The sequence below is a fragment of the Camellia sinensis genome, chromosome 5, assembly GCF_055761805.1.
Source record: "Camellia sinensis isolate YWXY chromosome 5, ASM5576180v1, whole genome shotgun sequence".
Classification (NCBI taxonomy): Eukaryota; Viridiplantae; Streptophyta; class Magnoliopsida; order Ericales; family Theaceae; genus Camellia; species Camellia sinensis.
In genome coordinates this window covers 22,222,605-22,294,693 of record NC_138965.1, presented here as the reverse complement: position 1 = coordinate 22,294,693, position 72,089 = coordinate 22,222,605, and the positions used below count along the sequence as shown (strand labels likewise).

General features: G+C 41.7%; 2 protein-coding genes across 3 annotated transcripts; one reads left to right on the top strand and one right to left on the bottom strand.

Moving 5' to 3' along the window:
* The first annotated feature begins 34,341 nt into the window (after nt 1-34,341).
* Nucleotides 34,342-50,875, top strand: LOC145790473 (uncharacterized). Of its 2 annotated transcripts, none has more exons than XM_082868373.1 (2): nt 34,342-36,690; nt 37,074-50,875. In XM_082868373.1, the coding sequence occupies exon 2, from the start codon at nt 50,005-50,007 to the stop codon at nt 50,743-50,745; it is 741 nt and encodes a 246-aa protein (XP_082724499.1). In that variant the 5' UTR covers nt 34,342-36,690; nt 37,074-50,004; the 3' UTR covers nt 50,746-50,875. The 2 variants fall into 2 exon arrangements, with proteins under 2 accessions (XP_082724499.1, XP_082724498.1); XM_082868372.1 differs by having other exon boundaries at nt 34,343-37,662; nt 37,707-50,875.
* Nucleotides 43,725-44,309, bottom strand: LOC145791262 (uncharacterized). The gene has a single exon (XM_082871603.1). It carries the CDS (start codon nt 44,307-44,309, stop codon nt 43,725-43,727), a length of 585 nt encoding a protein of 194 aa, XP_082727729.1.
* Nucleotides 50,876-72,089: the final 21,214 nt, after the last annotated feature.

Here is a 72,089-nt window from a genome sequence, read left to right as displayed (position 1 = left end):
AAAAAATAATCAAATTGATACAAAGTTTTAATTCATCAATAACAAAGAAAAAATATAGAACTGAACTCCATATGAACACAAGAACTGCCTTATCAAATTCAAGATTGTTCAAGTATCATTCAATCTTTTGTACTGATGAGTCTGTACTATTTACATTTGGACTGATGAATCTAGCTAAAAGTTCTTATATATCAGACCCATATTCTTAAAGATACAAAACTCTAAACAACTTTAACAATTTTATTTTTTTATACTATTTTATTTTGGGATAAAATCATTGGTTCGAGGTTTTCAGTAGGTTTCCATAATCATACAATCAAAAGGTTTTCATAACATTATCGTATAGTCAAAACAAAGACCCAGATAATTTATTCTATCAAACAACACCATTCAAGCCACAAAAATTGAAAAACCAAAGCCCCAATCGAGAGCAAAAATGATAAGATCGATCACCAAAAACAACATAAAGCAGATCCGAAACAAGCAAATTCACATCTATTTTCTCTCAATGAGGAAAAAAAAGGAGAGAGGAGAAGATTGAGAAAGGAGAGAGATAAAGGAGGCGGAGGTTAGGAATCCATTACCATCGCCTCGCCTTCGTTGCCACCACATCGCATCGTCGTCGTTGCCTTCCTTTTCGTTTTGTCTTTCTGTTCTTGCTTATTGGGTGGGTTAGGGTTCTCAGTCTGCTTCAGGGAGAGAAGACAATGGGGAAAATAAAAAAAGAGAGAAAGAATTTTTTTTGACCAAAACGACGTCGTTTCGGTACCACGACAGGAAGAATTGTAGGAAACCACGACAGAGGATCCAGTCTCCACTACCTCCCTTATGCACTATCTTCTCTCTTATCAAATCTCTCTCTCTCTTTCTCTCTCTCTCTCTCTCTCTCTCTCATCACACTGATGAATGAACAACTATGATAACCATAAAATTGCCATCGCAGCATCTCCTACTCTCTTCCTCTCCATCGCCTCACAACACTGTCGTCCTCCGTCGCAGCAGCACCACCGTAACACCTCATTTTGTCTCCTCATTTTCATCTTCTCTCTCTTTCCCTCTCTCTCTCTCTCTCTATATATATATATATATATTTTCTACTCTAAAACCCTCCTTATTCTCCAACACTTACGACGACATTCTCACATTCAACGACAACCTCTAGATCTACACTAACGTACTAGATGGCATGAAAAGCCTTTTGGATTTGTTCGGTTTGAATATGTTGTTTGGTTACGTCGGCCGTGAAGGTGGAAACAATATCGTTAGAAGCAGATCTACCCCCCAATCTCTATCATCGTCACTGCCATCTTCTCTTCCTCCTCCGTCGTCTACTGCTGACTCCACCACCGTCATATTTTTTTCCCACTGTTGAACCCATCATCGGAAGCTGGTTCTCTTTCTTCTTTCTCTTCTTCTCTACCATCGCTGGTCGGTGATGGCAGTAGCTATGCCCAGATCTAGATCGAAGACTAGATTTTGGGGGTGATTGTATGGAACACAAACCTTGAGGCAAATGAAACAAAATTCAAGTTAGTTTATAAATAAATAAAGAAATGCATAATTGGTTTGGTTGTTTTGGAAGCAAAATCGTGAATTAATTAAATGAAAAACAAGAGTGAGTGAGGAAAGAAATATAGAGAAATTACAAAGCAAAAAGGAGGGAGTGAAGATTTTTGGGAATCCATTGTTGATTTTTGGAAGTTTCAAAAGGCAGATTTAGATATCTTTGCACAATTCCTAGGCCTAACTAGCAAGCAGAGAGCAACCACTAAAACTCTTCTTTTTTGGTGTGTGTATGTGTGTCTTGAAACGAGTACAACTTTCGAATGCTCACACTCTTCTTAAGCTCCACAATCATCTCTCTTTATTCTTTCTCCATCCTCTCTCTCCCGCTCTAGCTCACCATCTAAAGTAGAAATCCTAGAAAAGAACCGTAGAGAGATCTGCAAATACCTCTTCCAAGGTTCCTCTCTTACACACTATATATCTATATTTATGTATTGGTTTGTTTGTATATTTGTTACTGATATTCAGTTTGTGCAAAGGGTGTTTGCTATAGAAAGAAGGACGTCAACCTTGTGAAGCATCTTGAAATCGATGTTCAAAATCTGCAAGTGATTAAGTTGAGGTGGAAAATCACTGTTCTTTTGTCGGAACCATCGGATTTGTATTTGTTCTTGTTCTGGGTAAAAAGATTAGCATTTCAACAAATAATACTCTTTTTTATTGCTATTGTTAATGATTGCAATAGATTAAAAATAAAAAATAAAGAATTGACACAAACAAATTGTTTTCAACAGATAGTGAATAATCTTGGAGAATTTTTTTTTTTTTTTTGGTTCAACATCAATTTTTGAAAACAAAGATAGGCTCAAAAATTGAACAAATAAAATTTAAATAGATTTGAAAATAAAATATTTGTTTAATTTTTGCTCAGATAGAAAATTTTGAATAGATATTTGAACAGATAGGGTAAAAATTGAAGAAATAGGGAAAAAATTGAATAGATAAGGAAAATTTTTGAACAGATAGGGTAAAAAATTGAACAGATAGAGAAAAAATTGAACAAATAGGGAATTTTTTTGAACACATAGTCAATGAAAGTCAATAGATAAAAACAAAAGTCAACAAATAAATTAAGGATAAAATTGGAAACAAAATATTCTTCAAAACAAATAAAAGAACTTCTCACCAAATTATTTCACAAACGGTGGACTTTCTACCAACAAAAAAATTCATTAAACCTAATATTCTACATCTCTCCATAGCTTAGACTTTTCAACAGATAAATATAGTCTAATCATATTGTCACAATTATCCTATAAATATTAGATTTTTTTTTTTATCAAAAGAAACTTACAAAATAAACAATTTGAATTATCAAATGATTCCATAATAGGGCCACAATGCCTGGCAACATTGTCCAGTTGAACCACACAATTGGAGACAAGTTCGGTTCAAATCATATAACTACTATTATCTAATTAATTTTTTTTATTACGAATAATTATTGTAAAAATATCTAAATTATGAACGACTTGATTAATTAAAATAAAATCGGACTAAGTGAGTTGAATTAGATAAATCTAGTCCTCTTGGAATCAGAGAGAAATTAGTCCATTCAAAATTTTATTAAAAATATAAAAATATTAACAAATTTTGTAAAAATTCATTCTTTTTTTTTTTTTTGAACGATTTGTAAAAATCCATTCATTCATCACTTTTGTATATCTGATTTTAGCTTTGATTTCTTTATGAGTAATAGAGTTTGAAAAAGTGAGATTTCTTTCCCCAATTGGATACTGTTGGGTCCTCATAAGTTCATTACAAGGTCCATTTTAATAATCTGAACAATTTATATTATACGATGCATTAAGAATGTTATTGTCGCAAAAAATCAAATTGAACGAATAAATGTATTATTAAATTATATTTGTATTTAAAATAATAAATAATTTATTTTGAAGGTTACAATTTCTGTTTTTACCCCCCCAACAAATGTGATATAATAATGCATTTATAGTTATTCGGTCCATATAATTTTTTCGATGAGCAGTAGAATATGAATGAGATTATATCTTCAGGCCAGCAGCAATGGCCCTTGCACACTCTGAGCTATCCGAGGGTGAATCAAGCTCGCATAGTTATCTCTTCAAGGAAGCTCAGGCCACTGTTAAACTGGGGAAAGATCTGGGAATTAACTTCCGTGGGCAAGAGGATGGTATGGTGGATAAGATTATGGATCTGGAGCTTAAGGACAAAGAGAGACTTATCAAGGATGGAAAGGCTCAGCTGTAATAGCAGTGTACTGGGGTCTAATAGAGGGTCAATTTGTTTAACTATGAAGCTTCTGTTCTGGAATGTTAGAGGGATTGGCAAGCTTAAGAAGATGAAGAGAATTAAAAGGCTACTAAAAGATAGGCATATTAATATCGTATTCCTTCAAGAAACTAAGAAGGTTGTGGTATCCGACAATTTAGCTAGAGGGCTTTGGGGACATAGGAAAATGGAGTTCTTGTTTGTGGACCCTGAAGGTACTACAGGTGGGCTTTTTTGTATTTGGGATCCAGATATTTTCTAATTATCTGGCAGCTGCTGCAACATGAGGATTATTCTACTCTCAGGTACCTTATATATAACTTGTTTCATTGTGTTCTGTTTAATATATATGCACCTAATGATGTCAGTAGCAGATCCTCATTTTGAAATATTTTACTCAATCTTAAAGTCTTTTTCCCCAATCCTTGGTGCATGAGAGGTGATTTCAATGAAATAAGGCATATGTGTGAGAGAGTAGGCTGCTCCAGACGAGACAGAGGCATGCATCAGCTCAATGAGTTCATAGATACCTGTGAATTGAATGACCTACCTCTTCTTGGTAGGAAGTATACTTGGTGTAATGCTTAGGAATCACAGAAATGGAGCATAATTGATAGGGAGTTGCTAAGCCCTGAATGGTTAATTCCCTTCAAACTGAAACTCTGGGGGTTGCCTCGACTAATATCAGATCATTGCCCCCTATTAATGATGGAAGATGAAAGAGATTAGGGCCCCAAACCCTTCAGGTTTATCAATGCGTGGACTTTGCATCCCAATTTTGCTCAACTCTTTACTACCTGTTGGGTGAATGCTAGTTTTGTGGGTTGGGTTGGGTTTATTCTCCAATAAAAACTAAAACACTTAAAGTTGGAATTAAAGAAATAGAATACTGAAGTGTTTGGAAATGTTTCAACCAAACTTAAGGCTTCAGAGGATGAATTGCATGACCTTGACATCACTGCAGAGGAAAGGGAATTGCTACACTCAGAAAAAGCTAAAAGAAGAGAAGTCATAGCTGAAGTGTGGAAGGTCTATAGAAGGGTGGAATGGCTATGGCATTAACAGTCCAGATTGAATTAGTCTCTAAAAGGGGACACAAATACTATGTTTTTTCATGTTATTGCAAGTTCTCGTCAAAGTAGAAACATGATCAATTCTATCTCAGTCAATGGTGTATCCTATGAGGAACCTAGCAGGGTAAAGTAAGAGATTTTCCTTAATTTCATGAACCATTTCTAGGAAAATTGGGTTAATGGGCTTGCTTTGGGTGGGGAGTTCAAAGTAATTAAGGGTAGTCTTGTCTCTCACTGTCTGATATCAGATTTCGCTAAAGTAGAGGTACTGGCAGCCATTAAAGAGAGAAATAGTAACAAAGCTCTAGGCCAGGATGGGTTTAATCTGTTGTGCTATCAGAAATTCTGGAAAGTCATGAAACAGGAGATTATGCAATTCTTTAGTGATTTTCACAAACATAGCAGGCTTACCTATGGTATCAACAACTCTTTTATTACCCTCATTCTCGAGCTAGATAGTCCCATAAATCTGATTGACTATAGACCCATTAGCTTGGTGGGATCTCTATACAAAATTTTGTCAAAAGTTTTAGTGCATAGGCTAAAGCCTGTGATGCCTTCAATAATTGGTGAGACTCAGACAACTTTCATAGGAGGCAGGAATATCTTAGATGGGGTGTTTATTGCTAATGAAGTTGTTGATGGATGGAAGAAGGCCAAGAGACAAGGGTTGATTATCAAGCTGGACTTCGAGAACGCCTTTGATTTAGTCAACTGGGAATTCTTGTTCTCTATGATGTCAAGCTTTGGCTTTGGCTCTAAGTGGATCTCTTGGATAAAAACTTGTGTGTCTTTAGCTCGTATCTCCGTCTTCGTGAATGGATCACCAACTAATGAGTTTTTTTCCGCACAGAGGCTTTAGACAAGGTGACCCATTATCACCATTCCTATTCAACATAGTGGCTGAAGGGCTCAATATCCTCTTCACCAGAGCTATTAATCTTGGCCTCCTTAAAGGAGTATTGGTTGGGGCTAATGAGGTCCTTGTATCACATCTTCAATTTGCGGATGATTCTATTCTCTTCTGTGAAGCAGATATGGATCAAGTGGTTATTATCAAAAGAGTGCTTCGATGCTTTGAAGTTCTTTCCGGACTCAGAATCAATTATCTCAAAAGTGTGGTAAGTGGAGTAGGTGTGGTTGATGAGTCACTGCAGAATTTTGCAAGACTCTTGAATTGCAAGGTGCTTAGATTACCATTGAAATTTCTTGGGCTGCCATTAGGTGCCAACCCAGGTAGCGAAACTACTTGGAAACCTGTTGTCATGACCGTCACCCGCCCCTATGGGTTAAGGCCATAACCGACCGGTAATCATGAGATTACCTATGGCTTCAAACAAAATAAGACAAAACTCATCAGAGTAAAGGGGCCAAATCGGAAGCAAATTTAAAACTTTGTCCATAGAGCCGTGCTTATATGCACATCATAACATTCCACACATACATATGTTAATAACTCATAACAGAAAGTATAGTAACATGAAGTTCTATACAGACAGGATCATTCAAATCTAAGTTAGCCAAAACAAAGCTATATACAAACGTACACCAAAGTCCTCGCCAACATGACAAAATAACATAGAATGGCAGAAGGGCGAAGACGTGTCTCGTGCGTGAGACGCAAGGGCTGACTCTTCAAAACCTTAGTTGTTCCATACAGACTTCACTGGGGCTGGGTTTGGACTTCTCTTGGCTCACCTACAAACACATAAATGAGCGTGAGCGAAAGCCCAGTGAATAATATCAAATAAAGAATGCACATTGGAACAATATACACCAAACGGCCTTGGGCCCAATTTATATTTCTACTAATACATACATACATAGACATATGTAAGTTAAGTAACTGTGGTTCCAAACACATCATACGGCCTTGGGCCCAATTCATTAGTGTCAAACTGTTATTCATGTCAAACTGGCCTTTGGCCTTTTCAAACTTCCATATCAAACTGGCCTTTAGGCCTTTCAAACTTTCATATCAAATTGGCCTTTAGGCCTTTCAAACTTTCATTTCAAACTGGCCTTTAGGCCTTTCAAACTTTTATTCATGTCAGTCTGGCCTCTGGCCCATTCATGCATGTCAAACTGGCCTTTGACCCATTCATGCATGTCAAACTTTCATTGTGTCAGAACGGCCTTTGGCCCAACCATTTATGTCAATCGGCCTTTGGCTTAATCATTCATGTCAATCGGCCTTCGGCCCAATCATTTATTCTTGTCAAAATGGCCTTCGGCCCATTCATTCATGTCAAAACGGCCTTCGGCCCATTCATCCATGTTAAATCGGCCTTTGGCCCATTCATTAATGTCAAAACGGCCTTCGGCTCATTCATTAATTTCAAAACGGCCTTCGGCCTATTCATTCATTCTTATCAAAATGACCTCTGGCCCATTCATTTATTCTTATCAAAACGGCCTCTGGCCTATTCATTTATTCTTATCAAAATGGCCTCTGGCCCATTCATTTATTCTTACAACCATTGTCCACCAAACGAATCAATGAACTTATAAGACTTACATAGAAGTAAGCAACTTGGACAACAACATAATTCAGATATCTTCGTTAAGATATTACTCACAGTGATTGGTTGGTTGGTTTGCCCTGGAGCTCGACCCTACACAGTCCATGAACATAAAAGGGTCACCAACAATTCAATCCATTCTTAAATTCACATTTTCCTCTTTAGGCTTTATTCTTATCTCTTTAATTCAATTACAATGCTCAATGCATGCCTAAAAGTACTTAGAAATGAAAGAGAACAGAAAACGGAACTCAGAATGCATAAACAAAATTTCAGAAAACAGGGTCCCCACTCGAGCGTGAACTTACCCGCTCGAGCGGACCCATGAAGTCTGCAAAAGTACTGGTTATGTCATTTTTACGCTTAAGCGTGGAACTTGGTCGCTCGAGCGGAAGTCCATCTTACATAGCTCCCAGCTTGAGCGTGTACTTCCCTGCTCGAGCGGATATCATGGTCTACAGAAAATACTGGGAGCACGAAATTCACGCTCAAGCGGCGGTTTCCCCGCTCGAGCGGACATCAAATTTCTAGGATTCCAGAATGTGTTCTTGAGCTCAAATTCGACATTCCAACCACATTCCTTGCATATTATGGCTCCAATTTCACATATACTTGTATTAACATGGTACCAACACTAAAACACATCAACATGGAGCTCAATTTCATGAATTGATCACATGCATGCCCTAAATTAACTCAAATTCATGCATTCAAGGTTCCCATTTCTGATCCACAACATGCATGCCCATTTTGACTTTCATTTTCACTTCTAATGATGCCATTAGTGCTCATTCCCATGAAACTCAACAAAAACATACTTGCATGTGGGATTACACTTCTAATCTTTCATAATTTACAATTTACATGCTAGATTTTGTGATTCCATAGGTATTCTTTACATGCATGCACATATCAAGCTTTCATTCCAACAAAACCAACTCAGCTCATGCTCTTGGTTACAAACAAACCTTGAACACACAAGATTACACATTAAACTCATGAATTCAAGAATCAATTGCTTACCTAGAAGCCCAATCTATGGTTAATTCTTGAACTAAACTTCAAATATCCAAGCTTGAGTCAAAATTGCACAAGTTTCTCCCTTCTATCTCTATGGCCGGTTCCCTCTCTCTCTCAAGGCACCAAGATCAGATTTTTGAGTTCAAAAGAGGCAATGAGAGTGTATATGGCCTCACACATAAGGCCCCGCTATCTATTATTTAATAACATTAAATAATTGGGCACTAAATCATCAATTTAATCAACTTAATCTAGTTTGAATCAATTTTTCAATTAAACTTCACCGTAGGCTCTAAAAATTTTTCCAATTACAATGACACAATCAATTTTGGTTTCGGTGGCCGATAGGGCCTTCAATTTAAATTCCGAAGCAGATAATCAAACTGATATTCCTACGGTGAACAGATAGAAATTCAAAATCACATATATTCATATAAATGACACTCAAAATCATAACAAAGACATAATCATATGCATAAAGAGGATAAATTAGTATAATACGGAACAGGGGTATCACACCTGTGCTTGACACTATTAGAGCATGACTATTAGGTTGGATGAGGAAAATGCTGTCTTTTGCTGGAAGACTAACTCTAATCAAATCTGTCCTATCAAGTCTACCCGTGTACTATATCTCTCTCTTTAAGATGCCTGAAGGTATGGCCCGTGAAGTGGAGAAAATTGAAGCTGCCTTCCTGTTGGGTAGAAATGGCCTAAAAAGAAAAATTCATTTGGTGAAATAGCTAGATGTAACAAAGAGTGTTGCCCAAGCGGGTCTAGGCATTAGGAGAATCAGGATGTTAATGCTTGTTTGCTTCTCAAATGGTGGTGGAAATTTGGCAATCAAATACATACACTTTGGAGGAGAATCATCTGTAGTAAATATAAGGTTGAGGTTCATTGTTGGCATCCTTCTGTGAAATTTTCTTACAAACACTCTAGGGTGTGGAAGGATATTCTCTTTATTGGGGTTCATAGTAGTAACATCTTTAAATTCTTCTTGGTTAACTGCCAAATCAAGGTGGGGGATGGCAATAGAATCAGAATTTGGTATGATAAGTGGTGTGGAGTCACTTGCTTCAAGGATGAGTTTCCTTTCATTTTCAACCTTTCTGCGGATAAGAAGGACTCTTTTCAACAATATTTTGCTAGGAAAACCAGCTACAGTGAGTGGAACTTCATCCATAGAAGAACCTTGTACGCTTGGGAATTGTCTGATGAAATTAGACTGCTTAGCATATTGGCCTCTGCTTTCACTTTGAGCCCAGGGTGTATTGATAGTTTGGTTTGGAATTCTGCAACTGCTGATTCATGTTCATTCTCTGCCTCTTCTCTTTATTCCTTTAGTACTTCTCTTTTGGGGCCTTATCTTAGCATAACCAAATTTATTTGGAGCAACTCCTTACCTTTCAAAGTCCATTTCTTTGGATGGCTGGCCTGGAAAAATAGAGTTAAAACTATAGATTTCTTACACAATCTTGGCATTCTAGGTACCAATTCCTTCACCACTTGCATCTTCTGCAAATCTGTTCCTGAAACTGCTAATCATGTTTTGCTTCATTGTCCTTTCTCTTGGTCCATTTGGCTTGCTGTGCTATTTGACTGGGGGCTTCACTGGTGCATACCAGAATCTATGGCAAACTTACTTAACTGGTGGATGGGTAGAAAATACAAGTTATAGACACCCCATTTTTGACCGTCCTCAAGACTTAAACGTCATCATTTGAACACTCGATGATTATCCATGTTCGTGTTCGTTTTGAGTTCCTGGAGGTCTCGGCTGCGCACCTTGCCTCGAGATCTCTCAACTTGTCTATTTTGTGCTTGGTTGTAGACCAAGGACTTGTGTTTTTTCTCCTTAGGGAAGAGGGTGGCTTGTTGGTCATCCCCTCAACCTATTGGCCAAGGCATGAAGCCATCGGCCTTGTTTTCTTGCCATCGGCCAAAAGTGTTGGCCGATCGACACTCTTTTTGGTCGATCGGCTCTTATGTTGGTCGATCGGTCATGTTTTCTGGCCGAACCTTGTTCATCTGCTTTATGCAAATATTTTATGCCAACTGTCACAGCTGACATCCACAATTCACCTTCTCCATACACGTGTATGGAGGGATTTGCCCCTTTGGCTTAGCTTCTCCAAGAAGCTTTGAAATTGAATTCTATAAGAAGGGAGCTCCTCCTCCCTTCTCAGAGGTTCTGAAAAATAGGGTTAGAGAAGTTGTATCTATCTATCTCTATATTTCCCTCTCTTTGCATCTTTGTGTGTGTTTTTGTGCTCTAAAGGGTGTTTTGTTCTCATTATTGCACACAAACACCTAGCAATACACCATCCTTGGTTGCTGAGGTCCTAAGTAGTTGGTGTTAGGGTTCTTGAGGTGATTTTGATCAGAGAAAGTTGTTGGAGTGGTGTTCTTGAAGAGGTTCTTCAAGGGTGAGCAAACTTGCTTTTAATACCCCATTCTTGCTTAAGCTTTTAACCCTTCTTGCTTATTGTTTTAAGCTTAGCTCTTAACTGATAAAAATTCTATTTTTACTTGCTTTAGACCTTTGTTTAAGGTCACTTTTTGGTTTTGGGTTGTTCACCCCCTCTTAGGCCTTGTTTGGCCTTGTTTTAGGCCATCCCTTTGGCCCTTGTTCTTGGATTTGCATGACCTTCCTACCACTGAAATCCAGAGGATTTTCAGTGGTGAGAAGGTGGTTTTGGAGTCCTAAATAGGAGAGGGTCATCCCCCCTCCTTGTTGTTTTGTATGCTTGCATAAATGGCTTATGTTGGTAGCATGTTTGTTAAGCTTGCCTTAGCTTCATTTCAGCAAGTATTTGGTGTTACTTTGCCATGCTTTACCTTTGTCTAAGGTCGGTTTAGTGGCATTTTGTATGTACCATACACTTGTAGTGTAAATCACACATACTAGCTTTATATGCTTCATGTTTGAGCATGCCTTTCTAGCCTATGTTGTGTCCATTTCAGCATGTTCTTGGGCTTGTTTTACCATGTCATACCTTTATTAGGATTTGGTTTAATAGCTCCTTGCATGCTCCATGCACTTGTAGTGCATTTCCATGAAATAGCCTAATGCGTCTCATGCTTTAACATATCATTTTAGCATGCTTTTGGCTTAGCTCTGAGAAGACTTTGTTCATGTTTTACCATGCTTAAGGTCTGATTTGTGTTGTTTTGATCATATATGCCATGCTTTGTATAGCCCTAAGGCATTTTAGCTTGTTAGCTTTAAGTGTCCAAGTCACTAGCATGCTTTACTTGGGCCATTTCAGTGATTTGGCATCACTTGTTATGTTATTTCAGTCCATATAGTATGCTCATATACTTGCAGTTATCACTCCTTTAATGCTTTAAAGAGTTGATGTTTCATGCCTCTTGAATGGACCATTGTGTATGCCTCCATGCTTAGGTCATTTGGGATGCCATCTAAGTAGGTTTTTGGTCTTGTTTTACCATGCCATAACTCTGTTTTTATTGGTTTATTTCATGCCATGTTTGGTTTTGATAGGTGTAGTGTAACACCCCTTTTGTAGCCTTGCATGCCTCATGCTTTTGGCATTGTGTTCTAGCTTGCGTTGGCTAGTTCCGAGCATGTTTTTGGTCTTGTTTGGACCTGCCTTGGGACTGTTTTAGGTCCCCTTGGCCCTTTGGTGCTTGTCTTGCATGGCCTTGGTTTGAACCCTTTGGCTAGCCTTAAGCTTTGAGCTTTCTTGCATGCTTTGCTTGTGTACTTTGATTGGTTTGGCACCTTTCCTAACATAATTTCAGAGCTTACCATGTTTGTTACATTTCCATATTTGTCCACTTTTAAGTGCTCTTGAAAGTTGCCCTCTTATGCCTAGGTGATAGGCCATTACATGTGCATGTTTGTATGTACCTTTGTCTTCATTTCCATAGCACTTTGGCCACTGATTTGGGCACGTTTAAGAGTTGTCCACTTTAGTTTAAGTCCATCTCTGCATGTTGTTGCATGCTTGCTTCATTTTGCATGTTGTTGTATGCTTGTTTCATTTTGCATGTTATTGCATGCTATGCATGTTTGTATATTTAGGTTGTATGCCTATTGCATATTATATGCTTGCATGCTCATGTTGCATTAGACTTGTATCATGCTTGAGTTACTTGCATGCTTGCTTGCATGCTTAGGTTGCATTGCATTGTGTGTGCATTCCCTTGTCTCTTGTTCAAGCATGATAGAGGTTGGGGCCTCTTATGTGTTTTGTGCATTTCATTTGATATTGAATTGTACACTTGGCTCCTTTGGCCATCATGCATTAAAATGCGTGATTGGTGGTCCGAGGGTCGAAAACTACACACCTTTGAGTCTTAAACATGATAAGGGGTGTAGTTGTGCAGACATTGTCTTGCAAATGTATTGCCATGCTCTGTTTGTCCTCTGCTGCAGCAACATGAGCTTTTCACAGGAAGAGATGGTCGATCGACCACATTCAGTGCCGATCGGCAACAACATCTGGCCGAGAGCTTTATTTTTGGTCGATGACTAGTTTGCCTTGGTCGATGGCCTCCCAGAATGTCCACAAGGTGGTTCAGAAGTGTCACAGAAGTTGGCACAATTTTCAGAGGAACAGAGCAGTGCAAACAGAGGCAACATGAAGCATGGCGATAGATTTCCGAGCGAAGCCGTCCTGTAGACGTCCCCGAACGCCCCGGGAGGATGAGTCCCGTTCTGTTCATTATTGGGCTCACTACAGTTCAGGACTCTCAAATTGTCACGGTTCTTAATCTGAACCAAAGAGTTCAAATCCGGCAAATCATTTTGAGAAAACAGATTTTTTTGAAAGAAGTGCCAAACATGGACTGCTTTGCCAGATACAGAGTCGCCACCTAAATATTTTATTTTTGGGAAATTTAGGAAACCCTGACTCGTTGCCTAAGGCCACGTGTCCGTCATCACCAAAGTTGCCTCGGCACGGGAACTTGGGTACGATTGGGGAAGGTCACTTCGTGAGCACCCCCGCTCGCCCGATCAAAGATCGGCCTCTACTAACCATGATAGCTATTTTTGAAAACATTATGCGTTCTTATTCCGGTTATTAGCCTAGATTTACTATGTGATGCGCACAGCATACAAGTATAGACTGGATCGCCTGAATTGGAACAAAACGTTTCATGTTTATTTATTTTGAAAATGGTTTGATGGTGCTACCCGCAAGTAGGCTAAGACGTGGATTTTCCACCCTCGGGTGGGCTTAGAAAAACATGATTTTGCCACTATCTAGTGGGCTTAAAACTCACAATCAACGAATTGTTCCAATCCAAATAACCCAACCTTCACCCACAGGCACTCAGGCAGTTATATCACATAAGCAATTAGCCTCATGGTAAGCATGCTATCATGGCAGTCACTCACACGCATGCAAGGATGCTAAAGCATAAAACTTACCGAGTACTCCAAGCCAAAACAGAAGCTAATTAGAAATCCATGCATGATCCTAATTATACAGAAATGCCTAGTGCAACACATGCAAAAGTGCAACTATAGCAGGCTCGGCTATTCTAGACATGGCATATGAAATGCTACAGCAAACATGTATTCAACTTGGAATTTGAAGATACAATGCAGTTAGTATGATGCGTCGAGCCCGGTGCATGCAAGACAGATGAATGAATGCAAACATGCTATCATACTGTATGCTAATTGAAACATTCCCTAATCTAACCATCATAAGCGGGTAAATAAAAGGGAGAAAGACGTGGGGTTGGAAGACATACATCACACACATGCACACTTATTACAACATTGCCCTCGCGCAGAGGGTCCGAATAAATAACATACAGTCCAAAATGAATAATTACAGTCCAAATATGTACAAAATCCTAATTAATTAACAAATTAAATTAGGAAAGCAATAAATTGGCATGCAAGCCAGTGACTGCCTCAAATCTGCTCCGGATGATGAAAGATGCATGCTCCGGTTGCCTTTGTCGGAAAATCCCTTGTGATGCCCCGGTTTGCCTCTGCTTGCAGTTGTTCTTGGAATGCGTGTCAAGCTCCGGAAAGCTGCCGATTTCTGATTTGCTGCAACAGAGAGCAACAAAAGGGCATGGCAAAGTATTTTCACATATGTACGCATGACTACTCTTCAGGGAGTGTAGTCGTTGATCCTCGTACCACCAATCACGCATATCGATGCATGATGGCCGAGGAGTCGAATTGCAAGACTCAATATGAAATGAATGCACATATAAACACAACAAGACCTAAACTCCATCATGGATAATCCGGAGTGTCGGTGACTGGGAATTGAGACACGTTCCGTCACTCGAAGTACGAAACGTCCCTCGTTTCCTGTGCTCGGGCTAACTCCTATCCCAAACACAATACAATATGCATGACATGCATGAATGCAATTCTAACGTGCAACCTAGCATACACAATGCTATGAAATGGCATACACGATGCACGAGGTAACATGGCATACACAATGCGCTAACATACAACCTAGCATACACAATGCTATGAAATGAAATGGCATACACAATGTACAATGGACTTACACCAACATGAGTGGACCTCAGCCACACTCACATCAGTAGCCATGAGATGAAAATGAGACTCTCGAAGTACGTGCACACATGCACGCAAATCGAGGACCGAACCTAAGCATAACATGCAACTCTAACAAGGCATGGCAAGGCATGGAATATGGTATGCAAACATGCGAATTTCAACACTGAAATATGATACAAAACAGCCTCGAAACATAGAAACATAGTACCCAATGCATGAGGTAAACCCCGAAACTCAAAATTAGGCGCATGGAATGACTTATAGCTATACAAAGCATGCATTATTTGATGATGAAGCATGAAGAAAGAGGCAAGAAAGTCCCAAAACATGCATATTTCCAGTTTATAACAGGCCCCAAAAATGAACGCAAATAGGGCTAATCTATCAAGCAAAAATGGCCCTAAAAGAGAGATTAAACGCAAAGGGACAGCAGCTGGCCCCAAATGGCAAAGAGCCCTTCAAAAAAGTTGAAGAGGGGCTCAAAACAGGGCATTTTACAGTTTACATCAAGCCATGAAAATAATCACAAATAAGGCCAAACTATCATGCAAGAAAAGGCCTAAAAGAGGGGTAAAGAGACAAGTGGCAGCTGCTGTTCTCAAACAGGGGAGATCCTTTCAAAAATGTTGAAGAGGGGCTCAAAACAAGATATTTCACAGTTTATGGAAAGGTCCAAAATAACTCACAAATAGGCATAAAATACTATGCAAAAATTGGCCTAAAAGAGAGATAAAGAAGCAAGTGATAGAAGGAGGCCTTAAACAGTGGAGAACCCTTCAACAATGCTGAATAGGGGCTCAAAACAAGCTATTTTACAGTTTATGTCAAAGTCCAAAACAACTCACAAATAGGCCTAAAATACTATGCAAAAATTGGCCTAAAAGAGAGATAAAGAAACAAGTGATAGCTGTTGGCTTCAAACAGAGAAAGACCCTTAATCAAACATGGAAAGGGGCTCAAAATATTACTATTTATAGTTTGGGTCGGAGCCCAAAAATGCAATAAACCATAGATTAGATACAAAGCAAAATAAGACACAAAAGAGGGAAAATGGGACTCACCCTTGTAGACCAATGGACCAGCAGCTCTTGGACCAAGTTTGGGAGCTCTTCACCTCTGGAAAGTAGCCTCAAGTGGCTGGAATGGAGGATGGAGGCCTTATGCTATGGGTTGATGTAGAAATGGTGTAGGAGCAAGGTGGTTTTGAGGCTTGGAGTAGAGAGAGAGAGAGGTTTAATGCCAAGGCTCCAAAACAATTTTTGTAACCCTGAAAAATGGAGCTGGGGGGGCTGGTTTTATAGAGGGAGAGAGAGGAGGAATGGGGGGAAAAATCAAATTCAAGTTTCCCCCCTAAAAGAGTCCCCATCGGATACAGGATCTGGGGGGAAAAAGAGGTCACATTTGTAAGGAACTAGGTGAGGGGGTCATGGCCGGCCAGGTTTTGAGGGTTCAGGTGGTCGGCCGACCACCTCCCATGGCCGGCCGACCAAGGGTCAAAAAGGTCAAGCAAAATTACTTGTCGGCCACCTCAAAAAGGTGGCCTCCCATGTGTGCACAACACAACTATATGGTTGAAACCCAGAAAAAGTGAACCAGGAGAGAGAAAAGACCATTTTTTAGATGGGGTCAAAAGGGTCAGGCACAATTACTGGTCGGCCACCAAATATTGGTGGCCTCCCAGGTGTGTACAACACAAATATAGGATTTAGGGTTCAAGAAAGTGGTCCCGGGGTGGTCAACATTGGCTTTTAAGTGAGGAAAACGGGCGTCGGAGAGCGATGAAGGAATAAAACTGGCTTTTCGGAACAATTGCTGGCCTCCCACCCTCCTACAAGCTTCCTAACTATGAAAATAAGGTCTCCACCAAAAATGAACCAAAACGGATGCAAAACGGAGGTTCCGGGGACCGAAACGCGCGGCCTGGGGCCCCAAAAATGGGCTGTTAAGCACCGGAGGTGGCGTTCGACCACGAAGTTGGTCTCTCGAGCCACAGTGTTCCTCAAAAGGGAGGAAATAAGGTGTATGCCAAAAATTGGAACAAACGGCGGTGGTTAGGCGGTCCCGAACCGAGGCACATGGCCGTAGGCTCCGAAAAACCGGAAATCGGGCTCCAAACGGAAAAAATGGCCTACGACCATAAAATGTAGCCTACGGCCACTGAGAGATGATCTACGAGACCTCTCCCTTCCTTCGGGAAGAGAAAACAGAGAAAACAGAGCTTGGTTCGCAAACCGAGGCAAGGCACGAAAGAGTCTGGAAGTCCGGAGGCAAGGCTCACAGCCGGGACTCTGAAACTTCTGAACGAGCATAATATGCAATATCACCAAGCGCTCAATCGGTGACGTCTGAGTCTTAAGGTCAGTCGAAAATGGGGTGTCTACAGTTGCCCCTCTTTGACAGAACTCGAAAGTCAAGAAGTGACGGCAGTGAATGTCAAAGCCCAGAGACGACCCATTTTTGACAAGGCCGAAGACTTAGACAAACAGACAAGATAACAAAGATGTGCCCGCAGGCAGGGGGCAAGATGCAAAATGATATGCACAAAGCCGAAGGTATCGCAATGATCATGCAAATGCAGCAAACTGTAATGAAGCACATATTCACGATAGATGCAACAGTTTTAAGTAAGAATGCAAAGCAATAACTACATTTCATGCAGTTATGATGCAATCTTAGCGAGCATGTGTGATAGATACACAAAAGTGAAGAGAGTGTGATGGATACACTATATGAATAAAGTGTGATTGATACACTAAGTGAAGCAAAGTGTGATAGATACACAAAGTGAATACAAAGTGTGATAGATGCACTAAGTGAACAGAGTGTGATTGATACACTGAAGGTGAACACAAAGTGTGATAGATGCACTATGTAAACAAAGTGTGATAGATGCACTATGCGAACATGTGTGATGGATACACTAAAAGCAAACACAAAGTGTGATAGATGCACTAAGTGAATAGAGTGTGGTTGATACACTAAAAAGCGAGCACAAAGTGCGATAGATGCACTTAGTGAACAAGTGTGATGGATACACAAAAGGTGAACACAAAGTGTGATAGATGCACTTAGTGAACAAGTGTGATGGATACACAAAAGGTGAACACAAAGTGTGATAGATGCACTTAGTGAACAGAGTGTGATGGATACACAAAAGGTTAACACAAAGTGTGATAGATGCACTATGCGAACGAGTGTGATAGATACACTAAAGGTGAACACAAAGTGTGATAGATGCACTATGTGAACAGACTATGATAGATATACTGAAAATGAACACAAAGTGTGATAGATACACTATGTGAACAGAGTATGATTGATATACTAAATGTGAACACAAAGTGTGATAGATGCACTTAGTGAACAGAGTATGATAGATATACTGAAAATGAACACAAAGTGTGATAGATGCACTATGTGAACAGAGTATGATTGATATACTAAATGTGAACATGAAGTGTGATAGATGTACTTAGTGAACAGAGTATGATAGATATACTAAAAATGAACACAAAGTGTGATAGATGCACTTAGTGAACGAGTGTGATGGATACACTAAATGAACACGAAGTGTGATAGATGCACTTAGTGAACAGAGTATGATTGATATACTAAATGAATGAAGTGTGATTGATACACTAAATGAATGAAGTGTGATTGATACACTAAATGAATGAAGTGTGATTGATACACTAAACGAGAATGTATGTGATAGATACGCTAAAGTGAATATGTGCATGGTAGATACACAAAATGAGAATGTGTGTGATAGATACACAAAAGTGAAAGTGAATGAAGTGTGATTGATATACTAAGTGAATGAAGTGAAGTGTGATTGATACACAAAACGAGAATGTATGTGATAGATACACAAAATGAAAGAAGTGTGATTAATACACTAAATGAATGAAGTGTGATTGATACACTAAATAAATGAAGAAAGTGTGATAGATACACTAAGGGAAGAGAGTGTGATTGATACACTAAATAAATGAAGTGTGATTGATACACTAAGCGAACGAAGAAAGTGTGATAGATACACTAAGGGTGAATGAGGTGTGATTGATACACTAAAGAAATGAAGTGTGATTGATACACTAACTGAATGAAGTGTGATTGATACACTAAATAAAGGATCTCAAACGGAACTTCTTTGAATGAACCGTACATACAATATCGTGCATGAATGAGAAAGAAACTTGATAGGTACAATGCAATACAATGCATGATGTTTAAGGAACGCAATAAACAAGCGTAACGACGCTTTAGAAAGCACCTCATGGGGTGAGTGGCGATGAACCGCTCTACTCTAACGGGGATCTCCCCTCGTGCTCTTCGAACACTTACCTTCAACTCACAGTACAAAGGCTCTGAAATACTGACAAGGATTCTTCACGTGGAACACTTTGGATGTTGCCTTTCTTCCTGATCATATTTACAACTTTCCCTATTTTCCAACGGGGTGACAGACTAGGTTGGTTCAGTATCCAGAATTGAGGTGCGTACACACTATCTCAACCTATGGGGCTTCCATACAGATTTCAAGCCGAGGACACGCCTCTGGGTATTTAAACCAGACTTTAGGCATCAACAATTCGAACTCTAGTTTCCACCTTCGCAGTTGGTCTCTTAGGAACTCATTGCGAACACAGCCAAGATGCCTCTGGCAGGGAATGGTACTCAGGGAGAGCACTTTTGATCGCCATTCTGGCTTGAAGCAGACTTGATCTTGAGCTTGAGGTAGAGGCACACTCGTACTTCAGAGCAATGGCAAGACCCGAAGAGGTACACACGGAATGTAGTCTCGGAACTTACTGAAGTTGAAACAAACTCAGATACCCAACATTTCCTCTTTTGTTTTGCTTTGTAGTCTGGAACCCATATAGCTTCAAATAGGTCCTGGTTTTACTATTCTGACATGACCTGGGTTGAACCCTGCGGTTTTATGAAAGAACGAATCTTGTTTTGCACAGATGTAGAGAACGGCACGGCACTCGGAGCGCAAAACGATTTTATTTTGAAATTGATAAATGATTTCTCGACTGAGTATTGAGCCTACGACTGAACACAGCGCACTACGACTCAACAACGGAAAACAAAAGGTAAACAACCTAAACACAAATATAGACACTCAAAAAAAATGACTCAAGACAAGAATCGAGGTAAAACAAAAAGACACGACACTCAGACGCGCACAGGGAGTCTGTTTCTCTGGGTATTGTTTCCCACCCTTTCTCATTTGTGATTCTCACATCACTCGGCCCTCAGGCTCTGTTTTTCTGAAAAAGCCCTTTTCTTCACTTTTTCTCTCAACGCACATCTCTCTATTCTTCAATCTCTGATTTTTAATCCCTCCCCTGGGTGGTCGATGGATAAACAGGAAGTTGCGGGCTCTTGCCCCTAGCACTCAGCTAGATTCTTCTTCTTCTGCTCACAACAGTGAACTTCCCCCACAGAGGGGTTGTGATGCGGCTGGATGTGCAGCAGATCTGCAATTGACATTAGTTGATGATGATCTACTGGGGAGTTTGGACGTGATTAGATCTGTCCAGATAAGGGAATAGAATATCTTGCTCCATTCCAGTTCGTGCTTCGCACTTAGCTTGATACCTCACTGCTTGGAAGATGAGAGAGCTTTCAGCTCTTTTGTTGACAGTTTCAGTTGTGCCCTTTCAGGCAGGGAGAGTGCCCTTCTTGGCAAGTATGGTGCCCTTTCTGGCAAAGGCATTGGCAACGGGGAAAAGACAGGAAGCCTGACTCAACTGTGCCCCTAGTTCATCATTTTGACCAATTTTTTTTGTTTTGATTTTCGACTAAAACAATTTTGATCGACATGAGAGTTAGATTAACATGCTTGTTCGATTTTCTGATTTGAAATCATGCGAGTTAGGTTATGAGCACTGAAAATTTTCCTTTTTTGGGTCCAAGAAAAAGGTCCAGTTTTGGAAAAATGGAATAGTTTTCGAGAGAAACTCAGTCAACCTTAGTAAAAATTCTCAAAAACTGTTTTTGCAAATGGCCACTGCTCAACGAGCATAGAACCCACTCTCGAGATGCACAACCTCAGATTCGAAGGAAAATTGCCCCTTACTTGAAGAGAGCTGCATGGCAACGGAAAGTTGCCCCTTGTTTGAACGGCACCGCAGCGCATTGAGTGGCAACGGAAAGTTGCCCCTTGTTTGAATGGCACCACAGCGCATTGTAGTCAGTCCTCAGAGTGACGAACTCAACCAAATTCTCGGATGCAAGGAAGTCAATGATAGTCAAAACCATTACATGGACATAGTCGAGTTCGAAGTGTTTTACGGCTGGACTTCAGAATGAAGTTGCCTACGTATCCCAAAGATGGGAATCAAGCCTCACGTAGTTCGGGGTAAAGGTACACTCGGGTATTAACCTCTCCTTTTGCGCTCTAACTTTTGCCAAGGCCGCCTTTTCGGGTTTTCAACCTTGCGAGCTCTACTTTTCTTTTCTTTTTTATTTCTTTTGTATTTTTTTCTTTTTTCTTTTTCATCTTTTCTTTTTATTTTCTTCATTTTTTTTGTCTTCTTTTTTTGCATTCTTTTTGTATTTTTCTCTTGCTCTAACTTTTGCCTGGGTTGCCCTTCCGGGTTTTCGGCCCAGCGAGCCTCTCAAAGGGTAAAAGTGTAACAAGTCCATGTCAAATGGTTTTGAGATCCTGAAGTCATTTGAATCCAGGAGAATGGCTGTTGTTCGCTGACGATGTAGAAGTCCCTTCAATGGAGGGTGAATTTGCCCCTAGTGTTGCGGATAGGAACTCAGTTGTTCTTCAGCAGAAACTGTCTTCTTTACTCCCTTCTGGGATTTGGCATTCTTGCCGACCTTCTTTGATTTGTGGAATGATCCATCTTCAGCTCCTCGAGCACATTTGAAATCCTTTGCCCCTCATTCTAAGGGTGCTTCTGATCTAGCTTTGCAAGTTTCTTTTGATGACATCTGATCTTCTTGATCTGACTTTCTTGCCTCTTGTTCGAGGGCTGCTTTGAATCTGGCCACACAGGCCTCACGTTGTAGTTGACCATTGAACATTTCTGAACTGAAGTCCAAGGTTTGACAATGAGGGGTCGAGTCTTGAGGCTGAGAGCGATCCTAGGCTGCACAATCTCAAGAGCGATTCCACACAGGTCTTCGTAGGATCGCGCAAAACATTTTTTGAAATCTTTTAAGAAAACGACTAGTCGCTCGCACTGAAGACAGTGTGGGACCAATCTGGATCAAGCTAGGATCCTTCTCAGTACTCACATTAACAAGCATGATTTCGATCATTAAAGGCTTAGCATGCCTCTCTTTCTCTCAATTGATCAAAATTTTTTTTTTTCAAATCCCGAGGAATTCCTTCCTCTTTGTTTTTACCGTAGTGTTCAAAAAGTTTTGAAAAACTTAGGTCAATGCAATGAATTCAAGGCACAGAAAAGTAGGTGAAAAGTACTGCCGTTCGATTCAAACTTTCTGGCACGACTGGCGCAAGGCAGAAGCAGACACAAGAGTGTGAAAATCACTGCTGTTTCATTCAAATCTTTTGGTGTTACTGGCTCCCTGGCAGAAATAGACTCAAAAGAAAACAAAAAGACAAACACGAAACAAGCAAGTGATGCCCGAGGTAACGTCCCCGGGATCACCCGACTCCTATACAACAGGACTGACTCGATACGATAAGACATACCTCAACTGACTCAAAACAAAAGGACAGACTCAAAACAAAACAACAAGACTGACTCAATACCCAAGTCAGAATGTAACATTCGCCAAATGCTCAAAACGGTGCGTGCCATACACCATATCAGGAGTAAACTGAGCGCCACCTGCAGGTGGTTCATTCTTTGATCACATCACATTATCCCCTACAAGTTCACTGATCAAGTGCCGATAGACTTTGTAGGACCTGGTGCGGCAATGACCCCGTTGTCAAACAGATCTTGTACATCATGGCGCAGACGAAAGCAACTGTCGGTGTCATGACCGGTTTGTTGATGGTAGGCACAGTACTTAGTCTGGTCATGCTTTGGAGGGAGAGGATTGGGTAGAGGCCGTTGTTCCAATGGTTTCAGATGCCCTTTCCGGATTAAGACCTCTAGAGCCTTTGACAAAGGCATATGCAGTGGGGTGAAAACCCTCTTGACTCGAGGTGGATATTTGGTTTCTTGTGAGCTACTTCTGGACGCACCAGTGAATGGGGTAGCTGTTTTTGATGCGGAGGTGGTAACCATGCCCACTTCAGAAGATCTTGCAGCTGCATCACCACTGGTGGTCGCATTTGAACTGCGGGAAAATGCCCTCCTGGGCTGCTTTTTCTCCTGGTCAAGAAGGCCCTGCTTCATAGCGTCCTCGATCTGTACTCCCATCTCATGTAAGTCTGAAAAGGTGGGAAAGGGGAGAACGATCATTTTCTGCATAAGCTTGGGCTGGAGATTACGCACAATCATCCGAATTTGATCTTTGTCAGTGGGCCTAAGGGTCATCATCGAGGCCTTGGCCCTCCAGCGGGCTACGAAATCAGAAAAACTCTCCTTAGGCTCTTGCCTTGTTGTCTTAAGATCACGGGTTGTGACCTCGATTTGTGTATTATAGGAGTACTGCGCAACGAAGGCCTCGACCATCTCATCCCAGTTCCGTTTGACATCGTCTTCTAATTTTGCATACCAGATAGAGGCCACACCCGACAGGGTCCGGCCGAATAATGAAAGTTTCTGCAGCCTGGTGAGGCCCATCGGCCTTAGTATGTCCGAAAACAACCGAAGGTGCACTATGGGATCGTCAGATCCATCAAATTGATCGATGTGTGGCATCTTAAATCTGTCCGGCAGCGTCACAGCTGCGTCAGTATACCCGTCCTCGATGTCCGGGATGGACTTGACGCCCTGAGATTTCTTGAACAGCTTTTCAAGCTTGCTCACCTTCAATGCTGTGGGGTCCACCTCGGACTCAAAGGGAGAATCCGGCAGGTTGGTGGGTGTTTTCGATAATTGGGGTAGGATTGGGGGCGGAGCCGGTCCCATCGGAATGTCCGTACCTTCCTGGACATTTGGTGTCTCCCCAGGTGCTGGAGCTCCTGGTGGGGGAGGAGCCTGATGCGAAGTAGATGCTCCATTTTGCTGTTGCAACCTGGTGATTAGCTCAGCCTGCTGTGCCATGATTGCAGCCTACTGTTTGGCAAATTCCGTCTGGCGGGCAGCGTCTTGCGGCATGAGTTTCATACTTTCTTGGAGTTGACGCATCATTTCCTCCATCCCTGCCATGTTCTGTTGTTCCGGCTGACTGACTGGTGGGGTGACTAAAAATTGATAAAAACTGAGGCCTCAGCCTGACTATTCACTGGTGGGGTGGATACGGGCCACTGATCTGGTAACTGCTGAACCGGTGATCTGTGCCTAACTGGCCCCTTTTACCCTGCCTCTGGCAGAGGAACACTGATTTGCCCTTGAACTGAATCTCTGACTTGACAAAGTCTATCAGCACAATTTCGATGAACCTCGGGGGATATCGGAGCCTTCTGAAGCTATGGTTCCAAGACTACCTGGCAAAAGAGAAAACATGCAGCATCTTAGCCTGATTTCACCTGAACAGATATGAGCATAGTTGAATGAGTGTGCTCTCTACTGAATTCTGCCCAAAATTCTGCCGGTGAACTGATACCCTCAGGTAAAACTGATTCCCAAATACTGATGCCCGCAGGCCTGATACCTAGACTTGCAAACTGTTACATGCATTCCTGTAGGGACACCCTAAAAGCACATAGCAAGCAAGTGAGAGCCAAAACACCCCTATGTTGGGGTAGGATTTTCTTGTCCTATTTTGTCAGGAGCTAGGGTTTCACTACGCACGCAGCGGTTTCAAACAACCTAAATCGGGTAAGCAACCTGTCCTAGCTTGGAATGGTCACTATGGATTCCGAATATGCACTAGGTCGAATGGTCAAAAAGGGTGCCCCGGTAAAATCGGGATTTGTGTTCCCATACTGGCAGAGCCCATAACCGGTCAGCCTTATGGTCATGCCTTGACAAGACAAGCCTCCGGCAAACCGTTTAGGAATAGCAGATGGCAAACACGGTGTCCTAGACGTACCAATGCACATGCAATGCAAAGAAACACACAAGTGTAGTCAAAACAAGATATCATGAGTTCGAGTCAAGTTCTCTAATTTTCCAACGGAGTCGCCAGAAACTGTAGACGTCCCCGAATGCCCCGGGAGGATGAGTCCCGTTCTGTTCATTATTGGGCTCACTACAGTTCAGGACTCTCAAATTGTCACGGTTCTTAATCTGAACCAAAGAGTCCAAATCCGGCAAATCGTTTTGAGAAAACAGATTTTTTTGAAAGAAGTGCCAAACATGGACTGCTTTGCTAGATACAGAGTCGCCACCTAAATATTTTATTTTTGGGAAATTTAGGAAACCCTGACTCGTTGCCTAAGGCCACGTGTCCGTCATCACCAAAGTTGCCTCGGCTCGGGAACTTGGGTATGATTGGGGAAGGTCACTTCGTGAGCACCCCCGCTCGGCCGATCAAAGATCGGCCTCTACTAACCATGATATCTATTTTTGAAAGCATTATGCGTTCTTATTCCGGTTATTAGCCTAGATTTACTATGTGATGCGCACAGCATACAAGTATAGACTGGATCGCCTGAATTGGAACAAAACGTTTCATGTTTGTTTATTTTGAAAATGGTTTGATGGTGCTACCCGCAAGTAGGCTAAGACGTGGATTTTCCACCCTCGGGTGGGTTTAGAAAAACATGATTTTGCCACTATCTAGTGGGCTTAAAACTCACAATCAACGAATTGTTCCAATCCAAATAACCCAACCTTCACCCACAGGCACTCAGGCAGTTATATCACATAAGCAATTAGCCTCATGGTAAGCATGCTATCATGGCAGTCACTCACACGCATGCAAGGATGCTAAAGCATAAAACTTACCGGGTACTCCAAGCCAAAACAGAAGCTAATTAGAAATCCATACATGATCCTAATTATACAGAAATGCCTAGTGCAACACATGCAAAAGTGCAACTATAGCAGGCTCGGCTATTCTAGACATGGCATATGAAATGCTACAGCAAACATGTATTCAACTTGGAATTTGAAGATACAATGCAGTTAGTATGATGCGTCGAGCCCGGTGCATGCAAGACAGATGAATGAATGCAAACATGCTATCATACTGTATGCTAATTGAAACATGCCCTAATCTAACCATCATAAGCGGGTAAATAAAAGAGAGAAAGACGTGGGGTTAGAAGACATACATCACACACACGCACACTTATTACAACATTGCCCTCGAGCAGAGGGTCCGAATAAATAACATACAGTCCCAAATGAATAATTACAGTCCAAATATGTACAAAACCCTAATTAATTAACAAATTAAATTAGGAAAGTAATAAATTGGCATGCAAGCCAGAGACTGCCTCAAATCTGCTCCGGATGATGAAAGATGCATGCTCCGGTTGCCTTTGTCGGAAAATCCCTTGTGATGCCCCGGTTTGCCTCTACTTGCAGTTGTTCTTGGAATGCGTGTCAAGCGTCGGAAGGCTGCCGATTTCTGATTTGCCTTGTAGACCAATGGACCAGCAGCTCTTGGACCAAGTTTGGGAGCTCTTCACCTCTGGAAAGCAGCCTCAAGTTGCTGGAATGGAGGATGGAGGCCTTATGCTATGGGTTGATGTAGAAATGGTATAGGAGCAAGGTGGTTTTGAGGCTTGGAGTAGAGAGAGAGAGAGGTTTAATGCCAAGGCTCCAAAACAATTTTTGTAACCCTGAAAAATGGAGTTGGGGGGCTGGTTTTATAGATAGAGAGAGAGGAGGAATGGGGGAGAAAATCAAATTCAAGTTTCCCCCCCAAAAGAGTCCCCCTCGGATACAGGATCTGGGGGGAAAAAGAGGTCACATTTGTAAGGAACCAGGTGAGGGGGTCATGGCCGGCCAGGTTTTGAGGGTTTAGGTGGTCAGCCGACCACCTCCCATGGCCGGCCGACCAAGGGTCAAAAAGGTCAAGCAAAATTACTGGTCGGCCACCTCAAAAAGGTGGCCTCCCATGTGTGCACAACACAACTATGTGGTTGAAACCTAGAAAAAGTGAACCAGGAGAGAGAAAAGACCATTTTTTAGAGGGGGTCAAAAGGGTCAGGCACAATTACTGGTCGGCCACCAAATATTGGTGGCCTCCCAGGTGTGTACAACACAAATATGGGGTTTAGGGTTCAAGAAAGTGGTCCTGGAGTGGTCAACATTGGCTTTTAAGTGAGGAAAACGGGCGTCGGAGAGCGATGAAGGAATAAAACTGGCTTTTCGGAACAATTACTGGCCTCCCACCCTCCTACAAGCTTCCTAACTATGAAAATAAGGTCTCCACCAAAAATGAACCAAAATGGATGCAAAACGGAGGTTCCGGGGACCAAAACGCGCGGCCCGGGGCCCCGAAAATGGGTTGTTAAGCACCGGAGGTGGCGTTCGACCACGAAGTTGGTCTCTCGGGCCACAGTGTTCCTCAAAAGGGAGGAAATAAGGTGTATTCCAAAAACCGGAGCAAACGGCGGTGGTTAGGCGGTCCCGAACCGCGGCACACGGCCGTTGGCTCCGAAAAACCAGAAACCGGGCTCCAAACGGAAAAAATGGCCTACGACCATAAAACGTAGCCTACGGCCACTGAGAGATGATCTACGAGACCTCTCCCTCCCTTCGGGAAAAGAAAACAGAGAAAACAGAGCTTGGTTCGCAAACCGAGGCAAGGCACGAAAGAGTCCGGAAGTCTAGAGGCAAGGCTCGCAGCCGAGACTTTGAAACTTCTGAACGAGCACAATATGCAATATCACCAAGTGCTCAATCGGTGACGTCTGAGTCTTAAGGTCGGTCGAAAATGGGGTGTCTACATGTCTGAGCATGCATCGATCCCTCGTCTCGAGGCCATTTCAGTGTTTTAATAACTTAGAATAGTTATTTATTTCGATTTGGTTGTGTAAATAATTAATTAGCTTGTTAGTTAGTTAATCAGATGATTTGTATTATTTTTTTGGTCCCTCCGTCGAGAGGGCGCAATTATGTAATAAGCGTGCGTATGTGTGATGCATGTTTTTCAACCCCCATTTCTTTCTCCCTTTTACTTACCTGCTTTCGATGGTTAGTCTTAGGGCATATTTCAATTAGCATCCTTATGCTATGCATGTTTGCATCATTTATCTGTGTTGCATGCACCGGGCTCGGCACATCATACTAACTGCATTGTATTTCAATTCCAAGTTAAATACATGTATCGAATTGTTGCATCTCATATGCCATCTTAGAATAGCCGAGCCTATTTCTAGTTGCATTTTGCATGTGTTGCATTAGCCATCTTAACATGAACTAGGGTCATGCATTGATTTCTAACTAGTTCTCTATTTTGGCTCGGAGTACACTGTGAGTATTTATTCTTTAGCATCTTACATGTGTGTTAATGTTGCCATGTCAGCATGCTTGTCATGAGGGTAATTGCTTATGTGATATAACTGCCTGAATGCCTGTGGGTGAAGGTTGGATTACTTGAATTGGAACAATTCATCAAATTCGCATTTTAGCCTACTTGCGAGTAGCAAACCATTTCCAAACAAACGGATATGCGATGCTTTGTTCCAAATTAGGCAATCTAGTCTATACTTGTGTGTTGTGCGTATCACATAGTAAATTTTAGCTAATAAACTGGAATAAGAACGCATGTGTTTTCAAAAACAAGATATCATGCTTAGTACAGGCCGATCTTTGATCGGGCGAGCGGGGGTGCTCATGGATGACTTTCCCCTCTCGTACCCAAGTTCCTGAGCCGAGGCAACTTTGGTGATGACGGACACGTGGCCTTAGGCACGAGTCAGGATTTCCTAAATTCCTCCAAAATAAATATTTAGGTGGCGACTCTATATCTGGCAAAGCAGTCCATATTTGGCACTTCTTTACAAAAAATCAGTTTTCCAAAACGATTTGCCGGATTGGGATTCTTTGGTGATTTATCAATCTCACATTGCACATTGTGAGATCAAATTAAGAACCGTGACATTTGAGTCCGAACTGTAGCATGAAGCCCAAGGGCACGTCTACACAAGTGCTTAATCACCAAAGTTAGGAGAGCCATTCCTTTTGTTGTTCTTTGGTCTCTTTAGAAGCATAGGAATGAGTGTGTATTCTCTGATGCCCATCCTAATTCGATGGATCTGTGGGAACTAATCAAGGTCAGATTAACTTATTGGCTCAAGGTCTCTATCAAGGACTTCCCCTTTTTAGTTGATGATGTAGTTTGCAATTGGAGGAATATTCAGAGCCTCAATTGAGTATATATGCTCAGTTACTGGTTTGTTGGTCTATTTTCAGGGTTGATCTATTTTGTGGCTGAACAGTCGTGTTTTGTTGGTCTGTTGACTCGGAGAAGGTGTTCAGTTTTACTTGTTGTTTAGTCTCAAGTCTTTCTGTTGCTTAATTTAGTCTACATGCTTTGTCTCTGGTCTCTTCTATGCACAGGTGCTTCCTAATGGCCGTTTGCTGCGGAATATGTCTGTTGCTGTAATGGACTCTGGTGTGGGTTAGGTGTTTTGTCTCAGGTCTGTGTTGGTCTGCTTTGCTGGTCTCATCTGTTAGTGCCTGTAGTTGGTATGGTGTCCAGCAGCAATATTGGTAGCAGTAGTTTTGGTAGCAGCAGTATCAGCAGTAGTGGCTCTGTTTTAGTGGTGTCTTGGTCTGTTTCTTTTGTTGGTTTCTTACCAACTTGGGGGTGCTAGCAAATGATACTTTTGCACTTCCATTTTCTTTATTTGTGTAATTTGTTTCGTACCTTGTACTTGATTCTTACATTAATAAAGTTCCGTTTTGTCGATAAAAAAAATAAAAAATAAAAAATAAAAAAAAATAAAAAAAAATAAAAACAAATTGAGATAGGTCTTAGGAAAAGCTAGATATCCAAAACTTGAGTCAATAAATATACCCAAAAAACAAAATGAGTGGTTGAAATTTGATTATTGTGCATTCACATATTGAATCTCAACCATATATTCATAATTATATGGCTAAATAAATATTGAGATAGGTCTTAGGAAAAGCTAGATATCCAAAACTTGAGTTAACAAATATACCCAAAAAACAAATGAGTGGTTGAAATTTGATTATGGTGCATTCATATATTGAATCTCAACCATATATTCATAATTATGTGGCTAAATCTGGATGGGGTTTGGATTATCTCAAATAGGCCATTTATCTTGAGACTACACTTGGGCTTAATGAGCTTGTTTTGGGTTGATTTTAGTGATTTGAATTGTTTACTTTTTAGGACCAATTGAGTGAATATTTATGTAAAAAATCATAATAATTAGACATTGATAGTTATATATGTTTGAATTACATTTATCTTAAAAAAAATGAACGACAAAATTTAATTTCAAGAATAGCCATTTAATTTTTGTAATACAAATTTAATTCAAATATATAATTATCAATATCTAATCATTTTTTATCAATATTTTACTTAATAAATCTTAAAAAGTGAATAATTCAAATTATTAAAATTTATCTTAACATAAGTCCATCAAATTTAAAATGGGTTTGGTTTTGCTCAAGTTGGACATCTCAATTTCAAATAGCGTTTGGGCTTAGTAAGCCTTTTTTAGAGCCGATTTCAGTGATTCGAACTGTTCACTTTGTAAGATTCGTTGAGTAATGTGGGGACATATTTTTAGAGTTGTCCACGTGGCCGAGGTGGTTAGCTGACATGCCACGTGGACGACTTGTGTTGCCGAGCTTTTTATGATGTAGCTAATATGTGATGCAGCAATATCGGAATTCGAGATATTAAGAATCCTTGATAGTTTGAGTCTCTCTGTGCGGATAGAGATGAGACTCTTACGGGAGTTCATTCTTATTTGAATAGAGGAGTCCGAGATAAATGTAATCTTAGCGAAAGGATATAGTCCTATGAAGTAAGATTTATAGGAGACGAGGACACTGATCATTATAAAAGTAAGGCACCCTGTGGGCTAAGGTATGCTTTTTTCTTGTGAGTTGTTTACTTACATTGATATCTTCTGAGATAAGTTACTGACTTGATTGTCGGAGTGCCTCTAGGTGGACGAGCCATCGCAGTATTTCTTATCTTCTTGTGTGCAGGTGTTTAGCTTAATCTATTATTCCATGTACTCTCTAACTGAGTTCTCCAAATCTCGATAGAAAGATCTATTTGGTTGTGAGGTTGGAAATCGACACTCACAAGTAGAATATTTATACAAAAAAAAATCAAAAAAATCAAAAATCGATAGTTATATGTTTGAATAAAAAATGTATTATAAAAAATAGATAATTATTTTTGAAATTATATTTGTCGTCCATTTTTGTAAAACAAATATGATTCAAATATATTATTATCGATATTCAATTCTTTGATTTTTTACATGAATATTCTACTCAACGAATCTTAAAAATTGAATGGTTCGAATCATTAAAATTGGTCTCAAAATGAGCTTATCAAACTCAAATATTCTCTCAAGTTAAGATAACAATTTAAGAGAAGTTAAACCCATTCAAAATATTCTTGAATTTGAGAGAATCCAAACCTTCTTGAATTTGAGAGAATCCAAACTTTCTCGATAATAATTATGTAGCATAAAAATTATTTTGAAAACTAATTATTTTCATTTATTTTTTAACCCTTTAATATATATATATATATATATATTTTATAAAAAATTAAAATAATTAATGAGTAATGTTAGAGATCTCAAAAGTTCTATCAAAATTTCTACTAAATATCTCATATCGGGGTGAGACTCTATATGGTGTGAGTCCCATATAAATCTCATATTTATGTGAGACATTTAATAAAAATTTTAATAAGATTTTTGAGGTTTTTGATATTTTTAATAATTAATTCCCATGGCAGTCTTTTTCTTGTCCCCTTGCTTAATGCATGAGTAATGTTAGAGATACTAAATTTTTTATCAAATAAATAACTAAATGTCTCACATAAATATAGAATTTATAATTTTATAAAGGGAACGGCTTGCCTACAGTCCGAGATTGGACATGACGCTGCTGTTTTGCCTGTGAGGGCTCACCACGGGTTCCGTTTTGATAATCTGAACCGTTCAATGTGTAGAATTCGTCGAGTACTATATATTTAAAAAAAATCATATTGATCGGATATCGATAACTATGTGATCAAATTAATTTTGTATAAAAAAATAGACGGTGAACAAATTAACAGTTGACAAAAAACTGATCCGATGAGATAGCTATCGATATCCGATCGAAATGATTTTTTTATAAACATATAGTACTCGACGGGTTCTACACATTGAACGATTCAGATTATCAAAACGGGACTCGTAATAAATTTCAATAGGCCGAACAATACCGTCCAATCCGATCACAGACTAGAGACAAAGTATTCCTTTTTATAAATCTCATATAAATCACAGAGTAGAGACCAACTACTCATATAAAATATTTAATTATTTATTTAATAAAAAATTTGAAATTTTTAACATTTTCCTTACCGCGGTCCCCATCCACAACTTCCAATTGCTCCATTATTATAAACCTCCATCTAATGGTCAAAACTCTTTGTTAGAAGTCACACACAAATCACAAAATACCAAACACCAACCCTCTCTCTCTGTGCCCCCCACTCTCTCTGTCTCCTTTCCCCAGCATTTGGATAATTTCAACGGATTGGCTTCCCTCCAGTTGTGATTAAATTGGAAGATATTGTTAGACGTGTGAGGATCTATCACGAGTATTATTTTAATAATTTAAATTGTTTAATATATAAAATTTATTTAATATTATGTATTGATAAAAAAATATGTTAGTCAGATATTAATAGTTATTTTACCAGATTAGATTTCTGTCAACTATTTATTTTTTTATCATCATTTATTTTTTATACAAAATTGATTTGATCACATAATTATCGATATCTGATTAACATAATTTTTAATAAATATATAATACTCAACGGATTTTATATATTAACAGTTCAAATTATTAAAATATGACACGTAATGGGTCTTCACAGACCCAATAACATTATTTAATACGATCAAGGGAAGCAAAACCGGATTTGAAACTCGAATTCAAGTTGAGCTTGCACTATAAAGCAAAAAATGTGTCTATCTCATCTCAAATTCGATATGATCCGATATTACACCTCCAGTTTGTTTGGCAGGTTCAATTAGTATATATTTTTTATTTTTTTTAAGTAATATTATTTCTTTATTTTTTATATATATTTTTAATAAAAATTAAAAAAATATATTTATTTAAATTATTTCAAACAATCAAACTACTCCCATTTTTCTAAACTATTGATTTTTTTTAAAGGAATTTAACCTTTTTTTAGTAGTATAATTATTATATTTTAAAAATATTAAAATTTCAAAATTACTCATTGATTTAAAATTCAAATAGTATAATTTTTTTAGGAATATTAATTGTCACAATTATACTTTTTCTGTATATTAATGTTAATGAATTTAAAAGAAAGGCAAAATAAAAAATTTATATTATTTTAGTCTTTGATTTTTTAAAAAGAACTAATATTTTGAGATAATAAAAAATTAAATAAGGGACTAATATTTTGAAACGAAAGAAATACAGTATATCAAATCTAGTCTTAAAAATATTTTTAAATGCCAAATCCGCCTACTTAACTTAATAAATATAAGCTATTAATTTTTTTTTTATTTTTATCTTGAAGGGATATTAAATTATTTAAATCATTTTAATTATTACGTGAATTTGGAATATTAACAAAATTTAATGGTAAAATCAATGTGATCTCTTAACAAATCTTTTAATATAAATTTTCAAAAAAATTATATATATATATATATATTTTCTGTTTTTTATAATTTTTCATTTTATTTTATAATTAAAATAATATAAAATTATAACTAATATCTATCTTCTATTTATATTTATTTATTTATACTATTATAAAGTGAACACAATTTCTGGTGTCCTGAACAATTTCTGGTGTCCTGAAGCTTTACTCTCCTCATGCCATGTGGCAGTATTTTTTATTTTTTAAAAAAAAGTTAAACAAAGAGATGGGCAAGGCTTGAACCCATGACCATGGGTTTAAGTACGAAGACTCATACCACTTAAGCTAAGTACACATTATAATATTAATTTCATTATTATTTTTTTTTATTCCTACTTAGTTAAATTGCACACACATCTTGTATGCCACCCACTAGTTTTATAAATGGGTGAGCTAGATTGGACTCGGCTCTAACTTTCTACCTCAAATTCAACTCGAATATTAAATAAGAACAAAATTTAAACCGAACCCAACTCTAACTTAAATATATTTTTTTAAATATTAAAAATTAAAAATATTTAACTGTGCATTTGTTTGGGAAGTGGTTACAGGGTTAAAATAGTTCAAAAAAATAAAATAAATTAAAAAGTTAATAAAATTAAATATTTCATCAAAATTATAATCATTTTATTTTTTCTTTAACAAAAGTTAAAAAAAAAAAATCAAAAAAAAAATCATAAATAAGACAATTTTAACCCGGACTAAAATAACCAAAAAAAAAAAAAAAAAAAACTAAAAAATAACCCATATCCCAAACTAACGGTGTACTGAGTAGGTTGGATTGGACCGGCATCGACCAACAGTTGGATCGCATAAAATTCTTCACATCAACAAACCAAAACAGCAAGTGATGAAAACCAAAGGACTTTCATAATCTCTCTCTCTCAACATCCCTCTCTCTCTTTCTCTCTCTCTCTCACTCACTCATCGCCGGCGGTGAAATTTGGCAATTGACATGGGTTTTTGAACTGCATGAAGAGAATAGGAGTGAAGTAACTGGATAGAGAAAAAAAAAAAGATTTGTAGTTTTTTTTTTGGTGCGGTTAGGTTTGTTTGGGTGATTTTAAACACACAAACCCTAATTTTTTGTCATCTTGGCTGTCTTTTTTCTTTTTACTTGAAACGGTATGAGTTGATGTGTGGTCTAATGGAAAGGGCTGTGGATCTCTTTCCAATAATGGGTCTGTCTTTGGTTTCAGATCTGACTCTTCAGTACTTAAGAGAAATATATTATATATATATGTATTTTTTTTTTCATATTTGGTGAAGAAGATTGATAGTGTTATGATTTTTTTTTTTCGTGGGTGCTGATGAGTCATCTAAGTAATGAGAAAGAGATGACAGAAGAGAGAGATTTGACTGACAGAAGAGAGTGAGCACACTACAGGCAATTGTATAAAAGTGTATATAATTGTGGGATACGTGTGTTCACTTCTCTTCTGTCAGTTTTATGGTTTCTGTGTCCCACATTATTACTCTCCTCTCTCTCTCCATCTGTTTCTATGAGTACTTTCATTATCTTTTCTTTAGAAAGAGCAAAGGAAGAAATCCAGATATGGTAAGATCTTGGGTGTTACATAAAGGTTCTAGGTTCGAGTCTTTTGGAGTCACTTATTTGGGCAGCAAGCTATATAGTTAGTAGGATGAATTTTTTAGGCATAAGTCTTGGAGCTTGTTTGGGGTGTATTATATAAGTATATTTTTTTTATTTTTTTATTTTTTTGAGTTATATCATTTATTTATTTTTCTGTATATTTTTTTTTGTAGAAAATCAAAAAATATTCATATTTAGATAATTCAAAACTAATATTAGAACTGTGTGGGTTTGAAACTCTCTTTGTACGAGTTGGTAATTTACTGTGATATGGTTGGATCTGAATTTTTATTTGTATTTGAGTCTATGACTTATCGTTATATTATTAAATGACTTTGCTCGCCTGTATGTGTTTGCCACTCACTACTACATGATTAAATTGTTTTATTCACTGATATATGATTATTCACCGATATATGAGATCAGAACGGACCGCTACATAACTAAATGATTTTATCATGTAGCATCATCTACAAATGACCTCTAGTGCCTTGGTTCAATTAACAGGTTAGGCCTTTTAAAAGCAAAGGAAGATGAAGGGGGTACGTAAGGGGAGAGAGAGAGAGAGAATAGAGACACTTTTTGAACATATATGACACATTAAGCTGCCAGGCCACAGTGCTATAGTACTCACTTGACACGCACGATAAAATCCTATGCTCATCCTCTCTATCTTACTCTCACAATATGTATGTATAATTATATGTATATGTGATGTTTTGTTCCTTTCTTCTGATGCTATATGTGGGGGACTTTGGGTTGCAAATGGTAGAAAAAGAAGATTTCAGAGCTGCTTATATTGTAATACATGTATGTATGTTCACTGTCTTTGCTTGGTTTCTTTACCTTTTTCACTCCTCTTATTTCTGGTTCTTCTTTCATAATTAAGCATAGAAATTAGTTTGATTTGCCAAGATATCTTTCTCATTTTGTGGGTTTTTATTTGTGACTGACTGCAAAACTGGTTTTCAAATAATTTATTATGAGAAATGTTGGAAATTTTGGAAACTCATAATTTAAATTTTCAAAATCACCTGTAATGTTGTGGTAAGAGAGTTGGGTGTTATATAATTGAGTGTGTTGACAAATAAAAATTGACAGTTATTATGTAATATAGGTCAAATTGTGATAACTTGTTAAGGTTTTCAAATACTTTTAAAGATCTCTTTCTTTGTAGTGGTTTGTGTTTGAATTGTTTTTGGCAGCACTTATAGCACAGTGTTTGAGGGCGCAATACCCAGCTTCTCTTGTGTTCACTTAATCATCCAGGTAATCATGCTGGACTTCCCTCATATATACTTCATTCTATTTTTGTTTATTTATTTATTTATTTTTAAAATTTTTAAAATTGTACTTTTCTTTTAAATATTTATTGGGGGGTTAAGGGATATTGTCTCAGATTTTATGTCTACTTTTGATATTGATTTTCAAACTATAATGGCGTATTAGTTTATTGTAGAGATCAAGTCATTGCACAAGGATTTTTTAGATTATATTATAGAAGGATTAAGCAAAAATTAGATGGATGAAAGGGATGTCCTTTTGTCTGGTGTTCCAATTTGGATAATGGAGATGATACATGTCTTAGGTTGTCTATTGTTTATCTACTTTAATTTGGTGTGTTACATCCATGTACCCCTTTTCCCTTTCAGGAGTTTGTCTACCAGATTTGAACCGATACATAACAGGACTCAGCCGATTCTGTTGTTATTTTTTTTTGTCGCAATGGTATATCCATCTATATAGGTGTCAGTTCATAAAAAATTAATTATTTACCAGCCGATGCAGTATGTAACACTTTGCTCCATAATTTCAACATTACACTAAGGTGCCTAGACCGCTAACATCGACTATTTGAATTGACATTTTTGCCTATCAGTGCTATTTAATGATTGGTTCACTAAACTTGTCTTATCCCTCATCTCACACATCCATTATTCTCTGTCCATCTGCTATCTCATTCAAAATACTTAATCTAATTTCAAAGAGGCCAATGCCTGAACCATTGTAGCTGCATGATGCACGCTAGTGTTAATGAATGCTAGCGCCACAGCAAGGCAACGCCATTGCGTGTCATTGTATGCCTTGCATATGCACTCTAGTGCCATCACCACTAAATGCCGCCGCAGTGCCACTGTATTCGCTGCATCACTGTTTAGGATGTAAATTTCACAATTTTGTCGTTTTTGGAAATATTCTATTCCCATATAACTTGGTCTAGATGAATCTGATTTTGCATAGGTTTCTTTCAGTATATTTATTTCTCATACAGTATCCGAATTTAGGTTTCTTTCAGTATATTTATTTCTCATATAGTATATGAATTTGAGCCTAACTCGAATTTGCTATTTTTGATAATTTTCTTATTTACTTCAATTTTGTTGCGTCAATTAAGGAACTGCCTTCATTCGATTATTCCCTAGTCAGGTTATGGTTTTCCCATTATAAACAAGGGTTGTAAGCCTCTACAGCCAGCTTAGTTGTTTGATAATATACAATTTTGTTTGGGAGAATTTCCCCCCTATGATTCTCATAATATTTGGATTCAACAGATTTGTAAACGAATTGTGAGGTTCTTGTTGCTTTGAATTTTGCTCTTCACGTTTTCTTGTTGCTTTAATAATGGACCTCTCCAAAATTCATATATAGTTTTACGACAAGAGTTAGCGATATTGCAAAATACTAGGCTAATATTATGATAATCACATGGTTTGTAAAATGTCCTAGGATTTAAATCTAGACCTCTACTCTTCTCATGTCTTGAATGGCGCATGCCATATAGACAGTGGCGCATACCATAGCTAGCCCAGCTCGTGTGCCATTTCGTGCAAAAGCATAAAGTGCATGACAAAGCGCGCACCACTCTTAAGATGGCTTGAACAAAAAGTAGAGTGGCATGTGCCACTTTTTTTTTTTTTTTATCAGCAAAAAAAGAAATTTTATTGATGAAAAAACAAGAACAAGGTACAAGATAAAATACATCAATAAAGGAAAGAGAAGTGCAAAAGCATCACAGTGGGCTAAATGATCCTAACTAGGTTGGCACCACAGAGCTCACCCTATCATTTGCTAGCACCCCAAAGTTGGTGAGAGACCAACGGAAAAAAGAAGAAAGAAGAACCAACCAACCAAAGCTAACTCCTAAGCACATCTGCCAAGCACTGCAGCAGATGGAGAACTACAACTAGACCAACACCCCAAAGATGGTCCATGCCACTTAACACGTGGCATGGACCATCTTGTGTGCTGCACATGACAGTTTGTGACTAGTACTTTCATAATTCGACCAAAAATTGTCCAGACTTTATGCCCAAATTCATACCTCTTTCTATGTAATTAGAGGCACTATTTAGTCATTTTGGAGAGAAGCACCTTAGTGAGAGGCTTGATTGACATTTGGGCTAGTAATCGGTGAGGGAAAGAGGTAAAATTCTCTTTTCTCTTGCCTCAATCTTATCAACATCTATCCAAACTTTAGAAATGAAACTCCCTTCACCTCTAAACAGTACCTAAACATCTTCTCCACCTCAAGCTTTGAAAAGCTTATTCAAGTCTTCCAATCAAGCAGGCCTTTTTCCAAGAAGTGATCACAATTGAGGGAGCACCATCAACAGGCAAGGCTAGCCGCTTTGCTATGAATGTTCACACTTGTATAGTTTTAACCCGTTTTCTTAGCTTCTACTAGTTCCCTTGTTCATTTCTTCGAAAAAGATGCATAGATAGTTGCTTGAAAATGCATGCTTTCTATGCTTGTATACTATTTTAACATGTATTGTTAGTCTTATTATTATTGCTACATAGTAGTTTCATATCTCTGAAGTTATCCCTCTTTGCAAAATAGATGGGAATCTCGCATTTTCAAGAGCATTTTTTAGGCTAGTTTATTTTGTTTGTGCATGATCCATCTCGTGTAGATCATATCTCCAATTTTGTATCATTTGGTTCAAAATCTCACCATGCAAGTGCATGTTTACTTCATTTTCACCGTTCCTCATCTATAGAAGTAGTTGAGGCTAGCCTTTGTATGAACATCTTTTCTCTTTGATTTTTAGTTGTTTTGTATCTTTATTTGCCACTGTTAGACACTTTTTTTTAGCTTAGAAATGTAGCTTTGCATGCCTAGTAATAGGCTAGGAAAGCCCTTCGTCTAACTCTTTTTAATCCATTTGAATTTATGCTATGAAAACTATGATGTTGCTCACTGTTTTTACTATTTAGTTGCTAAATGTTGTTATTCTTTAACACATAAATGTGATTTACATTCTTAGAAACATGTTAAGAATTTCCCTTAAGTTTAAGATTATATATATCCATTTAGAATATCTTGCACCATGATTTCTGGTTTACTCGGTTAATCTTTACCATGCTCCTCCTTACTCTTATTCTTATAAGCATTACACTTTTAGAACTAACACGTTTGGTCAGCTTTGTTTCTTCCCTTCTTTCCTTCATTTCTTTCACTATCTTCCATGTAATAATAAGTTTACTGCTTTGAGTTCTTTGTTGTAGTCCACATAGACATATGGGGTCTTCATTGTCCTTCTAATGTTATTTTTTATTTTTTTCGATAATTATTCTCGGATAACATGGTTATTTTTAATAAATAGCAATTTGAGTTACTTGATATTTTTTTTTCTCTATTTTATAATCTATTTTATAAAGAAACTTTGACTCAATATGGTAATTGCACTAAAGTTTTTTTTTTTGGTGATAATGTCTTCTAATATATGTAGTTTGTTTTTACTAATTTTTGTGATGACTGGCATCATTCACCAAACTATTTGGGCTCATATCTCTTAGCAAAGTGGTATTGTTGAGAATAAGTATATATCGGCATTTGTTTGATGTTGCTCTCACCTTGATGCTTAATATTGATTAAGGGTAAATTATATTTTGCACCTCTGCAGTTTACACCAAATTCTACTTTGACCCCTATACATGAAATCGTGACAGTTATCTTCCCGCACTTTTGATCAAGTATCAATATCCCTATTTTGTTACTCTACCGTATAAGTATTTAACAGAATTCAATAATGTGATAAGCATATGACTACTAAATGAGGTCAAAAGAGAAAAATCACCATCATTTCTTGTCTACACACATTTTATCTCAAAATTTACATCAAATTATGACTGTATTAGGCTAAAACAAAACATAGATTGTAAACAATTAAAGAGATGAATTAGGTTTTGCATAAATTGAAATCACAAAACTCTATTTTTTTACAGTAACATAGTTTTTTTTATCCATTGCTCTTCCTTCTTTTTTTTTTTGATTTCTTTGCTGCCTTTTTTGATTTCAAAAATTCTATTTTCTTACATATTTGTTCCAATTTTCAACATGTGAACACACACGTACATACATATTGTATTATATAACTCTTATGTGCATATCTTGTAAGACAAAGTGCGTATTGGTGGGAAATGGAGGTGATTTTTCTCTCTTACTTTCATTTCGTAGTCACATTTTTATCACATGACTAATTTTGTTAAAGATTTAAATAATAGAGTAACCAAATGGGGTTATTGACACTTGTATAGGGATCAAAGTGGGATTTGACCAGAAGTGTAGGAGGTTGACTATTACGATTTCATGTGTAGGGATCAAAATGTGATTTAATTAAAAGTGCAGGGAGTTAAATGTTACGATTTCATGTATAAGGACCAAAATGGAATTTGGTGCAAATTGTAATTTGCACTTTGATTAATTATATGTTGATTGTTGTTTTGGCTAATCTATCAAGATAAGTTATCTCATTGGACTTGTAAGTGTTTTTTTTTAGTACTCATGTGCACAAAAAGATTATCAATTGCGTAGGGTAATCTTATCATTCGTGTCTTTTATTGTTTTAATATAAATAACAAGTAAATGTAAAGGTTAGTTAGATAACCTAAACCTATTCTTTTGATTCTTTTTTCTTTTTCTTTTCTGATTTCTCTCCCTAAGCCTAATTCTCATACTATACAATGTATACATTTCAACCGGGACAATAAAAGAAGAAAGCATGAAAGCCTTGGAATCATTATGAACCCAGGAAAGGAAATACATAAGGAAATCAATGATTAAATGAGACATCACCTGTCCAAACACCCTTCAAAATATGAACATACTCTTTATTTCCTACAACAAAACAGATTAAATGATAGAATCTAGGGATACCTAAGGGATGGATTTTCATAGGGATCGGGAATTTCTTATGTGGGAATCCCACTCATTATCTTGAGTTCCACACTTTTAATGATAACTGATGAACTCAATTCTCATTATAAATATCGAAGATACAAAGTGTATTTATACAAGAGGTACCTAATTGACTTAACAAAGCATAACTACTTCTAACTAATCACCAAGTGATACGAAAAGTCAGTTGGAAGGTGTAATTGTCAGTGAGCCTTGAGCTGAAGTTGACCATGATCTGGTACTAAGGAAGCTGTATGAGCTCTAGCTGAACTTGTAGCTGTGATTGCAGCTGAATGAGTTGCAGCTGGATGACTTACTGTAATAGGAGTTGCTTTAATATCCTTATCAGCCCCCTTCAAGCTGATGGGAGAGGAACGGACCATGAGCTTGGATTGAAGAAAATGAAAATGAGATGCTGACAAAGGCTTAGTAAATATATCTACAATCTGATCAACAAAGGGAATGTATTTGAGAACAAGCTATTTGCCAGCAACCTTTTCGCGAATAAAGTGACAGTTCACCTCAATGTGTTTGGAGCGTGTGTGAAACACAAGATTAGAGGCAAGAGCAATTGCTGATAAGTTGTCACACCAGAGAATAAAGGGAATGGTAGTAGGAATAGAAAGATCATGAAGAAGTATTTGTAACCAGCTCAATTTAGCAGTAGCATGAGCAAGAGATCGATATTCAGCCTCAGTACTAAACCCAGAAACAGTAGGTTGTTTCTTTGCAGACTAAGAGATGATATTGGAACCAAGATAGACACAATAACCTAAAGTAGATTTACGGTCTATGAGGTCACCAGCCCAGTTAGAATCAGAGAAGGCTTGTAAGGTGAAAGAACTAGGATGAAAAATCAGACCATAAGAGAGAGACCCCTTAACAAATCGAAGAATTCTCTTGACCAAAGCAAAGTGATCATTTGTAGGGGCATGCATGTATTGACATGCTTGATTGACAGCTAAGGAAAGATTTGGACGAGCAATAGTAAGATATTGCAGTGCTCTAACCAAGCTGCGATATAACTGAGGTTGAGCAAAAGGAAGGGAAGCAACAGGATTGAGAGGATGTTTCATGGAGCTAGGTGTAGGACAAGATTTACAAGAAGTCATGCCTGCTTTGACAAGAATATCAGAAGCATACTTCTGTTGAGATAACAAAATAAGAATTCCCAAGAGACTGAATTGAAATTCCCAAAAAATAGGAAATGTCACCTAACTCCTTCATGGCAAAGGCTGAATGCATATGGTGGATAAGTGTTTGAAGATGAGAGGGATTGCTGCCAGTAAGGAGAATACCATCCATATACACAAGAAGAATAGTAATAGAGGTAGAAGTTTTATGGATAAACAAAGAATTGTCACAATAGCTATTGACTAAGCCTTGGGAAATCAAAAATCTGGAAAAAGTAGAATACCAAGCTCTGGGAGCTTGTTTCAACCCATAGATAGGCTTCTGTAATCTGTACACAAGTTGAGGGGAAGAAAAATTGACAAATCCTGGTGGTTGTGTCATATAAACCTCCTTATCCAATGTACTATGTAAGAACACATTGCTAATAGCTAGTTGCTTTAATGGTCAGTGATGATGTAAAGCAAGACAAAGCAAAATGCGAATTGTGGGATGTTTAGCTACGGGAATCTCTTATGCCAAGTAATCTCAGATACAGGACTAGTAGTAGCAGAAAATAAAGCATGAGATAATGATGCAGGAAGAGCATGCACAACAGTAGTGGAAAATGATATCAAATGTGGAAAGTGATATAAGCCATGAACATTATGGCCCTTGTGCAGTCCTGGATCACAAAGGAAGACTCATCAAATGTAATAGTGCAATTATTGTCCTTGGTGAGTTGATGCACAGAGAGAAGATTGGAGGAGATAGGAGCACGCAAAAGTATGTTAACCTTAAAGGAAAAATAAGAAGTAGGTAAGAGGCCTTTACCTGTATGATGAATAGGAAGAGACTTACCATTGCCTACAGTGATCTGATCAGGTCTTTGATAAGCTTGATACATGTTGAGATTAGAGAGATCATGAGTAATATGATCAGAAGCAGCCGAATCAAGGTACCAGGGAGAAGATTCAGTAGGGACAGTGGACAGAGTAAAAGCCACAAAAGCTCAAGGAGAAGGATAGCCACATGAAGTGGATGCTGGAGCAGATGGAGAAGGAAAATTGGAGGAAGAGGATGGATGGAAGTTTGCATCCAGTCTATGCCAGCAGTCTATTGCAGTGTGACTGCTTTTATCACAAATTTGGCAAATTAAGTTGGAAGAGTAATAACGACCTCTGCCACGAGAAGCAGATTTGCCACTACCGATACGAAAATCGCCTCTAAAACCACCTCTAGAGCCTTGAAAGGATAAGCGTCCTCCTCTAGAAGCAGTACTAGACGAACCTCGCTGGGCAACATAAGCAACTGAAGGCTCATGAGAGTGTGACTTTCTTTGTTTAGCTTCAATGTGAATCGATTCAGAACTCAAAAGGGATGTTAACTCTGCCATAGAAATAGGCTCAATACGTGCTCGAATAGTGGTTTTAAGAGCATCAAACTCATCTAGTAATCCATTGAGAGTGAGAAGTACCAAATCTTCATCAACAGGAGAGGAAGCTAGAGTTAATTGATCATAAAGTTCTTTTATCTGAGTCAAATACGCATCTATTGACAGTGAGTCTTTTTTCAAATGAGTCAAGCAATTCTTCATTTGATGAATGTGAGACCTAGATAACACTGTGAGTCGTTTACAGAGAGCATTCCAGACCTCATAGCTATGTAGCAAATGAAGAATAGAAGAAAAAATTACTGGTGTGAGTGTAGCTGTTATATAGCTTAGCAGATGAGTATCAATTTTGTTCCACTGTGCTCAATCTGGATTGAGAACTTCAACACCACTTGAATCTTTGATTTGCAATGGTGGACAAGGAATTGATCCAGTTGCAAAATCTAACAACTCAGTTGCACGCAATAGATTTTGAAACTGACTGCGCCATATAAGAAAATTTGCAGAATCAAGTTTAATTGTAATGAATAAACTACGATTAGAGATCAATAGATTGAGATTGGGAGGTAAAGAAGAAGATAGAGATGAATCAGAAGAAGCCATGGATAGGCCAGAGTTATGCTCGTGAGAGCTTCAGAGATGCTTTGATACCATGATGAAAAACTGAACTCAATTCTCATTACAAATGTCAAAGATACAAAGTGTATTTATACAAGAGGTACCTAACTGACTTAACAAAGCATAACAACTTCTAACTAATCACCATGTGATACGGAAAGTCAGTTGGAAGGTGTAACTATCAATGAGCCTTGAGCTGAACCTGACCATGACTAGGTACTAAGGAAGCTGTATGAGCTGCAGCTGAACTTGCAGCTGGGATTGCAACTGAATGAGCTACAGCTGGATGACCTGCTGCAATAGGAGTTGCTTCAATATCCTTATCAATAACACACGCAAAGTATTGCTCTGAATAGAAAATCTTCGTAACTACCTACCAAGTAACACTTTTTTTTATTTTTATTTTTATTTTTTTATATGACCACCTTTATACTTGGGTAAAGAAAACACATCTCAAGTAGGGGTGGGCATTGTATCATGTTTGTGTTGTATCATCTCGGGTTCGACTCAGAATTACTTCAATACTAACTTGACCCATTTATTATTTCATGTTATCATGTCGTGCTATTTTCGATCCATGTTCTGTTCGTGTCGTGTCAAATTTTTTTACTATTAATTAAAAATATCAAATACATGAAAAAAAATTTAAAAATTTCTTCACAAGTTATATTTAATGAAACTAATTTCTATTAAATAAAAATATTTATAAACATATTTGATTTTAACTTAATTTATAAAAATTATATTTTATTATTATATTTTTTACTAGATTAACTCAAATAATAGACAAAAAAATACATTAAGGCCTCGTTTGACATGCAACACTTTTAACATAAAAGTCAAAAAGTTACTAAAAAAAATCAAAAAGCCTATAATCTACATCAAAAAGTCAGATTTCATTTTCTTTATGTTTTTTGCATATCTTTTCGTAAAAAATCATAAAAGTTATTTTAAACATACTAATTTTTTTACCACATATTTTAGCTAAAAAAAATCAAAAAGTTACTAAAATAGCGTGTTTCCAAACGAGGTCTAAGTTCAATTAAAAGTAAAAACAAAACCTATATTAAAAAATTTAGATGTAAAATAAATAGCGTGTTTAATTAAAAGTAAAACAAAACCTATATTAAAATAGCGTGTTTCCAAACGAGGTCTAAGTTCAATTAAAAGTAAAAACAAAACCTATATTAAGTTCAGTTACCTACTTTTTAATAATTTAGATGTAATCACGTAAGAGATTAAAAAATATCATGATACTCCTTAGTGGAAATAATATTAAATATGTAATTAATTCTTCATTATACGGGTTACCGTGTTAATTTCGTATTATACAGATTTGATACTACCTTGACATGTTTAATATTAGTCAACCCTAACCTGCTAATTTCATATACAGTTTAAGTCATGTTATTGTGTTGTATCACAAATTACCACCCCTAATCTCAGTTAATCCAACGGTCTTTTCTTCCCTCACCATTCCCACAAAAAAATATCTCATTATTTTCTCAATTTTATTTGTCACACCCACCAAAATTTTAAATAAAGACAACAAAGGCAAATAGTAGATACAAATATTTGACAAACTAGATTCAACTAATTAAAGTTAAGTGTTCCCTATTCGAAAGTAAAACCCTCTTACACCATCAAACCTCTTACCAATCTTTTCTTTGATCACGGGTTTGAAAAATTCTTATACCAGGGGCCAATGTTTTGAAAGCTGAACCGGTGTGGGTGGATCATTAGTTTAACCGTTGACTCAAACCAGATCAAACTATGATGTCATAAACATATTTAAATTTATATATTAATATTAAAAAATAATTTAAAATTATTTCAAATATATATATAGAAGCCTAATTTTTTTTCATAGTCTTTTAAACATCCATCACCAAAGACAAAAAAAAAAAAAAAAAAAAATCAAACAAAAACTAAGTTCTCAATTAAATTTGATATTTATTTAAATTTATTTGACAATTTTTATAATTTAATTTCTTGCAAAAATAAATTTTATGTGTGTTGAATAAATAAAATTTACTATATTGAATGTCAAAAATCCAATTGGTTCTACGTTCGAATCCCCTTGCCAACAACAACTATTAAAATATCTTCATTTAAAATATTTTAAGACATTTTTTTTTACATAAATAAAACTAGTCTATACATATATTTTGATGTTGATATTTGTTAATGCTATTCGTCCCAGTAAATGGATCAGACAGGTCTAAGCTCCTCTAGCCCGTATCCAAATGATCAAGCCCACCAGATAACCTGCAGGCAAGTTCAACGGGGAACGGAGTAGTCCCCCAGCGAACTCTCCGACGAGCAAGTTAGGAAGAGAAGCAGAGTATATGGGAGAGGATTCGAGATAGAGAACTTAACCTTTTTTCTTATCTACAACATTTGCTTATATCCTTTGGCAATTATTTCGCTGTCCCTTCCGACCTGCTCTCATTGCCGAAAGCCTATGCTGTAGCTCGCCTTGCTCAGGGTGAGGGGGTCCTGTTCCGGCGGAGAGGTGTTGTCGTAATAAATGCTGTGATGGGCTGCATTAATGGTGATGTGCAGTGTCAATAACTTTGCAGATCTTTGTCTGCTGATGTGGGTCATCCTTCTCTTGCCGTGTGTCTGAATGTCATTGGCTCTTTGTGTCATGTTGGACTCCAGCTGTCCTGGACCTCGTCAGTTGGGTTATGTACTGTGCTTCAAGTGATGGGCCGTGGGTGGTTCATGGCCTTTATGGGCTTATACACATCAGTAGTCCCCCAGTCCCGAGTGCAGCTTTAGTCCAATGAAGGGATTATGAGTGACATAGATGAGTGTGTTAGGGATTGGCAGGATGGAGGTCGACCGGGAAAAAGGGGGGGCTGACCGCGATGAGGGCCGACCGCGATGTGGACCGACTGGGAGGCCGATCGTGAGGAGGGCCGACCGGAGCGCTGACCGAGGGGAGGGTCGACCGCGGTGTTGGCCGAGCTGGAAGGCTGACTGCGGGGAAAGCCGACCGCGATGTGGACCGACTAGGAGGCCGACCGCGAGGAGGACCGACTGGGAGGCCGACCGCGAGGAGGGCCGACCGGAGGGCTGACCGAGGGGAGGGCCGATCGCGGTGTTGGCCGAGCGGGAAGGCTGACCGCGGGGAGGGTGAGGTGGAGGGGCGTGGGGCTCGAGACGCGGTGGGCCACGTGGTGAGTTGAAGTGGAAAAGACAAGGTAAGGGGAGGGGGCAGTGGATCGTGGACCTACACGTGGCCACATCCCGTAGGGGGGAAGATTAGGCGTTGGATCAGAAATGAAACGGTAAGTCATTATGGTTGTTGAAGAGACAGTTTTGGCGGATGATTTTGAAAAGTTTTCAAACTGGCGGAAATTAATTGGGATCCTTGGAATACGGGCAAACCGTGGGCTTTTGGCATTATTCGATTTACCTACCTAGTTACGAAAAATTAAAATATTCCAAGTGTGAATTCCTTTGTTGCTCACAATACACCTCTGCAACACTTTTGCGATTTCCTTGCTCCTGCCGCCGAAGCGATTCGCAAATATACCACAGAAATGGCCGAAGAAGGGAGGGCAATTGTTAGGGTGGACCCGCTTGGAGATGACGATGCTGTGGAGCTAGCGGCACAGTATAGGACAGAGAGAGTGGGGGAGCCGGTGGTACGACCCCGCGGTTCCACCATGATAGCGGCGCCAAAGCCAATCAGCCAGGCGGAACCAGATCATTGGCATACGAGGGCTGACAAATCCACAATTACTGGGACAGAGTTGGAGGCTATCCGCGAAAAATACCAAATCCCTGGGGAAGTGGAGCTATTGCTGCTGACATCAACGGAAAGGCCGTCCGACGCCAGGCCAGGGGAGTTTTCTCTGTATGAGGAAGCTCTGAAGGGTGGGTTGAGGCTGCCGCTGCCGCAAGTGGTGGTGGATGTGCTCAACCGTCTGGAGGTAGCACCGGGGCAGCTAATGCCCAACGCATGAAAGATCCTGCTGGCCTGTGCAAGTGCCTGGCCGAAAGCGAATGGAGGGGAGGCCATGACAGTGGACGAATTCTTTGCATGTTATAAGGCCTCGGGGCAGCAAGAGATGTGGGTCACTCTGCAGGCATCAGCGGGGAGAGGGTTAGTGGCGGGGTTACCGTCGTCGATCAAGGGGTGGCGACCATGATGGTTCTACGTGTCTGCCAATGGGGGGCTGGGAGTGCGCATCGTTTGGAAAGTACCCATCCGGTCGGTGGAGCCGAAACTAGGGACAGCTGCGGAGGGGAGGGTGAAGAGGGTGAATGAGTGGAGGGAGAAAGAAAATGCCAAATGGGACGAGCTCGTGCAGCCGTCGACATTGTTTGAGGCGGGGTTGGGGCCGAAACCAAGTAGTGGGGACCTCGACCGAGTAGAGTTGGAGGTGAGGAGAAGGGCTCAGGAGGCGGAGGATCAGGCCATTCTAGCAAAAGCCCAACAATTCAAAGAGTCCCAGGCCAACCGACCACCAAAACCGGTTGCGAGGGAGAGGATTCTACCTCGCGCCAAACCCTTGGGAGAGAAAAACTTAAGCGATTTTGTGCCACGGCCACCCCCAACAGACCCTTTGAAGGAGAGGTCTTTGAGGGAGATGGAGGCGTTGGGCGTGGGGAAGAAGAAGAAGAGGGTGAGGCGGAGTGAGGAAGTGCCTGCCCAGAAGAGGAAGAGGGAGACAGGTGCAGAGGAAACTAGTGTTGGTAAGGGGGAGAAGTGGAAGGGGTCCCGGGGAGGGTAGGTGGCCCAGAGGCGGTGGAAGTTGGTTTAGAGGGGATGGAGGTTGTGCCAGTGGTGGCGACGATCACCGTAGGGGTCGCAGAGGCCGCCCCCGAAGGGCAAGTGGGGGGTGAGGCAGCTGGCCCAGAGCCAAGCAGGGAAGAATAGCCCGAGGGGGGTCCTACACCTCAAGCAGGAGGGGTCAGTCTAAATACGGCGATTTACCATGCTCGTGCGGTGGCAGGGCGGCTGGAAGGGGAAGAAGGCCCGGCCAGGGCGGGAGCAGACCGCTTGGTAGGGGTGGTAGAAGAGGCAGCCTTACGCTCGGCATCCAGATTCAACGAGGCCGAACTGCTAAGGGGTTTGTACTCCGCTCAAATGGAGGTAACCACCTTAGCGGGGGCTCTGCTGAGGAAGGCGGGGGCTGCCAAACTCAAGGCAGATGAGGCCAGGGCTCAGCTTGCCAAGTTAAAGAAGAAGAGTGCAAGTTGGGAGAGTGCCCATACTGAGTTGTAAGCAGTTAAGGTGGAGCTGGAGGACACACGCCGCTAGGTTATGTCGCTCGAGTTCCAGCTTGTTGGCGAGCAGAAGAAGGTGGAGGAGGCCCAAAGAGCTTGCGCCGTCGCGGTCGAGCGACATGAAGAGGCCATGAGTAGTAACGAAGAGCTGGTCAGGCAAAAAGATGAGGCCAATGGCAAAGTGGGCGATCTCCAGAAGGAGCTGGAGGGAGAGCGCGCTAAGGCAGTGGAGGAGAAGGAGAGGCTTCAGAAGGAGTTGGAAGTAGAGAGAGTGCAGGCGACGGCAGAGAAGGAGAGCCTGAAGAAGGAGTTGAAGGCAGAACGGGCAAAGGCTGCGTCAGAGAGGTCGGCCCTGCAGAAAGAGCTGGACGAAGAAAGGGTAAAGGCAGCCTCTGAAAGGGCAGCTTATCCCGATCTGTGCGTCGCAGCGGTGGAGCAATTCAAAGGGTCGGTCGAATTTCAGACGGCGGTTGATGCCGCGGTTGCGAGTAGCCTGGCTAGGCAAGAATCTGGGGGGGGGGGGGCGGGCCCATCGAGGACGACCGCTGGAAGCAGAACTAACGCAGAGGTTATTGCAAGCTTCCAGCAGTCCGACTTTTATAAGCATGAAATGGCTGAGTACTGGGACAGTGGTTGGAAGATGTTCAAACATAAAGCCGAAGAGCTGTTCCCAGGCTTAGACCTTAGTAGTGTAACGATTGGTGAAGACGATGTGGCCCAAACCCCCCTGGATGAGGGCATTGAAGAAGAAGACCTCCTCTCCAGTGGGGAGGAGTAACTGGGGAGAAAGAGACACTTGTTGTTTTTGTTTTGTTTTGTTTTTTTTTTTTGTAATGAATATTTGTACATGAACTGCTGTAATGAACTTTTACACAAAGTTGTGAATGAATGAAATTTCGTTTGATTGTCATTTGATTGTTTCTGTTTGTGTATCTGAGATGAATGAAGCGTGGGCGTAGTGTGCATAGAACTCCTGGTTAATAAGAGTGAAATTTAAACTTGTAATAAAGACTGAATGCAGACTAAAGTTGAGAACGCCATTATGCAAAGTGAGACTTAAAATGATAAGCCTGTGAACTTTTTTTTAAAAAAATGATAAGAACGTCTTTGGAATTTGACTAAGTAAAGAGTGTTGTGAAGACTTAGACCTGGAATTGTGACTAAGTGTGACTATTAATTCCACACGTGTGAAGTTTTGCATGGGTGGTTTTGACCGAGCCCAATATGTTAGGCCTGGCCGAGTGCTTCACGCTCAGTCCGGATGGGGTCTTCAACGCTTGGTCTGGCTGAGTGTGTTAATGGTCGGATTGCCCAAGGCGGCTCTTGCTCAGTCTGGCTGAGGCATTTAGTGCTCGGTCTGGCTGAGGCGTTAAGTGCTCAGTCTGGCTGAGGCTTGTAGTGTTCAGTTTGGCTGAGGCTTTTAGTACTCAGTCTGGCTGAGGCTTTTAGTGCTCAGTCTGGCTGAGGCTTTAAGTGCTCTATCTGGCAGAGGCTTTTAGTGCTCGGTCTGGCTGAGGCTTTTAGTGCTCTGTCTGGCAGAGGTTTTAAGTGCTCAGTCTGGCTGAGGCTTTAAGTGCTCTGTCTGGCAGAGGCTTTTAGTGCTCAGTCTGGCTAAGGCTTTTAGTGCTCTGTCTGGCAGAGGCTTTTAATACTGCAAATAAGAATGTTACCGAGACAACATATAGATAATTGAGATATATAATCAAGAAGTTACATTGCGTGGGGGAATATCAAGAATGCGTGAATTTCCCGAAAAGAAAATGCAATAACTGAGCAATACAAAAATAGGAGCTTATTGAAAGTAGCGTTTAAGGTGTTCGGCGTTCCATGGGTGGGGGAGGTCTCGACCTTCCATGTCCTGAAGTCGGTAAGTGCCTGGTCGGGGTCGGGCTTTCACAATGTAGGGTCCCTCCCACTTGGCTGCCAATTTACCCTCAGCCGGATTTTTGGTAGCGAGAGTTGCTTCTCTCAAGACAAGATCCCCTACAGCGAACTCCCTAGGTCGGACCTTGCGGTTGTAGTGTGTTCTCATTTTCTGTTGGTATGAGGCCAAGCGGACAACGGTGGTCTCTCTGAGTTCCTCAATTAGGTCGAGGTCAGCCCGACGGGGTTCTTCGGTTAGTGCTGGATCCGGATGTGAAACCCTGGGAGTAGGCAAACCGACTTCTACTGGGATAACCGCCTCAGCGCCGTATGTTAAGCGGAAAGGGGTCTCTCCAGTGGGCGTCCGAGCTGTAGTGCGATAAGTCCAGAGTACATTCGGTAGCTCCTCAGCCCAAAGTCCCTTAGCAGCTTCTAGCTTAGTTTTGATTATCTTCAGGAGAGAGCGGTTGGTGACCTCGACTTGGCCATTGGCCTGGGGATGAGAAACAAGGTTGAATCTGGAGGTCGGCGCAGAACTTCCTGTACTTGGCGTTGTCAAATTGTTTACCGTTGTCGGAGATGATGGCCTGAGGAATGCTGAACCTGCAAACGATCGACTGCCAGATGAACTTGGTTGTGTTCCGCTCGGTAATGGTGGCGAGGGGTTCTGCCTCTACCCACTTGGTGAAATAATCAATGGCGACGATCGCGAACTTGGTTTGGCCTCGGCCAGTAGGGAGTGGTCCGACCAAGTCGATCCCCCATTTGGTGAACGGATAAGGGCTGCAAAGTGTGATAAGCTCTGTAGGGGGTGCATGTAGGATGTTGGCAAAATGCTGACACTTATCACATTTGAGCACGAAATCGGTTGCATATCGATTAAGGGTGGGCCAGAAATAACCGGTACGGAGTATCTTGTGGGCTAGAGACTTACCGCCCGAGTGATTGCCGTAGATGCCCTCATAAATTTCTTGCATCACATAAGTTGCTTGGGTCGGATTGAGGCACCGCAGATAGGGGCGTGAGAAACAACGTTTGTACAAGATGCCGTCGACGAGGATGTAATTGGACGATCGTGCCCTGACTTTGGCGGCATGCTGGTGGTGATCCGGAAGTTCCCCCGCTGTCAGAAATCGAAGGATGTCCGACGCCCAAGGGATGGGCTCATTTTAGAGGAATTGTACTTCATGCGGGTCGGGAAAAATGGCGGGGTGGGATAGGTATTCGAGACGGACGCCACTGCTGAGGGCGGACTGGTTTGCAGAAGCCAGCTGGGCCATCTCATCTGCCTTAGAATTCTCTGCCCGGGGAATGTGCCTGATCTGGAAGGTGTTGAAAAGGCGAACCAGGGGAAGTGCAAGATCCCTGTAAGTCCGCATTGTGCCTTCCTTGGCGTCGAATTCGCCCGTGATCTGCCCGACGATGAGCTGAGAGTCGCTGAGCACTCGGATGTGGCTGACACCAATGTCCTTGGCTAGGCGAAGGCCTGCTATCAGTGCCTCATATTCGGCCTCGTTGTTACTGGCCTCAAACAAGAAATGGAGCGCACATTTGAAATAACCACCCTCAAGACTGGTGAGAATGAGGCCAGCCCCGTTACCTTGCCTGCGGGATGATCCGTCGATGTTGAGAGTCGAAGAGTGAGGGTCTTCTGGCTCGATGGGAGCTGGCAGGGGTAGAGGGGCAGTGGTTGGGGTAGGATTAGTGAATTCCAAGATGAAGTCGGCGATAGCCTGTTCCTTAATTGCTGTTCGAGGGCGGTAAGAGATGTCAAACTGGCTGAGTTCCACAGACCACTGCATAAGTCTGCTGGAAAGTTATGGTTGCTACATGACCTTCTTCAAGGGTTGGTCGGTGAGGACCACTATGGAATGGGCTTGGAAGTAAGGACGGAGTCGTCTAGAGGCGGTGACCAAGGCTAAGGATAATTTTTCTAACAGGGGGTAATTCTGCTCTGCTCCCCTGAGAGCCCGACTGATGTAGTAGACCGGTCGTTGGACAGATTCGTCTTCCCTAATAAGAGCTGCACTAACTGTGGTGCTTGAGACGGCCAAATAGAGGAAGAGGGACTCGCCCGTGATCGCTTGTAAAAGGAGGGGTGGATTGGCTATGCACTACTTTCACTGCTGGAAAGCCTCTTCAGATTCAGTTGTCCATTCAAAAGTTTGCCGAAGAACCTTGAAGAACAGTAGGCACTTATCTGTCACGCGAGAAATGAAACGGTTGAGGGCTGCAACTCGGCCAGTAAGTCTTTGGACCTCTTTGACCGTCCTGGGAGACTGCATCTCAATCAAGGCCTTGATCTTTTCAGGGTTAGCTTCAATGCCCCGCTGACTGACCATAAAACCCAGGAACTTCCCAGATCCTACGCCGAAGGCGCATTTCTTTGGGTTGAGCTTCATTTGGTACTTGCGTAGCGTGGCGAAGGTATCCCGCAGGTCGGTCAGGTGATCAGTGGAGAGTTTGCTCGTAACTAGCATGTCGTCAACGTATACTTCCATATTCCAACTTATTTGGTGATGGAAGATGGCATTGACCAACCGTTGGTAGGTGGCCCTAGCGTTTTTCAATCCGAATGGCATTACTTGGTAATGGTAGGTACCTCGGTCGGTGATGAAGGATGTATGTTCCCGATCGGACGGGTGCATGAGAATTTGGTTGTAGCCGGAGAAAGCATCCATGAAACTGAGCATTTGATGACCGGCCGTGGCATCGACCAACAGATCTATGCGGGGCAGAGGATAGCTGTCTTTGGGGCAAGCTCGGTTCAGGTCAGAGTAATCGACACAAAGTCGCCATTTGCCATTGTTCTTGCGGACGAGGACCACGTTTGACAGCCATTTAGGGTAGTCGACATTTTTGATGAATTGGGCCTCAAGGAGTTTGTCGACCTCTGCAGCTATAAGAGTATTGCGCTCCCGATGAAAGATGCGCTGCTTTTGGTGGTACGGTCGGAAATGAGGTTCAATGCTGAGGCAATGAGTTATAAAAGAAGGGTCGATGCTTGGCATATCTGAATGAGTCCAGGCGAATACATCATTGTGCTCGGTCAGAAGTGTAGTAAGGTCGGCCTTGGCTTGGGGGGATAGCTGGCTGCCGATCTTAGCAGTTTTCATTGGGTTGGTGGGATCGATGGGAATATCAACGAGCTCCTCCACCGGTTCGCCCCTGACCAGTTCATCCACATCTCGGGCGTCAAGTCCTTCAATGATCATGGCCTCCTTCAACTTGACTTCCTTGAGTGAGGCGACATAACATTCCCTAGCGATGGTCTGCTCTCCCCGTACTGTCCCGACCCCCTGGTCGGTGGGGAACTTTATGGCGAGGTGATAGGTTGAAGTGATAGCTTGGAAAGCGTTGAGGGCGGTACGACCGAGGATGATGTTGTAGGCAGAGGGACAATCGACCATAAGGAAGGTGAGTAACTTGGTAGTCTGTCGTGGGTATTCGCCAATAGTGATGGGGAGGTCAACGAAGCCGATGGAGGTCACCCGGTCGCCAGTGAAACTGACCAAGGGGGTTTGGAGAGGGGACAGGCTTTCCTCCCCAATTTTGAGCTGGCGGAAGCAACTAAGGAATATGATGTCAGACGAACTACCGTTGTCGATGAGAACCCGCTTGACCTTATAGTTAGAGAGAAGAGCAGAAATGACGAGGGGGTCATCATGAGGATAACGGATGCCTGTACAATCCGCGTCCGTGAAGGTGATGGGCTCTGTCCACTTCTTAGGCTGCTTGGAAGGTCGGTCTACCGTGTCCACTGCTTTGTCCGAACCTTGCCTTATTTTCCTGAGCTCTGCTTCCTGAGCGGAGCGGGACGGTCCGCCGCAAGCAAGGCCACCAGAAATGACTCGGATTTCACCAACTGGTGGAGGGGGGTTACCTGGGGGCCGAGGCTGTTGTGGGAGGCGGTCATGGCCTTGGGCAGGTTGGGCTGGCTGCCGAGGTAGGGTACGTCGGCGGTTGTTTCTGAGGGGCTCGGTTCGTTGCCTCTGTTGTGGGCGGGTGTCCGTGAATCGGCTGAGACGCCCTTGATGAATGAGGGTCTCGACCTGATCCTTGAGGTTGATGCAATCATCAGTGTTGTGGCCGTGGTCCTGGTGGAAGCGACAGTATTTGGACTGGTCTTTCCGGTTGGAAGGGGTCTGTGAAGGCAGGGGCCATTTGAGGGGGTAATCCCGTTGGATTTGGTAGAGAACTTGTTCTATAGGAGAATTGAGGGGTGTGCACCGCTCAAATCGACTGGGGGGTCGTGCTGGTGCCGACCGGTCAGTGCGAGGAGGTCGGTCGGGATATTGGGGCGTTTGGCTGTTATACTGGGTGTTTCTTGGTTCCGAGTCTTTTCTCTTTTCTCTGGGGGCGGGTTTTTGGATATTGGATCTTGGTGAGCGGCCAGTGAATCTTCGGCATTCATATATTTTTGAGCTTTGGATAATAGAGCTGCCATAGAGGTCGGGGGGTTTTTGGAGAGGGAGAAGAGGAAATCGGACGATCGCAGCCTGGCCATGAAAGCCGTAAGGATGACCTTATCGTCATTCTCCGCTACTTGTAGGGCTTCGGTGTTGAAGCGGGTAACGAAGCTACATAGTGACTCCCCCTCGGTCAGACGGATGTTGAGGAGTTGGGTTGCAGGACGGCGTTGGCGTTGGGCTCCAATAAAATGGCTGAGGAAGGAGTCGGTGAGATGCTGGAAAGTGGAGACAGAGTCCGCTGGTAACTGACTGAACCACAGTCGGGCTGACCCCTTCAGTGTCACGGGGAAAACCCGACACATGATCTCGTCGGGGAAGGCATGAAGGATCATGAGTGTACGATAGGTCTCCAGATGGTCGACTGGATCTGTCGTACCATCAAAGGAGTCAATGGTGGGCATCTTGAATTTGGCAGGCAAAGGTTTGTCCCGAATGGAGGCAACAAATGGTGAATTTGCCATGGTAGAGGGTTTATTCTGAATGTTCTGGATGACTCCTTGGAGTTGGAGCTTCATTGCTCGGAGCTCGGCGTCCCAGAGTGGAACGTGGTCCCCCTGGTCAGTCAGTAGAGGTTGGACGCTGCTGGCCTCCCCTTCAGGGGCTGGTGGTACGACCGACGGGTGTGGGGGTGGTGGTGGCAGATTTATGTGTGGGTGGGGAGGTTGCAAACCTTCCAGGTTGGGTGGATAGGGTTGGGGGGCAGTATGGCTCGGGGTTCTTTCTCGATTGGAGGGAATATCTGAAGGTGGTGGAGGAGGAATCGGAAGGTTCCTTTGGAGTAAGGCATTTATCAAGGCCTGGTTTTGTTCGGCCATGCGGTTGATGCTGTTGGTAAGCTCAATAAAGTATTGTGGTGGGTTGTTTGGATTGGGGGGGTCGTTTTGATGATCGGTAACATTATTGTGAGAAGCCATGGATCTAGTCATGACCATGCACTTTGACGGGTAGGAGAGAGAGGTTATTGGAACGGGCCCTCCGGCGACAGTGATCACAACTGGCGTGCGGAGCAAAGCGTTCCCACAGACGGCGCCAACTGTTAATGCTATTCGTCCCAAACTGTTAATGCTGTTCGTCCCAGTGAATGGATCAGACAGGTCTAAGCTCCTCCAGCCCGTATCCAAATGATCAAGCCCACCAGATAACCTGCAGGCAAGTTCAACGGGGAACGGAGTAGTCCCCCAGCGAACTCTCCGACGAGCAAGTTAGGAAGAGAAGCAGAGTATATGGGAGAGGATTCGAGATAGAGAACTTAACCTTTTTTCTTGTTTACAACATTTGCTTATATCCTTTGGGAATTATTTCGCTGTCCCTTCCGACCTGCTCTCCTTGCCGAAAGCCTATGCTGTAGCTCGCCTTGCTTAGTGTAAGGGGGTCCAGTTCCGGCGGAGAGGTGTTGTCGTAATAAATGCTATGATGGGCTGCATTAATGGTGATGTGCAGTGTCAATAACTTTGCAGATCTTTGTCTGCTGATGTGGTTCATCCTTCTCTTGCCGTGTGTTTGAATGCCATTGGCTCTTCGTGTCATGTTGGACTCCAGCTGTCCTGGACCTCGTCAGCTGGGTTATGCACTGTGCTTCAAGTGATGGGCCGTGGGTGGTTCATGGCCTTTATGGGCTTATACACATCAATATTGTTTGTAGAAATGTAAATTATAATTCAGTTTGACATAAAAATACATTGATACGATAAAAATATATATGTGCTATATATTACAAATAGGAATGGCAATGGGCTGGGGCGGGGCGAGGCGGGGCAAGGCAGGGCGGGGTCGGGCCAGGGACTACACTCCCGATCCCCGATCCCCGAAGGTTAAAAAATTCCCGTCCTCGCCCCTGATCCTCGATGGGGGAACCGATCACCCCCCGCCTCCGTCCCTTAACGGGGATCGGGTTTCCTTGACCCCAAAAAATCCCCGAGCCTTTTTCTTTTTTTGAATTTTGTTCAACACAAGATCAACAAATCAATATATATCAATATGTTTCATCATCATCAACAAATCAATGTGTATAATTAAAACATATTAAATTTATTTTTTTAACAATATAGATTTAAATTAAATTTAAATTTGTTTTCAGTATCATACAGATTTAAATTAAAAAAAAAATTTAATTTAAAAAAAAAAAATCTATTTTAACAACAATACAATACTAATAATTATCATCAACAACAATACACTACCAACAATCATTACACATGGATCGGATCAGAGAGAGAGAGAGAGAGAGATAACAGTTTTGAGTATAGATCTAACAGATCTGAGTTTAGATCGTTGCAGATCTCAGTTCTGGCTCAATCGTTACAAATCAGCGGTGATGCGAGGAGGGAGGGGAGGACAGTGGAGGAGGATGGAGGGGAGGACAGTGGAGGGAGGGAGTCGACGGTGATGATCGTTGCAGATCGGCGGTGATGGGAGGAGGGAGAGGACAGTGGAGGGAGGGAGTCGGCGGTGATGATCGTTGTAGATCAGTAGTGATGGGAAGAGGGAGAGGAGGATAACAGATGGAGGGAGTCGGCGGAGGTGATGAGAGGGTTTTAGAGAGAGAGAGAGACCGAGAGAGAGAAGATAGAGAGGTGTGTGTGTGTGTGAGTGTGAGGGATTTTTAATGCTTTAGGGTTTGGTTTTTATATATATATATATATAGAGGGGTAAAATGGTGATTTTACTTCAGGGACAAACTGGGACTGGGATGGGGACAGGGACAGGGACGGGGACGGGGCTTGGACACTTATCCCCGTCCCCGGCCCGAAACTGATCGGGGATTTATTTTTGAATAACATCCTCGTCCCGTTGGGGGTATTTTTCGAAAAAAAATCACTCAAATTGGGGTCGGGGGTTCGGGTTCCCGTCGGGCCGGGTTTAAATTGCCATCCCTAATTACAAAGGTCCTAGATGGCATAATGGAAATGAAATTTGCACTTGGGCCATAAGTCTCGTATTCGACTCATATTGGCTACTTTTCTTAGCATTTGATCCATGGGTGTTGTTATTGGCTACTTTTTTCAACATTTGATCCATGGGTGTTGGAAAGGGTTCAAAACCGGTTTGGTCTACTTCAACCCACATTAGGTTGTTCGGTCACCCAATTTGACCGTGGGTTTGGCCGGTTTACGTTAAAAAGGCCAGTTTTCAAGCTAGTCTGGGTTCAAAGGTTGATTCGGATCAAAACCTAGACTGATCGACAGGTTAACTGATCAGTTTAGTTTGGTTTTCAAAACATTGCCATAGACTATCACTCAAAGAAAGCACTAGATATCGTTGGTCTAGTCTAGCTTTCAAAACACTGCCAGGGACTACCACTCAAAGGAAGCGCTAGACATTTCAAGGTAGTGTCACTTAATAGGATAACACAAAAGGGCTGATAAAGTTTGTAACCCATTTTGGTGTAAGATTAATCCGAACAATGGAATTTTTGGACAAAAATACCTTTAGCATCTCAAATGCATTTCCAAAACTCTCAAAGTGGAAAGAAAATTGACCAATTTACTTTGTTAAGTGTAGACACCCCATTTTTGACCGTTCTCAAGACTTGGACGTCACCATTTGAATACCCGGTGATCATCCATGTTTGTGTTCGTTTGGAGTTCCTGGAGGTCTCGGCTACGCGCCTTGCCTCAGGATCTCTGAACTCGACTGTTTAGTGTCTGGTTTTGCACCAAACACTTGTGTTTTGCCTTGGAGGGGCAGGGAATGCCTTGTGAGGCATCCCCACACATCACTGGCCATGGCCAGAGCTGGTGTTTTGTTGCCATCGGCAATATATATTGCCGGTCGGCATTCTTTGTTGCCGGTCGGCAGTCCATTTTGTCAAAATGGCAATTTTGAGCAGCCGACTACTGTTCATCTACTTTTGCAGATATTTTAATACAGCTGTATTGCATTTGGCTCCCCTCCATACGTGTATGGAGGGATCTCTCTCTTTAGAAGCTTGTCTTGTAAGCTTTACAAGACAAAAAAGCTCTATAAGAGGAGGTCTTCTCTCTTGTTGAAAGGTTAGACATTTTAGACAGCCATTTTAGGGTTTTGAGTTCTAGGGTTAGGATTGATATATATTCTATCTCTATACCTCTCTCTTATTTGGCCTTTGTGTGTGTATAAGTGTGTTTGTGTCTTACTATTGCACACAAACACATAGTGTTACACCTTTTCTTGGTTCTTGGAGGGCCAGAGGTTTGTTCTTGAAGCTTGGGAGCTATTTTGAGCTCAAAGAAGCTGCTGGAGCTTCACTTGTGAAGAGGGTCTTCAAGGGTAAGAAGTTTGTCCCTTTATTCTCCATTTTTGCATACTATTTTTGCCTATCTTAGAACTGTTTTTGAGCTTAGTGTATAATATAAAAAGTTCTGTTTTTAGGCCCTCTAAATAGTTTGTTTAGAGTGTTTTGTGGTTTGGAGGTGTTTGACCCCTCTTAAGCCTTGAGAGGCTCCATTTTGTGCCATTTTGAGTGAGCTCTGGGACTTTGGTGTTTGGGCCTCCTCACCACTGAAATATTGAGGGATTTCAGTGGTAAGGATGGTGCTTTGAAGTCCCAAGAAGGAGAGGGTCACCCCTCTCCTTGTTGTCCTTGAAAAGGGCCATTTTTGCCTCTTTAATGAGCACCTAGCTAAGCCTCATGTTGACCATGCCTTGGCTGTTATTTATGCTTACTTCGCCATGAAATAGCATTGTTGTATGTTGGTTTTGGTACACCATGCATGCTTAGCATACCTACCTTGTAATGCCATGTCTAGGCCTTAACATGCCTTAGGTTGTAAGCCATTGTTCTAGCATGTTTTAGGCTTGACTTTGTGAAGCTTTTGTGCTTATTTTGCCATGCTAGAGGTCTGTCCTTAGTCATTTTGGTCGGCCATGACGTTTTTAGTATAGCCCCTTTGCATTTTGGCTTGTTGGCCTTAAGTGTGTGAGTATGTAGCATGCATTACTTGCTTTATTTTAATGGTTTGGCACCATTTATAGCATCATTTCAGTCCCCTTAGCATGCTTGTATGCTTGCCTCGGATGCCTCTTCGATGCCTTATGAGCTTGTGTGGTATGCTCCTTGAAAGTGCATTTGTGCATGCTTTTGAATTCAAGCCATTTAGATGCCATCTAAGTGGTCTTTTAGGCTTTGTTTTATTTGCTAAAACTCTGTTTTTAGTCATTTAAGTCTTGCCATGTGTGGTCATATCAAGTGTAGTTCAATACTTCATTAACTTGCCTTGAATGCTTGGGCCATTTGTTGCATGTTTAACCTATCTTGTTTGCTTGGTTTGGCATCATGTCCTTGCATGATTTTCAGAGCTTAATGCATGCCCCATGTCCATGATTATTCCCTTTTAAGTGTGCTTGAAAGATGCCCCTTGATGCTTGAGTGTTTAGGCCTTAACATGCGCATGTGTGTATGTGTGTTTGGTCCCATCTTCTTAAGCTTTGGCCACTGTTTTGGACCTAACTTAGAGCCATCCAATTAGTGTAAGTCCATCCCTTGTATGCCATTCAAGTGTTGTTACATTATCCCATGTTTTCATGCTTTGGTTGCATGTGTTGCATGCTTGAAATCACTCGCATTTGGAATGCATTCCCTTGGTCAAGTTGCTAGCATGTCGCATGATTAGATTGCATCTTGCATACTTTGGTAGTTTGCATAGTTATGGCATGCTTGTTTGCTTAGCTTGTGTACCTAGTGTACATCACTTGCTTGTATGCTCATGTTGCATGCTAGCTCACATGATTAGGATTGCATTGCATTGGCATGCATGCTCTACCTCTTGACCAAGTTATGATGGAGGTAGAAGCCCCCTTGGTTTGATTGTGTGCATTGCATTTCATTTGACATGAAAATGCATAACTTGGTCTCTTGGCCCATCACGCATTGAAATGCGCGATTGATGGTCCAAGAACCAAGGATCATGGCCCTTCGAGTCATAAACATGATAAGGGGTGTGATTGGTGCATACATTGCTTGAATTGCATTGACATGCTCTGCCTTGCCCTCTGTTGCTGTTAATTGCAGATTCTGCAGGAACTTTCTGCCGACCGGCAGTGTTAAGTGCCGACCGGCAATCCTTCCTGGGCCGATAGCTTTATCAACAGCCGATGATCACATACCACTACCGGTGGCCATTCTACTCAGCCGGTGGTGTCTCCCAATGTCCAGGGAAGCAACTCTGAGACTTTGGCAGTCTTCAAAGAGGCAGAGCAGGGAAAACAGAGGCAGCCTATGCATGGAAGTGCACTTCCGAGCAGGACCGAGCATGCGCGCATCGAACCCTCTTCCCGAGGCCCCTTTTATTGCTTTTCTTATGCTTAGTTAATTTGTTAATTAATTAGGTGATTTGTAATAATTAATTAGCTTGCGAGTTAGTTAATTTGTATTATTCTTTCGGTCCCTCCGAGCGAGGGCGAATTTGTAATAAGTGTAGGTGCGTGTGTGTGCATGTCTTCCAATCCCCATTTCTTTCTTCCCTTTTGTTTACCTGCTTATGAAGGTAGATTAGGGCATGTTTAAATTAGCATACCTTATGCTATGCATGCGTGCATCCATACATTTGTCTCGCACGCACCAGGCTCGGTACATCATGCTAACTGCATTTGTACTTCAATTCCAAACTGAATACATGCATCAATTGATTGCATTTCACATGCCATGTTTAGGTTAGCCGAGCCTACTCTAATTGCATCCTATATGTGTTGCATTAGTCAATTTGACATGAACTAGGACCATGCATGTTGGCTAACTAGTTTATTATTTTGGCACGGAGTACGACGTAAGTATTTTCATGCTTTAGCATATCGCATGCGTGTGAATGTTATCATGACAGCATGCTTACCATGTGGCTAGATGCTTATGTGATAAACTGTTTGAATGCCTGTGGGTGAAGGTTGGATTGTCTGAGTTGGAAAAACTCGTTGAAATCCGTATTTTAGCTTACTTGCGAGTAGCAAATTCCAAAACATTTTTCAAAACAAACGGATATGCAATGCTTATTCCCAAATTAGGCAATCTAGTCTATACTTGTTTGCTGTGCGCATAACATAGTAATTCTAGGCTAATAATCGGGATAAGAACACATAACATTTTCAAAAACGGATATCACGGTTAGTAGAGGCCGATCTACGGATCGGGCGAGAGGGGGTGCTCATAGCTGACCTTCCCCAATCGTACCCTAGCTCCCGAGCCAAGGCAACTTTGGTAATGACGGACATGTGGCCTTTGGCATCGAGTCAGGGTTTCCTAAATTCCCCTTTTAAAAAATATTTAGGTGGCGACTCTGTATCTGGCAAAGCAGTCCATGTTTGGCACTTCTTTTCAAAAATCTGTTTCTCAAAACGATTTGCCGGATTTGGACTCTTTGGTTCAGATTAAGAACCGTGACACAAATTGAGTCCGAACTGTAGTGAGGCCCACGGGCGCGTCTACAGTTTATGGCGACTCTGCTGGGGGTTTAGAGAGCTTGACTCGAACTTGTGATATCCTGTTTTAATTTCATTTATGTGTCTCTTTGCATTGCGTGTGCATTGGTGCGCCTAGGAACACCGTGTTTGCCATCTGCCATTCCTGAACGGTTTGCTGGAGGCTTGTCTTGTCAAGACATGACCATAAGGCTTACCGGTTATGGGCTCTGACAGTATGGGAACACAAACCCCGGTTTTACCGGGGCACCATTTTCGACCATTCGACTTAGTGCATATTCGGATCCATAGTGGCCATTCCAAGTTAGGACAGGTTGCTTACCCGATGTTAGGTTGTTTGAAAACTGCTGCGTGCATAGTGGAACCCTAGCTCCTGACAAAATAGGGTAGGGAAACCCTACCCCAACATAGGGGTGTTTTGTCTCTCTTTACTTGTTATGTGCTTTTAGAGTGTATCTCTACAGGAACGTACATCTCAGTTTGCAAGATTGAGTATTAGACCTGAGGGCATCGGTGTCAGTTTATGAGAATCAGTTATCTGCGGGTATCAGGTTCAGTTTTGGAGACAGTAATTCTAGGAAACAGTGATCAGCAATAAAGTGTAGTTGTTCGGCTACACCTGTGGTTGATCTGTTTGGGCTGAAATGCTGTTTGTTTTTCCTTTCAGTTCAGAGTGTCCAGAGAATTAATACAGAATAGTTAGTGTTTCCCTTTGATTAAGGCAGGACTTATGACGACGCAGAATTCAGAAGAGATTGTGGTTAGGACAGCTACGCTAAATCAAGGGATCACCCTGCGGGATGAAACCAATGTTGATGTATCGCATCCGCCTAGGTCGCCTGTCGCATACCCAGCCTGGACCCACCAGTTGTATCAGGCTCGCGAGCCCACCACATTTGAATTAATGGGAATGATTGGTGACCTCCAGAGATCCGTGGCCGATCTGGCCTATGGAATGTCGACTTCGCCACTAGCGGCACCGTATGCCGGGAATTTCATGCCACAGGAGCCCCCGCTACTGGGGCGGATTGTGATAGAGCTCAGCCAGCCAGAGGTGGCTTCCAGCTACAGCCACGACATGTCAGCAACAACCGGGCTTCGCTCTGAAGTAGTAGCCCAAACCCTTGACCAGGCTGAGGCCAGAGATAAGAACAAAATGAAGACAGATGCCGATCCCATTGAACAACTGTTGCAGGCAGTCGAGGCTTTGAAAGCCGGGGGGATGAACAAGCAACAGATATCCGCAGTTGTGGCAAAAACTGTGGAGGATGCTTTCCCCACTCCACCTGAGGGTAGCTCAAGCCAGTCAGAAAATCGGGATAGGCCCCATCATGCCAGAACAGTTCCTCCTATTCCCAACCCTGCACCGGGAAAGGATCAGAAAGCCAAGGTGGCGCCTGCCGACCTTTTCGCTTGTGCGTCTAGTAAGAACGCTCAGACTTCAAAATACCTGCCCCGAGGGCGCAGGGTCTTTCATGCTCTCTACATGCCTCTGTCTAAGGCACTTCAAATCCTTGCCGAGAGGAGACACCTTAAACCCTTGGAGCCTCGGCCTCTCCCGAAGAATCTCCCTGCTACGCATGATGCTGCTCAGTACTGCGCGTACCACCAGCAGACAGGCCATGCTACCGACAACTGTTTCCGCCTCCGTCATGAGGTGCAAGATTTGATTGACAATGAGGTTATCCTCCCGCCCACCTCAGCCAAGTCCGTTACCACCCAGTTATTGGATTTTGAGGACACAGATACTGCAAGTATGTAATCAGAAAGTGAACCACCTGCGGGCGGCATTTGGTATATTTTGGATGTGGCGTCCGGCACGCATTTTTGAGCATCTGTGAACGCTAGCTTTGTGAATTCTGGCTTGGGTAGCGAGTCAGTCTTTTGTTTTGAGTCTGTCTCTTTGTCTTGAGTCAGTCTTTTTGCTTAAGGGTCTGTCTTGTTGTAGCGAGTTAGTCCCCTTTGTATGGAATACCAGGTGATTCCGGAGTTGTTGCCTCGAACACCGTTTTGTCTTGTAATTACCCGTTTTTGTTTTTTGAGTCTGTTCCTGCCAAGGGGCCAGTTATACCAACAAATCTGAATGAAACAGCTGTGGCTATCTCACTTTCATGCTTGTTTTCAGTGTAAGTTAGTCGTGCCAGAGGATTTGAATGGGCTGACAGTACATCTCGCCTGCTCTCCTGCGCGCCAAACTCATTGCATTAGCCTAAGTTTTTCAAAAACCCCTTTTGAACACTGCGGTGATAAAAACAAAGAGGAAGGAATTTCTCGGGTTTTGCAAAATTTTGATCATTTTGAGAGAAAGGGAGGCATGCTAAGCCTTTTAACGAATGAAATCATGCTTGTCAGTGTGAGTACTGGGAAGGACCCTGGCTTGATCCAGATTGGTTCCACACTATCTTCGGCGCGAGCGATTTGTCGCTTTCTTAAAAACTTTCAAAAACGAATGTTTTGCGCGGTCCTGTGAAGATCTGTGTGGAATCTCTTTTGAGATTGTGCAACCTAGGATCGCTCTCAGCCTCAAGATTCAACCCGTCCGTTTCGAACCTTGAACTCGTTCAGAAAGTTCAACGGTCAAACGTCATGTAAGGTCTGTATGGCCAGATCAGAAGCAGCCCTCGAACAAGAGGCATCAAAGTCGAATAAAAAAGAGTAGATCTCACCAGAAGAAGCTCGTGGAGTAGCCATGATGGATTCTCCTACAAATCATTGCAACAGTCGTTCTCCTAGATACAGAGATGCTTCAACTTCAAAAACCATTTGGCATGGACTTGTTACACTTTTACCCTTTGAGAGGCTTGCTGGGCCGAAAACCCGGAAGGGCGACCCAGGCAAAAGTTAGAGCAAGAGAAAAATACAAAAAAAGAAAAGAAAAAAGCAAAAAAATGCAAAAGGGAAAAAAAAGAAAGAAAAAAGAGATGTAAAAAAAAAAAAAGAGAAGAAGAGAATGAAAAGATACAAAAAAAAGAGAAGAAAATGAAAAGAAGCTCGCATGGTCGAAAACCCGCATCGGGCACCTTGGCAAAAGTTAGAGCCTGAAAAGTGAAGGTTAAAATACCCGAGTGTACCTTAACCGGAACTACGTAAGGCTTGATTCCCATGTTTGGGATATGTAGGCAACTTCATCCTGAAGTCTAGCCCCCAACGCTTTCATAGCGTCTCGGTCCATACAATGGTTTCGATTTCATCCCAAAGTCCAGTCGCCAACACCTTCAAAGTGACTGTGTCCATATATTGGTTTTGACCATCTTCGTCTTCTCTGTATCTGAGAAAGTTCGGTCATGATCATCACTAGTGAGGACTGTTTACAATATGCTGCGGCATCATCCAAACAAGAGGCAACTTTCCGTTGCCGTGAATCGCCGTTCAAACCAGGGGCAACTTTCCGTTGCCGTGCAGCGTCCTTCAAGCCAGGGGCAATTTTCCATTGCCTCCGATCCGAGGTTACGTATCTCAAAGAGTAAGTTCCATGCTCGTTGAACATTGACTGTTTGCAATATAGTTTTTGAGAATTTTTACTGAGGTTGACTATTTTCTCGAAAATTATTTCATTTTCCCAAAACTGGACCATTTTCTTGGACCCAAAAGGAAAATTCTCAGTGCTTACAGCCTGAATTGCATGGTTTTCAAATAAAAAATCGAACAAGTACGTTAATCCGACTCTCATCTTGATCAAAACTGTTTTAGTAGAAAATCAAAACAAAAAATGGTCAAAGTGATGAACTAGGGGCACAGTTGAGTTAGGTATTCTGTCTCTCCCCTGCCATCGACATACTTGCCAGAAGGGCACCCTGTTTGCTGGGAGAAGCTTTCCCTACCCGAAACCTCGACTGAACCCACCAGAAGAAATAGCTGTGAGCTAATGGCGTTGGGCATGAACCTGTAACTTCCTATTCACTCATCAATCACCTTGGGGAGGGACGAAAAATGAGAGAATAAAGAATAGAGAGGTGTAAGTTGAGAGAAAAGTAAGAAAAAGGGTTTTGAGAGAAAAAAAAAAACGAGCCTGAGGGCCGAGTGATGTGAGAATCACAAATCAGAAAGGGTGGGAACAATACCCAGAGAAACTGGCTCCTCGTGATCTGAGGTCCCCCGTCTTCGTTAACGCGACTGTATGTCATGTCTTTTATTTTGTTTACCTCAACCTTTATTTTAGGTCTCTCCCGAGCGTGTCTCGTTGTGTTTAGGTCGTGTACCCTTTTGTTTGAGTCCTCCCCGTTGTGTTCAGTTGTAGGCTCGATACGCCGGTTGAAAACCCTTATTTAATTTCAAAAATCGTTTATGCTCAGAGTGCTGTGCCATTCCCTACATCTGTGCGAAGCAAAAGAACAAAAAAAAATTGGGGCATCTGAGCGTGTTTCAACTCCAGCTGGTTTCACCTCCGTAGTCCGTCTTGTCAGATTGGGCTGTTTGTTCAGGATTTACTGTGTGCAAAATGAACCAAATGCTGTGTTACGGGCTGTATGCAGATTAATCCCTAGTAGAGTAAGGGTTGTGTGTCCAGAATCAGGCAGTGGGTTGCTTGGGTTATTTTGCTGTTGGCTGTTTAGTTATCTGATTATTACAGTGCAAGTGTTCAATTTTCAGACAACCAATCAATTTCATTTACATTGAGGTGTAATATGGCGTGATGCAATGCAAAGTATGAAATGTAAAGATATACGGAGGTAAACACTTTTTCAGATAAAAAGCCTGTTTCATTTCATCATCTTTTCAAATACACAAGTTTTGGAAACAAAACTCTGCCTACGGCAGTACAAAGTATCCTAACTACCAACAAAAGAGAAAAGTACAAGAAGGAAGAAAAACAACAAAAATATGTATCCATGTCAAGCGGCTCCGAGGGCTATCGGTCTGTCCTAGTCCTCTTCCTGGACGAAGGTCCATGAGCATCATCAGCATCGTCATCAGAGCCCGAGCCAGTGCTGCCTTCGGTCTCCTCCTCCGACGACTCCGCCTCTGACCCTGCCTCCGCCTCCGACTCCTCGTCATCATCATCAGGGACTGGAGCCCGCGAACTACTCTCGACATGAGCGCGCCCCGCCTTGGTGCGGGGGAATACTCTGCCCTCCTCATCTCTCCCTTGGGCGGGGATGGAAGGTCCAGCTGGAGCACCTCCTGCAATGGGAATCTGGAAGGGAGGCTGAAAAAGTGCATAAAAGGCAAATGCATCAGTATACTATGGACAGTTTATTAGTGCAGAATGCAGTGTGTGAGTACAGTGTTAGAATGCCGTGAGCAGTTTATCAGTGCAGAATGTAGTGTATGAGTACAGTGTGTGAATGTCGTGAGCAGTTTATCAGTGCAGAATGCAGTACACAGTGTGTGAATGCCGTGGGCAGTTTATCAGTGTAGAGTGCAGTGTATAAATGCAGTGTATGCAGTGTATCAGATGCTGTGAGATCAGTGTATCAGGTGTTGTGTCGTGCATCAGATTATGTGAAGCAGTGTATGAATGGTTTGAGACAGTGGTCAGAAGAACATACCGGAATGCTGTAGAGGGCCAGGAGGTCGAAGGTCCGCTGTAGCATCCCCATCATGGAGGCATTCAACTCTACGAACTGCTGGGTGTACTCGGAGGACGCCTGCAAAAGTACAAGATATATCAATATTCCGCGGAATATCAAATAAATTGAAATGAAATGCCAATGCAAGATGCAAAATGAAGTAATACATACCGGAGGCAAGTCGGGGATGCCGGCTAACTCATGACCAGCCGGGGGAGGAGCAAAGGGGATCTGGTAGGTCGCCCCATCCTGCCCTCTGTATGTCAGTAAAGTGGGCAGAACAGGCCAACCGGTCCCCCGTCCTACTTGAACTTCGCCCCTGCCACGAACTCGATCCCTTCTCGAAGCTCCAGCTCCAGCTCCCGCTCCTGCCCTAGCCGCTGGCGCCACGGGCCTAGCTCCCTCAGCTCGACGGCTGCCGCTCAGAGACCGCATAATATACGTCCGCACGTACTCTCTGTAGTCGCCGACGCCTCTGAAGCGGGTCGACTCCCAGCCGATAGTATAATCGGCCATCTGCTCGGTAGTGAGTCTCTCGGTCTCCCTCATGTCCTCAGGAGGGTGAACCGGGACTATCTGCTTAGGTAACCCTAGGGTCTGGCGTAGGAAACGCTCACCCAGGTACCAAGCCCGACAGACCGGGCCCTCCAGTAAGATCCGAAAACGCGAGGTCTCCTCAGCGCCAGCAAATCGGTCCCGAATCGTCGCCGGCAACGGAGCCTAAGGCTGCCAAGTGATCTGAAAATGACATACAGTTTGTTATCTATCATTATTGAAATATGCAGTGAAAAGCAAAGCTTAGATAAATTCTGAAATAAAACATACCTCGGCAGGGGTGATAGTGTCGAAGTAGCGGCAAAAGAAGCTAAATGTCTCTCGTGGCCTCCGCACGCATCTCCCGTCGAAGCGTCGCGAGAACGGGACGACGAGGGGGGTCTCCGCGTCTGGCACAGGTGCAAGCCTGGGAAAGTAGGCATAGACCCACAACTGCAGAGAAAACATCAATATGACTATCAGATAAAGCAAAATACAGAATAAAGCAGAAATGGCAGAGTCGTGTGTTGTGCAGTGTATTGTGTACAGTGTACAATGTGAGCAGTGTACAGTCAGTGTAAAGCAGAGTGTATGTGTGTGCCGTGTGTGCAGTATACAGTTAGTGAAAAGCAGACTACAGTGTGTGCGATACAGAATACGGTACAGAGTACAGAAGATAGAAAAGCAGAAATGAAAAGCGGGAAAGAAATGTACCTCCCAAGCACGCCAGTAGCCCCCGAGCAACTGTCCGCTGCCACGGGAAGCCGAGCTCATATACCCGTAGAGTGTGGCCAGAGCGGCGCCACCCCAATCATAGTGCAAGATCTGCCTGACGTCCACCAGCGCACTAAGCAGGCAGAGGGGCACGGTGTTCGCCCGGTCGGCGAAAATGGTCGTCCCTAGCAGGAACATGAGAAAGTCGCGCGCATATCTCTCCACGGCCTCCGGAGTCATCAGAGCCTCCTCCACCAACGCGGGCTGGACCCTGAACTGCACCTCGAACTAGGAGTAACGAACAAAGCCTGGACGGGCGAGAGGTGGCACCTTGCCAAGCAGATAGATCTAAGCGGCAGTCCACTCGTCCATATCAGTGTCGAAGGGGATCGGATCACCCCCTACCCCGATGTCTGTGAGCATCGAGAAATCATAGGGAGTCATCGTCATGTCTCCCGTCGCAGATAGATAGAACGAGTCGGTGGTGTCCCACCACCTCTCCGCTAGAGCAGCAAGGAGAGGCCTGCTCGCGGTGAGTCTGGATAATCCCTTGTAGAAAGCGCCAAAGCCCGCCTGGTCCACAATGTGGCGAACCGCACCGGGAAGCTCAGCATACCAGTCCCGAGCGGCAATGTTCCCATACCCGCGGACGGTATGGGAATCTCCCTGTTTTCAAACAAATAATTGCGAGGCAATACTGAATATACTAGTTTTGAAGGGCATTTAGAATTCAGTACAAATATAGCATGCGTGCAAGTTTTTCAAATTCAAGAAGATCCCGGGTGCTGGTGTGCTTATAGTAAACTACAACGTGTGATGTGTTAGCGTGTTTGCGTGGTTCAGTACAAATATAGCATGCGCGCAAGTTTTTCAAATTCAAACAGATATCGGGTATCGGTGTGATTGCAATAAGCTACAGTGTGTGCAGTGTATACTGTGTTGGTGTGTTTGAGTGATTCAAGGCCGACACAGTGTGTGTGCACATGTCAGCCTCAAACAGATATCAGTTGCCAGTATGGTTGCGACCAACTACAATGCACAGTGTGTCAGTGTATCTGAGTCAAGCAGTTAAAGGATGTAATCAGCTATGGTAGTTTCTATATTCTACATTGCGGAAAATAAAACAGAGAGAGGAATGTTACCTCGGAAGCGCCAAAGGATAAGTGAGATGTAGGCTCACGTAGGAGGAGCTCTGGTGGCATCGCTCTGTCGAAACTCCGAAACTGGCGAAGTCCGCCAGGAGGTAGCACATGAATCGCCGGCCGGTAGGTCGCCGGGTCGAACGGGCGGACGCTCAACCCCGGGATCCATCTCGTGATCCGGGGGAGTCCCGCCCTGTGGAATATCGTCGGCCATGTCAAAAATGGTGAGAAAATAGCCGGAAAAGGGAAAACCGGGCGAAAATGTGGAAAGTCAACCCGAGAGGGTGAAAAAGTGGCCCGAGAAGCCGGGAAGTGAAAAAGGCACGCGAGTCGAGAGAAACTCGAGGGGAATAAGCCCCAAAAGGTGGAAATGGCAAAGGGAGCACCGGAATGAAGAAATATTCGGATGAAAATGTTCGAAACGTGAAGATATACGCGAATCGAATGACGAAACGGGGGCTAGAACGCACGAAAATGGGAGAATCAAAGGAGGAGAAT

Coding starts and splice junctions, on each gene's coding strand:
- LOC145791262 (XM_082871603.1), bottom strand. CDS start 44,309: ATGAAGAATTGCTTGACTCATTTGAAAAAAGACTCACTGTCAATAGAT.
- LOC145790473 (XM_082868373.1), top strand. CDS start 50,005: ATGTCGCTCGAGTTCCAGCTTGTTGGCGAGCAGAAGAAGGTGGAGGAG.